We start from the raw sequence: 72089 nt of genomic DNA, 5'->3' as shown, positions 1-72089 counted from the left end.
CTTGTCAGAAAAATGCCTCCCTTTGTTACAATATATATATATATATATATATATATATATATATATACATACATACATATATACACATATACATATATATCGCTGGAGTCTCACACATATTGGCTGAGCTATTTCACTGTTTATTGGGAGTTGTCAGGATGAGTTAATCAGTTTCAGTGTTGGTTACTGCACAGATTTCCAGTAAAGCATCACAATTTCCCAAAATCCTACATCCGGCTAAACAGTAGTTCCCTCATTACTAGCCGGCCACTAACTGGTATCGGTGGCCCCGCCCACAAATACGAAATATATACAGTGATTTTATGATCCACTCCAGCACTAAAAACCAACCACAGCAAACAACAAACCAATTACACCCATTTGGAACACTTGTGTGTATATGTGTTGAGAGAGGAGCCCAGGAAAAATGTATCCTGTCTGCAGCCTGATCCTGCAGACTAGCTGGGTTTTTACCTACTTCACTATAGGAGAGATGTGACAAATAAGCCTCTTTGCCACAATATATATATATCTACTGTCTTCTGTTTCTTTATTTTTGTTTTGTTTCGTCTTAATAACAAGTAACATACCTAATTTCATCTTTTTTTAAGGAAAAAGGGGTAACAATTCTCATGAAATTATATAATACAGAACATTGGAACAATGCAATAACATTGTCCCTACTAACTGTATTTAGATAACTATTGGGTGCACTGGGCGGGTTTACTTCAAAGTGTCTTGTGGAAACAGGAAGAGGGGAGTTAACCTTTTCCTTGTATGTGCCACACAAACCATAGACATGAGTCCATCTCCTTTCACCTCTTTCCTTTAACCTAACTATGCTGTGCTTCTAAGCCCCATATGTTAATCCAGCTCTACCTACAGGGACATTTTTGCCTTCCTCCACTAGATTTTCCTTGCTCGCAGAATGATTATAGGAACTTGCGATAGGCTCCCCACTGTGGTCATGACCCATCAGCTGACTCCTTTAAAGCAATCTTTTCAGATTCACATTTCTACATCATGTGCCTCATATATTCATGTAATCTGACGTGTCTGCTTTCCTTTAAAACTGACTCCTTTCCATCTCATGTCTGGCTTTTTATCCACTGGCATCACAATACATACTTTAACTGTTTTTTTAATGCTAGTAAAAGCAAATAGACACAATGTAACCCATTGGCTCCAATTACTCCATACCCACTAACATTTGCATTTGAAATTGGAAATGTTTGCGCTTTAGTGCTATTTTTTGGAGGCTGCATGGTGCATTTACATGTGTTCACCACAAGTGAATGCATTGGGGTTTATGAAGAGCCTCTATTGATCTTCCCAACTGCAAGTGCAAGAGCTTGTTACCACCATATGCCAAAGAAGATAACATTTGTACATGCAGTGTCAGTGGTGCTTAATGCAATGTCATTGGGTAACCAGCCTTACTCCCGATGCTCTCTCACACATTAAAACTTTTCTGACTGGCTTCACCATCCTAGATTGCTTGTCCTATTGCATAGCACAATCATGATTGAACATGAAGGAGATGTTACTTTCTTATTGCAATCTAATGTCTGAATTTGTAATTTCCATTGTGCTTGTTATATATACTGTAAGGCACCATGTACATTGTGCGGTACAATCTACATCTATATGTATACATTGAAGATCAGTTGCTCCCCATGAGTTCTGTTTCCCAGTTATTGATATGTGTATCATATTTAAAAATGAAAGAAAGATCAGTTGCAAAAATGACCACTCCACAGTGCAAAACAGTGGGCTTCGAATTGCGCAAGTCCAACTAGATTACCGAGGACTGGGGGAAGCCTGGGCAGACCATCCATGTGCACTGGTGCAAAATCAGGGCTTTTTGTAGTGTGTTTTATATCCAACCTCTATGTTTTAAGGTCAGTTACCTTGGTATGAGTTCTATAAGTTGTTAGAAAAAGTTATATTTCTGTGATGTGCATCAATAAAACATAATCTATGACATATTTGGAGCATTTCAAATATATTTGCAATATCGCTTATCATTATTCTACTGTGCAATAATTTTACATTTTAAACAAGCTATAATATATGTTTATCATTTGATGTATTCATGTTCACGAGATATATATTCAGCATTCCATCCCCATACTGCACATATTTCTTCTAGAATTGCCACTGTAGTATAGGGATCCAGGAAAAGTCACACTGACTTATGATGCCATTATATCATCAACATCATCATCAACATTTATTTATATAGCGCTAGCAAATTCCGTAGCGCTTATCACAACACAACGATAATATATATATATATGTTTACAGATGTCATGCAGGAGAGCAGTATATAACAGCATAAGGTATAATGGTTTATTTCCTGAACACATGGTACCACTGCATCCATTGAATATAGACTTTAATGTTCACTAAAATCTGTAGCTCCAACCCTTCACAACTAATGAACATTATTTAATCCTATTTAAACAAGCTGCATAATAGAGTACACAGCTGTCTCACTCATTCCAAGTTTACGTTTGTGTCTTCAGTTCAGTGTACTTGATACATGGACATAAATTCTGCTAAGTTTATACTTCTGGATTACTTTAAAAGGTTTATATCTCAAACAAAAGTTGTCAGCTGAATCTCTGTTTCATCATATACAATTCAGTTTCCAATTAATCAGCTCATCTAGCAAATCTGTAATGGAAAATACAGTAGTATATTGTTTCTTGCAAATCATTTGGATTAAACAAGGCTCATGGAACTGAAACATTGTCTCGTGCCCTATGGGCATATCTGGTATAATATGTGATTGCTTGTTATATTTGTATGAGGGTAATGGCTCCCAAACTGGCAGCATCTGAATGAGCACATAAAGATGGATATGTTCAACCTGGCATACTTGTCTTTACCATGGAAATATAGATCAGATGATATAAATCAAAAACTTGTGCTAAAGTCAGGAGCTCTGTCAGCTGGTATACATAATAAACAATAGTGCACATATTTACCTAAACACACCAAGACAGCAAAGTGCTGCAATAAGTAAATAGACACATATAAACTAAATAAGAAACTCTGCATAGAGTCTCCATAATTCCGTATAATAGATTACAATTTTCATTCTTTTTAGCATGGGTGTTATTGAATGAAATATCCTGTATACTTTTGTACAAGTATGACAGTGTTGTCCCATGGAGCAGCCCGCACAAAGAGAGTGAAGAGGATGTTGGGATGCTGATAAGTTCTTCCTCCCTTCAGCAGTCCCCGGCATTGGTGACAGCAACTCTGTAAAGATTCACTTTGAGCCAATCAGGGCTCACATCCAGACGTTTGAATTTGGTGCTGCAGAGAGCCAATCGGTACGTCATTAAACCCAGGCCCGGCGCTCCCATTAGGCAAGGTTAGGCACTTGCCTAGGGCGCTGGGCTCTGGAGGGCGCCCTCCAGAATGAAAATTACTTTAAAACTGTGCGGCGACCGCTGACCATACCTGTCACGGCCGCTGCACAGCATTCAGATGCACGGGGGAGGGGGGGGGAAGAGGCTATTGCTCACCACCGCCGCCTCTCTGCTCCGTCTCCTCCCCTCCTCTCACTAGTGTCAGTGAGTGGAGGGGAGGAGACGGAGCAGAAAGGCGGCGGTGGTGAGGTAAGGAAAGACGGGGTGAGGGGTGAGGAGGGCACCGATTGCTGCAGGGGGGGGGGTTTGGCTGGGGCGCCGATTTTGTAAAAATGTCTAGGGCGCCATGGAGGCTAGCACCGGCCCTGATTAAACCCCACACCCTGAACTGGTCTGGTCTCTACAGGATGATGAAGACAGAAGACATTTTCTGGAGAAGAAGAGAATAGAGAAGAAAAGGTACTGAAGCATGAAAAGAGAAGAGAAGAGATGCCGTGCAAGGAGAAAGAAGAGCCCTTTGGAAGCAATGGATGGAAGCCAGATGGAAGAAAACAGAATTTCTTCAATCAAGAGAAGCGCTGAATAGGAGAAGAGGCATTGCTGGCTGGAGGAATTGGAGTAGACTAAAACGGCAGAGAGAAGGTCTGTTTCCTGCGCAGAGCAGGATTGTATGGTTCCCAGACTATGCTCCCATATCCACTGCCCCTTATGTCAGGTACAAGGCCCATGGGCACAAATTCGGGCATGAGGCCCGTGCAGCAGTTAAAGGTGCACAAGACCTGAGGGCCCAATTACCTTAAATTGCAGGACTCTCTTGATTTATTTTGGGCCACAATAATTTCAGGCTTAGAAGCCTCTGATCATATTTTGCTTTGATGAACCTGTGGGCACATTATTCAGGAATAGCCTCTGGTCAGTTTCATTCAGGCACCTGTGGAAACAAAGTTTGGCACTAGGCCTGGCATCAGTAGGAGATGATGCCCTGTGAATGAGAGTCTGTGTCTGGTCTGATTCCATTTATTTGTTTAATCCCTGGTGGCCATTTTGTGGTGGTCTCTTAGAGATCTGTGAAAACATCTTCACTATGTCCTTGCCCTTAAAGTCAGGCTCCCATTAAAGGCAGACTTTTAAGGTGCTTCCCTGTTACAGGATCCAAGAGTCAGGCCCCCATTAAAGGTAGGATTTTAGCATCTGGTATTCTACTATATTGTCTGCTGTTCTGTGTCTTGGATGATTGAAACTGTGGGGATTGTAGAAAGGATAGTACACAACACCTACTGTAGTACCAGGATGCTGCTGTTGTTGTACTGTTGCTGTTGCAGGGTATATACTAGTTCTGTAGACAGCTCTGTGGGTGGGCTGCTGCATGTCGCCCCTTTTACTAGACTCCAATCCTGGGAGTCAACACACGACCATCAAGAGGAGACAGTACTACACGGTGAGTATACCTCGGTTTTGTCTTTCTCTTGGTGGGGCCCTCAACAGTAACTGTAAGATATTCGGGTGGTAAGTTTCCAAGTCATGAAAATCTGCAGCCCCGCGCCCAAGTCTATACCAAAATTGTGGTATCAGCAATAGGAGTAGAGTGCAGAGTCTCTACTTCTGGCCCCCACATCGGACACACCATTCCTTCTACTCTGTATTGCTTCACTCAAATAGTTTGTCGAACTCAAATAATTGGATGTAGTCATTTCAAAATAATATCTATCAATCTGATTGTCTTTGAAAATATGCGAATAGCACGTTACGTCGTAAAAGAGCGTATTTAACCACAACACGTACGAACACTTCTTCACATATTTACACTTACACATTCACTTGTAATTAGTTCACCTTAAAATGGTTCACACACATAGTCATTTATAATCAAATGTAACAGAGTGTATAGTTAAATATATTAATGTTAAATACATTTCAGTGAGATTTATGACTAGTATCATTCTAATCCCCTATTTATCCTCAGACTTCCGTTTCTATCGGCTAAGATATCGCACCTTGCATATGCGAGTTATGGATTATAGGGAATAAATTATTAGAATGGTATTGTGTGTATGTAATGCAAATAGACTAGTTTGAATCAGCTTTTTGGCGGGAAGATTAGTATGCATCTGATGGAGAGCTGACCCCCACCCTTGGAGGGCATTGTTTGAACTGACCAATGAACTGCATTTCACTGGACTGTCCTGAAGCCTGAACCAATGGAAACATGCAAAATCATCTTTATTGTTTTCAATGTAACACCAACTGTATATAAACAGGAGCTCTGGGACCAGCAGACAATCTTCTTGACTACAGACTTCAGGGGGTAAATGTATTAACATGCGGGTTCTTCAACACCCGCGAGTTCAGCGTCTTTGGCGATTAAATTTAAAGCGGCGCTGCATTGTAAAGGGACACTTCTCTGTACAATGCAGCACCACTTTAAATTTAATCGCCAAAGACGCTGTACTCGCGGGTGTTGAAGAACCCGCATGTTAATACATTTACCCCCAGGATTGAATGACAGGTATGCTGGATCAGGGCGCCTGCGTATGTAATCGACTGTACTTGTTTTATTGAATTGTTACTCTGCTACTTTTTGCTATTAAAGCGCATTGTGAGCTGGAACCACACTATTCGAAGTGGACAATCTTAAGTGAATAGCGACTAGACATACATAACAAGTTGTTGTGGTTTCTCCCCTAGAACAAAGCAGTGTGTGGGGAGTCATGTTGAGGAGTTGGTAAGAAATCTGTGTGCGTCTGTCGTTTCCCGTAGGCGCCAAAGAAGTGCATCATTTTCAAATTATGTTGTTATAATATTTACTTATGCTGAACAGTGAGTCACAAAGCGTACAGTTCCTAATAGTTTAAAAGGTTGCTGCTAGACCTGGGGCCAGCTGCACGCTGTACATTCCAGCGGATGTGTTGAGCCTGGGCATTATATTACATTAAATTGCGTTTTTACCATTATAGAACCCATATAGGATGCAGAACAGTAAGCATAAGTAGAATGAGGAACTATCCACCTCTTGTCACTCCACTCACTCTGTCCTGCTTCCAAGCTAAGCAAGCAGCTAGCCAGTGAGCCATTTTGTGTGTATGGCTCCCTGTGCCTCCATCCCATCTGTTTCCCCTTAATCTTTTCCCATCAGCTCCCACAACCCACTATTCCCTTGTGCCATTCTTTGTCCCCCTCATCTTCCACGTCTCCCCTCCTAACATCCTCCTCTTCTGCAAGAGTTGAACTAGTAGGCAGCACCAGTGCTGTGGATGAACAGAGAAACAACCATGCCTAATGCCACATATTTGTGCCTAATGATGGCAGGAACAATAGTAAACTTTTGTTATATTATGGGTCTTATTTATAATTCTCAAAACCTTACTATTGCACGCACTAATGGGATTTTGAGAGACTGCTTGTTTGGGATTCCTCACTGGAGATTTTGCAGAAACTATGGGGCCAATTAATTAAAGGGTGGAAAGTCTTTTAAAAATCTAAAGGGCTTTGTCTCTCGTTAAACTTATATTGCCAGGGATAAATATAAATTATAAATGTAATAGGATGACAAAGCCCCAATTTAATCCTCTGCTAGGTTAGCGAGGATATGTGAATGCAAGTTCCCCTAACCCAGCAGAAACCATGCGTAAGAACGCTAAACTACTGTTATTGCAGAACTTGAATTTTTAGCGAGAGCTCGCTGATTCTACCTCATCTGCCTCTGAGTAGATGAGTTTGAATTTCAGTAGCGGGGCTCGCTGCAAGTGGTTGATAGCATATAGCGTACCATCTGCACCTCGCAAAGAATTGAATTGAAGCCAATGAGCGTTTAAAAGATTTGGTGCAAAATTTCAGTGCGGCGCACAGGTGGAAAATGGCGATGGTTATGTACAGTACCACTAAGAATTTAAATCTACTTGCACCAATGAAAATAAGAATAATAGAAAAGTTACATTTAAATTCATGTTGGAATACATATTAGAGATGCTAAGTTTTCTGTAAACCGAGCCCACCCGAACTTAGCGGATCCGAGTTGGCTGTGTATCCTCGGATCTGAATCGAGGGAAAACGCCATCGCTGTGTTGTCGGATCTCGCGGGTTTCGATTCCATGAGTATCTCTCTCTGCAGGAGATCCAGCGCCATTGCTCACACAGAAACAGGGGTAGCAGTGTTTTTGCCACTCTCCTTTCTCCAGTGCCATTGCTCATACAGAAAAAGGAGGGGTAGCAGTGTTCTTGTCACTTGACAAAAATTGACTGGAAATTAATGTTATTGAGGTTAATAATAATGTGTGGAAAAAAGAGCCAAATTATGTGATTTTAGTAAAAATAAATAAATAGGGATTTTAGGTAAAAATAGGGATCTAAAACCAAAACACGCGAGGGCGGTTTTGCCAAAACCAAAATCAAAACACGAAGTTAATCCAGATCCAAAACCAAAACCAAAACCACAACACGGGGGTCACTGAACATCTCTAATATAGATACCCAGAGCCGGAGAGGTTAAATTAACGACACTGGGCGCCACATGGTTAAAATGAATGGGTTATGTATTTAATAAAAGTAAAAATATATTTTACAATGTGCGCTGCAACGCCAGGAGAATAATACCTGGCGCCACAGCAAAGAAGGGGTGAAAAATGTGTTTAAAAAAAATAATGATTATCTTGTGGCAAAGAGGCATATTTGTCACAGTTCCCCTATAAGAAAATAGGTAAAAACACAGATAGTCTGCAGCAGCAGGCTGTAGACAGGGTTAAATTTTCCTTGGGATCCTTTCAGCACATACTCACACAGGTGTTCCACATGGGTGTAATTGGTTTATTTTGCTGTGATTTGTTTGTAGTGCTTGGGTGGAGGCTAAAGACACTGTTTGTATTTGTGGGCGGGACCACTGATGCCTGTAAGTGGCCGGCTAATAGTCAGGCAACTATTTTTTAGCCAGATGTAGGTGGTGGGAGACTTTGTGTGATACTTTTGCTGTATATGACTGCTGTACCATCGCTGAAACTGTTTATCCTGACAACTGCTAACAAACAGTGAAATTGTTCAGCATACCTGTGTGAGATTCCAGTGAATGCAGTACTTTAATCACAGTATATATTTAATGTACAGACACTGTAGCACTGATAGTGAACTGGCTTGCAGCGCCAAAAGGGTTAAGCTCCAGGAGTGTAACTGTGCAGTTATAATGTAAAAAAAAAAATCTATATTTTAAAACTGTGGGTTATATGTATAAAATAAAAAGTACTTACCTGTGCCCTGTCTGTCCAGATGAGGCTGCAAGAGCAGCCCTGGAGCCTTTTCCCCCCATCGGCAGCCAGCTTGCTCCAGCTTACACAGCAGCCTCCTGAATCCAAATGAACCCAGGAGGTGCAGCGCCTCCTGGGGATCCTAGAGAGCTCCAGGAGCGGCAGGCCAGAGACTGTTGCCCCAGGATATGGCAGAGCCTCAGAAAGTATTTTAGGCAAGAGATTTAAAAGATAAATCTCCGACCTCAGACATTCTGGCACCAGGGAGGATAGGAGGATGAGCACCCATCTCCCTGGCAGCTCATGGACAGGGGGGGAAGTACACTCCACCCTGCCACTAGCAGCAATGTAAAAATGTGTTAACCACTCCAGGCTGATTCATATGCAGGCTGCATCATTCAGCCTGGATTGGTTAAAGGGGCAGGAGGCTGGATTACCTCCTGCCAGGTTAGGTCTCTAAAACTGTATAAAAGGATCCCTGTTTGACCATTTTATAGTATTTTTTCATCTGTAACTCCTGGAAGATTGCTAGTACCTCAAATTAGTGTGTAACTGTCCTTGTAAGGACTACTTGAGCTAATAAAACATCAGTGCTTCAAGAGCCTGCTTTGACGCAAACTTACCTGCTGTAATTCCTGTGACCTAGAGATTAGACCAATCTAATCCTTCTAAGATTCTGAGGTTGGGATCCAGTATCTAATAACAACGCCCTGCCTGCTTTCCTGTGCTCTAGCCAGTGTGATAGGCCAGGTGGAACCATCCACAGCAAGACTGATCTGAAGGAAGAGGTCAGGGGTACCACCCCAGGTGCCCAGCAGGGGGGTACACTAGCAGCGAGAGTTGCCCAGAAGGAATCGGTTCTAGGTGCCGGTAAAGGGGCCTGGTGAAGGCAGCAGAGCCCCTCCTACTGCATTTAGAGGGGCGCCATTGGGATAAAGAAAGGGGATGGTGGCAAGGTAAACCCAGTATGTCCCCAGCAAAAAGACAGGGTGGCATAGGAGGTCTGTTTTGTCACAGTTTGAAAGTAATAATTTTTCAGAACCTCATGGGGGGCATGCCATGTCCCCATGGTGTATCCAGTGTATCTGAAGCACTGAGCTGTCTCCTATCCTAAAAAATCCCCTTCCATTCCGTGCACATTTGCTGCTGTTATGTGCAGCATTGAAGAGGCATCTGTTAGTGGGACATTCATTATCCTCAAACTGTCCTGCCTAAATCTGGACAGCTGGGATATATGACTTACTTGCCAACATCCTGAGGTCGGTGTCTGGGAGCTGCCTGGGGGAAGTGAGCAAATCTTTTCATTTTGGCCCCGCCCCCTCAGCGTCACAACGCAAATGTTTCATTTTACAGTAGGGGGGTGGGGGGTTTGGAATTGGGTAGATGCGGGAGGCTGCCAAACTCTCCCGGTATTACGGGAGACCTATTTGGAATCCGGGAGTCTCCTGGACATTCCTGGAGAGTTGGCAAGTATGATATATGATTAGATACGTACGAAATGCATAGAAAATGTGATAGAGTTTATATGCCTTGTTTACATTTAACATGCAATAAAAAGCACACTGCAAACACAAGTGTGTATGTAGGCCTTAGCCTCATACTCTTATTCTATTCATTTTTATAATCCCTAAACCTGGTCTTACTTTCTGACTAATCATCTTTTTTTTCTAAGCACAATACACATATTCCCTAAATACAATATGTCTTCACTGAAAAGATGGTTTCAGCAACTTCGCCAGTAGGGCCTGTCACACTGTGCTGAAGCAGGAATGTAGTTCAGACCAAAAGGTTCAGTCTATTGGCTGCCAGTCTAGTAGTGAACTTTGCAACTCAGTGAACAATGATAATTAGTTCGCAAGGCATTTTTTTTCAGTGGCAGAAACAAAAATATCAAAGGGGAAAATAGTTATAAACAGTCTATCCCACACTCCACAAGAGCACTATGAGTAAGTGAGAAATTGGAGTGAAGTGGGAAAATTTGATGTTAGATGAGTTACTCATGCTGGAAGTGAGTGATAGACAGGAGTGATAGAAGAAAGTAGCTGATGCCCCTGACCCTCTGTATCTAGCAAACAGTATTGCTAAATAAATAAACAAAGATAGGATTTGGCGGGTGAATGAAAGGTCATAGCTATTTGGAAATTTTTGATTAGTTTAAATCAGGGGTGTCCAACCTTTTAGCTTCCCTGGGCCACATTGGAAGACGACGAGTTGGTTTGGGCCGCACATAAGATACACTAACAATAACGATAGCTGATCATCCAAAAAACCATAGAAAACATAGTTAACATATATATATATATATATATATGAGAAAAAAAGTGATATATATATATATATATATATATATATATATATATGTCACTTTTTTTCAAATCCCCCTATACTTACTTTTCAATTGCCCTGTTCAAAAAGTCCTCTCTAGGTATTATACTATAATCACTTTTTGTATTGTTTTGATGCAATATCAATAAAGTGCATTGTATATCAGGGTTCCCTGACCAGGCCTGCCATATACATCACTGTGACCCCAAATTGTGACCTGTTTTGCTAATTAAACCACTATGTTAGTTAAGGGATAAAAACTTATTGTTAGGAACCCCTCTAGCCGGTACAGCACAACCCGGAGTCTGCTCTGCCAGTCAGGTGTTCACTGGAGCCCCTAGTGGTGGGGACAGACTTGGCCGCAGACTAGCAGAGGGTCGTGAAGTGCGTACCGACTAGGGAGAACCCAAGAAAGCGGAGTGAGGTCCAGGCAAGGGTCGAGGGCCGGCAGCAAACAGGAAATCCAATACACAATCCGGGGTCAAGGGTCTTGAGGCGACCAATTAGTGGAATCCATTCCTTTGCGGGTCAGGGTGACAATAGGAGTCACAATACCACCAAAGCCACGAATGAACCTTCTATAATAATTGGCGAAGCCCAGGAACCTCTGCACCGCTTTGAGATTATTTGGTTGCACCCAATCCAGGATAGCTTGGACCTTGGTTGGGTCCATGGAGAACCCTTCCGAAGAAATTACGTAGCCTAGGAAGGATACCTTCTGCACCTCAAACCCGCACTTTTTTAATTTGGCATAAAGGTGGTGTTCTCGCAATTTCTGTAGGACCTGTTTGACGTGACCCCGATGTATAGTTAATGACTTGGAATAGATGAGAATGTCGTCTAAATAGACGACCACGAAACAATCAAGGAACTCTCGTAGCACTTCGTTAATCAGATCCTGAAACACAGCAGGTGCATTACTGAGACCAAACGGCATGACCAGATACTCGTAGTGGCCGGAGTGTGTATTGAATGCCGTCTTCCATTCTTCTACCTCTCTGATGCGGATGAGGTTGTATGCTCCACGGAGATCGATTTTGGTGAAGACGGTGGCACCTCTTAACTGATCGAATAGCACTGAGATGAGAGGTAGAGGATAGGTGTTCTTGACTGTAATTTGATTAAGGCCCCGGTAGTCAATGCAGGGCCGAAGTCCACCATCCTTTTTTGACACAAAGAAGCATCCGGCACCTACAGAAGATTTAGATGGCCTGATGAACCCCTTCTCAAGATTCTCCTCAATATAAGCTTGCATGGCCTTGGTCTCGGGACCAGAGAGAGAATACAAGCGCCCCTTAGGTAACTTGGATCCAGGAATCAGCTCGATGGCCAGTCAAAATCGCGATGAGGCGGTAGGGAATCAGCGCCTTGTTTAGAGAACACATCCAGGAACTCATGGTATTGAGAAGGAAGCTGCTCAGGAACTGATTGCAGGATCCGGAGTGGCAAGGTCAAGCAGGACTGTGAACAAAAAGAGCTCCACTGAATAATCTCTCCTTTCACCCAATCCACAACAGGGTTATGACGAGAAAGCCACAGATGACCCAGAATCAGTGGAACTGACGGACAGTCAATAAGGAGGAGGGTTATGTACTCAGAATGGAGAGCTCCTATGTTCAGTTGTAGTGATGGAGTCTCCCAAACAATTTTGCCTCCAGGTAAAGGACTCCCATCTAGGCCACAGACTGTAACTGCAGAACGAAGCTTGACCATAGGGATCCCGGCGGAATGGGCAAATCCGATGTCGAGGAAGTTGCCTGCAGCTCCGCTATCAATGAAGGCCGACAGGGCCACGAACTGGCACCGAAAGTGACTTGTGCGGGAATCAGGACAGCATTCTTTTGGGAAACAATTTTCAACCCTAAGTGGACCTTTCCCAGACATGCTCCCCTTTCAGGTTTATATGGACAAGAGCAGGAGAAGTGGCCCTTATTGCCACAATAAAGACATAGGCCTTGTGACCGTCTCTTGTCTCTTTCCTCCGGAGGAAGGCGAAACGCCCCTGACTGTGTAGGCTTCTCAACATACAAGGAAGCTGGAACAAATGCAGACGAACAAGAAGACGCCTCTTTCTCTGTCCTCCTCTCCTTGATCCTCCTGTCAATTTTAATGGAGAGTTGCATAAGGCTCTCCAACAAGGTGGGGGAAGGATACTGCACAAGTGAATACTTAATCTCCTCTGACAGTCCTAAGCGAAACTGGCTGCATAACGTTGGATCATTCCATTCGCTGTCAGGCGACCATCTGCGGAATTCAGCGCAGTATTCTTCTGCCGAGCGCCGGTTTTGCTTTAAGGCCCGTAGATGAGCCTCAGCAGAGGCAACTCGATCTGGATAATCGTAGAGGAGGCCTAGTGCATTGAAGAAAGCTTCCAATGATTGCATGATAGGACTCGACTGTGGTAGGGTGAAAGCCCAGGACTGGGGGTCACCCTGCAGGAGGGAGATGACAATTACAACTCTCTGCTGTTCTGAATCAGAAGACCGAGGCTTCAGCCTAAAATAGAGTTTGTGTCACGGGCACTAGGAGTTTTACCCAGAATTCACCAGGTGTAGCTACACTTGCCAGAAGTGCGGACCTCTGGGTAGTGTGGTAAATCAGTGGAACCATACAGTAGAATAGAGGAAAGGAATGTCAATAGTATAAATGCTGAGTCTTGGCACCGTGGAACTGTGATGGTACAGCAGTTTAGTAAACAGGGAAAATGAGGAAAGAGTCCAAGTGCCTTAGCACGCAGGTAGCATATAGCAGGCCAGTACTTGACAACTGGATAACGTTAGGCAAAGACCAATCAACAATATAGTAGAAGAGTCAGCAACTTGCAGCTACAATACAGAGGCACTTGTAGACTTTAGTCCAGCTTATAGGTACCATACAGAGTAGCAGCTATATCACAAGGAAACATGAATGGTCTACAGCTGGTAAGTTTCACCATGGATATGTAGAGAAGACTTGTCCAGCGCAGGTGTGTAACAGAATAGCGTGAGTGGTCTGCAATTGGCAAGTTGTACCACTGATGTGAAGGGAAGACTTGTCCAGGCGCAGGCGTGGAACGGAGTAACGTGAGTGGTCTGCAATAGGCAAGTTGTACCACTGATGTGAAGGGAAGACTTGTCCAGGTGCAGGCGTGGAACGGAGTAACGTGAGTGGTCTGCAATAGGTAAACTGTACCACTGATGTGAAGGGAAGACTTGTCCAGGTGCAGGCATGTAACGGAGCAACGTGAGTGGCCTGCAATAGGCAAGTTGTACCACTGATGTATAGAGGAGACTTGTCCAGGAGCAGGCAGGTAATGGAGGTAGCGAGAGTAGTCTGCAGCGGGTAAGTTCTACTACCGATGTGGAGAGGAGACTTGTCCAGAAGCAGGCAGGTAATGGAGGTAGCGAGAGTAGTCTGCAGCGGGTAAGTTCTACTACCGATGTGGAGAGAAGACCTGTCCAGCAGCAGGCAGGTAACGGAGGTAGCTAGAGTAGTCTGCAGCGGGTAAATTCTACTACCAATGTGGAGAGGAGACTTGTCCAGGAGCAGGCAGGTAACGGAGGTAGCGAGAGTAGTCTGTAGTGGGTAAGTTCTACTACCGATGTGGAGAGGACACTTGTCCAGAGCAAACGGATAACACGAGCAGAAACAGGAAACACCTCAGAGTCTCAAGGAATGAGAACCAAGAACAGGCAAAGGTAATAGGGCAACAGGTGCCTTAAGTACTGAGAGGTGATTAATTAACCAATGAGACTAGAGGCGAGGTATTAACAGTTCAGGGTTTCTGCACACGCGCAATCTTAATAAAGATGGCGGACGGCCGCGGCTCAGGAGAGGCGCCGGCAGGAGCGAGAGAAACCCATGTCCCAACCCAAAGGCACTAACAGTCCGGTGAGTGACAGTTTGCAGCTTTCTTTAAAATTCCGGGAACAGGGCTCTATTTCCGGAGAACCGGTCCGGCAAATTTAACTTGGGTTCATCAACCGAACCAGAAATGGGCAGTGTAGTCCGAGGGTCCTCCTCTTGGGCGGACAAATGCTAGGACAGTTCCCGGATCATCTGGTACTGGGTCTCAACATGACCCGCCAGGGCTTGAAAAGGAGACGATTTGGTTCCGCTTTCTTCCATCCCAACTTCGTCTCCGGAACGTCTGTTTTTTGGGCTGGTTATAATGTTAGGAACCCCTCTAGCCGGTACAGCACAACCCGGAGTCTGCTCTGTCAGTCAGGTGTTCACTGGAGCCCCTAGTGGTGGGGACAGACTTGGCCGCAGACTAGCAGAGGGTCGTGAAGTGCGTACCGACTAGGGAGAACCCAGGAAAGCGGAGTGAGGTCCAGGCAAGGTTGGAGGGCCGGCAGCAAACAGGAAATCCAATACACAACCCGGGGTCAAGGGTCACAGGCAGGGTAGCTAGGTCCAGATACAGGCAAGAAGGTCAGGGTCACAAGATACACAGGCAGGGTCCAAATCTGGACAAGGGGTCATACACAGGCAATCAGTCCAACAGGTTTTCACCAATACAAAGCAGGAGCAGGTAATGCTGACAGGCAAACAGGACGCTATAACTGGCAGGGAGGCTAAGCCCATCATAGGCCATGCCCTGACATTAATTAGCCCGCAGGCTATCCTAGCGCATGCGCCCGGCTGCCTCACTTGCTGGGGCGCACCGCTAGTTACACTGGGCGTCCGGCAGTTGCCTTGGCAACGGTTGGCCCGAGAAACCGGAAGTGGCGCCCCGGTCGTCATGGAGACGGCCGGGACGTTCACTTGAAACAGGAAGTGAGTTGCGGCTGTGCCCGAAGCCGCAGCGGCTGCTGACACTTATAATGGGCCAAAGAGAATAATATATAATGCCCCATTAGTATTACAAGTAGAAGTATGTAGCAGGGAGATAAAGTCCATGATGCTCCAGGACCAGGTGACTTTTATTCACTGGTCAGCGTCCCTTGAAATAATAAAAAAAAATCCCCCTTAACTTACCTTTTAATCGGCTTGTTCTCCTGTCCTCTTCTCTTCTTTTCTCCAATTCTGTGCTGCTGATTGTTCTTGTCGCGCGGGTGACTCCTCTGTGCTGCGCTCCGCAATGGATGTTGGGCGTGATGACATCACGCCCGACATTCATTGCGAGCACCACACGGAGGAGGAGACAAGGGAGGGAGCCGGAGTACCAGCTCACGTGACCGCAAGGTAAGTATTTTCTTTTCTTTTTTTTGCAGAATTTTTTTTTCCATTAACAGTGCTGCCCCCTTGCCACAGCCAAAACTCATTTACAGGGGTGCTGGGCCGCATGCGGCCCGCAGGCCGCGGGTTGGACAACCCTGATTTAAATGGTGGCAAACACCTGCACTGCAAGAGGGCCTGACTTTGCCAGCAAATTTGCATTTCTTCAGGTGAGATGCTGTAGCCTCCTCTGACCCAGTTATCATAATCCAAGTGATCTGCCTTGTTTCAACTAGGGGTGTGCACCGGCCACTTTTAGTGTTTTGGGTTTTGAGTTTTGAGTTCTGATTAGCTTGAGGTTTTGGGTTCTGATTGGTTTTGCCAAAACACCCCACTAAAGGTTTTGGTTCTGATTTAGGGTTTTGGGTTCTGATTTTTTTTTAAAAAAGAGCATAAAAAGTGCAAAAATCCATATTATTATTTTTTTTTTCACTCCTACACTATTATTAACCTCAATAACATTCATTTCCTCTAATTTCCAGTCTATTCTGAACACCTCACACCTCACAATATTGTTTTTAGTCCAAAAGGTTGCACCGAGGTAGCTGGATGTCTAAGCTAAGCGACACAAGTAGGCGGCACAAACACGTGGCCCATCTAGGAGTGGCACTGCAGTGGCAGACAGGATGGCAGTTTGCAAGAGTTTGCTAGAGGTGCAAGATGGAATTGTCCTTGGGCCCTCCCACCCACCCTGATGTTGTTGAAATAGGACATTCGCACTTTAACAAACCAATCAGGAACAGTGAACATAGTTTAATCTCAGGTACTAATATTTCTGGACTGCAGGAACAGTGAACGTAGTTTAATCTCTGGTACTAATATTTCTGGACTGCAGGAACAGTGAACGTAGTTTAATCTCTGGTACTAATATTTCTGGACTGCAGGAACAGTGAACATAGTTAAATATTGCAGTACTAATATTTCTGGACTGCAGGAACAGTGAACGTAGTTTAATCTCTGGTACTAATATTTCTGGACTGCAGAAACAGTGAACGTAGTTTAATCTCTGGTACTAATATTTCTCAGCAGGACAGAGCACAGGACAAAGCACCACTGGACTCAGCAGGACAGAGTGACATTACACAGCAGCACTAAAAAAAACAACCTCCCTCTTCCCTGATCTGAGCCCGACTGAAGATGGCGGCGGCAAGCGGGGAATTTATAGAATACGAGTCTCGCGAGATCCGGATTCAGAGCTCAGCCTCGCTTTCAGTGTTTCTCCCCGCTGGAAATACCCGAAATACCCAAACAGTGCTCGGATCACAGTCAGATCCGCACTGTTCGGGTGGGCTCGGATTGCGACTATGTAGCATTCTAAAACCAAACTAAGTCTGACACGTGAATATGTAGGAACAAAGAGACCTGAACTTATTAAGTGTAATTTACAATGGAAAATAAATCCACAATGCTTAAGATAAAATCAATTAGCAAAATGACATATACAGATATAATACAATAGTTTCTTTTAAAATAACCAGGAAAAAAACACATTAATGATAAACTTAGAAGTGATCGAGTTTCTGTTTGTTGGGAGAAACAGAATAAAGGGACATTTCTCAAGATGATATTGACTCCCAAAGTGAACAAGTCTGCTAGGTTTACAGGACAGACCAATTAGCACACACCACAGTCCTATCAGACACTTTGCACAGATTCATTTACGTCTTGCAATTTTGTAATGATGCTGGATCCTGGGTCTGTTGTCGGCCTAGCAGTGCTCCTCATTTCAGATAATATCTGGGACTTTCCTGTCTGCAGTTTCTGTTCATTTATCTATGGTCATCTTTTCCCACATCCCTAACCTTGTACATTCTTTTTACTCAACAGACAACTTGATATGGTGGATTTGCATTCCATTTTATTTCTCCTTGTGGCCTAGAACTAGAGATGCTCACTGACCCCCGTGTTTTGGTTTTGGTTTTGGATCTGGATTACCATCGTGTTTTGGTTTTGCCAAACCGTGATTGGTTTTGGTTTTGGTTTTGTTTGGTTTTGTTTTGCTATTTTGTTTAAAAAATCAATGTTTCTGGGCCTAAAATTACCAAATTTAGTGCTCCACCTGTTTCTTGGATAAGTAATGTAATTGTAAAGCTAATAAATTATCCAAAAAACAGTTTAATTCCTGGTAGGCCTTTATTAATTCTACACAACCAGATTGTCTTCCTCTCCATCTATGAATATTGGCAATGCAGCCATGGTCTTTGGATGTATATTACACCCTACACTTATACTTAAATATGTAAAGAAATGGACAAAGGCAGTTTGGTTTCTGTCTCTCTAGGCCCCCCTCCAGTTGTAGAAAATACAAAAAAAATGCAGCCTTTATAGACTGTGGGTAGCACAGTGGCCTAGTGGTCAGCACTTCTGCCTCACAGCACTGGGGTCATAAGTTCGATTCCCAGGGCCTTATCTGTGTGGAGTTTGTATGTTCTCCCTGTGTTTGCGTGGGTTTCCTCCGGGTGCTCTGGTTTCCTCCCACACTCCAAAAACATACCGGTAGGTTAAATGGCTGCTATCAAAATGGACCCTAGTCTCCCCCTCTCTGTCTGTCTGTCTGTGACTGTGTGTGAGTGTGTCTATATTAGGCAAGTTAGACTGTAAGCTCCAATGGGGCAGGGACTGATGTGAGTGAGATCTCTGTACAGCGCTGCGGAATTAGTGGCGCTATATAAATAAATGATGATGATGAAATGATGATGATGATGACTGTACAATATTAATTGAAATTAAGAAAGCCAGTTTGGTTTCGGTCTCTCTAGGCCCCCCTCCACTTGTATAAAATACCCAAAAATTCAGCCGTTATAGACTGTACAATATTAAGAGAAATGGACAAAGACAGTTTGGGGTCACTCTGTGTATGACACCCTACCCTTAAGGAGAAATTGCCCAAACAGCAGCCTTTCAAGACGGTACGTGATATGGAAATGCCCCAAGTCCCTTTCCTCTTTGGGGGTAGATTGCACCCTACACTTACATAGAAAGTTTTAAAAAGATGCTATCGTCATCATCTTCAGCTTCATCCTCACCCTCATCAGTGTGTACGTTATCATCACAGACTATCAATTCATCGCCGCTTGAATCCGCCAGTCAGTGCTTGGATGTCTTGGATGGTGAAGGCCTTCCTCGTGGAAGATGTAGTTCATTTTTATAAACATCATTTTCTCCACATTTTTGGGAAGTAACCTTCTACGGCAATCACTGACTAAGTTCCCTGCTGTGCTGAACACTCGTTGAGAGTACACGCTGCTTAAGTATTGCAAAGCAAGTTTGTACATGGGTTTCCAAATGGCTTGCTTTTCTTCCCAGTAAGGAAAGGGACTGTCTGACATTTCCATATCAATTACCTCTTGAAAGTAATCCTCCACCATCCTTTGCATGTTAATAGTCATATTGAATGGAGTTATGGGCAAGGTTACACATTTTTTTGAAAAATCCTTCAAACCAGCCCAGATGTTAAACTGTTCTTCCTCCCTGCTTTTTTTGGGAAAATTCAATTTTTTTCAAGCAGCAGCTGCTTGAGAAACTGAAGGAGGACATGTCATCAAGCCAAGGCCCAGTTCAGCGGACAACTTGCTGAGCAATAGCTCCTTGCAAAAGTTCACATCTCGTTCATTTTGAAGCAAAGACTCAATATAGGTCTTAAACCTTGGATCAAGCACAGTGGCCAAAACATACTGATCCGAGCTCAAGATCTTAATAACTCGAGGATCATTGTGAAGCAAATTAAGTACTTGATCGACATGGCCAACAAACTTTGCGGAATTGCTTGCTTTCATCTCCTCCCTTAGTTTCTCAAGCTGCTTTTCCAATAGTCTAATTAAAGGAATGACTTGGCTCAAACTAGCAGAATCTGCACTCACTTCACACGTCACAACTTCAAATGGTTTCAGCACCTTGCACAGCACTAAAAGGATTCCCCACTGTGCAAGAGTGAAATACATGCCCCCTCCTTTCCCAATGTCATGGCTTGTGCAATACGCTTGGATGGCTTTGCGCTGTTTCTCCATCCTCTGCAGCATGTACACGGTGGAATTCCACCTAGTTACCACCTCCTACTTAAGTTGGTGGTAGGGCAAGTTAAACTGCTCTTGGAGCTGCTGCAATCTCCAACATGCTGTGGCCGAATGCCTGAAATGGCCTGAAATCTTACGGGCCACCGAAAGCATCTCTTGCACCTAACGGTTATTTCGTAGGAAGTTCTGCACCACCAAGTTGATGATGTGAGCAAAACAAGTAATGTGCTGGAAATCACCCAGCTGTAATGCTCGCACTATATTGTTGGCGTTATCAGAAATGACATATCCTGGGGAGAGTCCAAGTGGTATAAGTCATGTATCAATCACATCTCTTAGTTTGCGTAACAAATTATCAGCTGTATGCCTGTTAGTGAAGCCGGTGATACAAAGAGTGGCCTGCCTGTGACAAATGTTGCGTAGTGGTGTACATGCTGCTGCTGTTCCTGCTGGTGAAGGTGAATGACCAACCCAGTGGGCTGTCATAGTCATATAGTCTTTGGTTTGACCACTTCCACTTGTCCACATATCTGTGGTTAAGTGGACAGTGGGCAGAATGGCAATTTTCAGCACAATCTCTACATTTGTACACACTTTTTGGTATAGTTGTGGAATAGCTTTACGGGAAAAATGGTGTCGCGATGGAATTCTGTAACGCGGACACAAAACCTCAATTAACTGTGAAAAACCAGCTGTGTTTATTGTGGATATTGGACGCAGATCTAACACTAACATGGCAGCCATGGCCTCTGTGATTCACTTGGCGACTGGGTGACTGCTGTCATATTTGCTTCACCTAGCAAATGATTGTTTCACAGTTAATTGTTGAAATGTAGGACTGCTCTTTTTCTTGGCCTTTAACTGGGCTGTTGATTCACTCCCAGCAGCAGCAACAGCAGCAGCAGCAGTGGGACTAACGCTTTCTTCAGAGGAATCAATAATAGTGCAGGAGTCATCCAGCCTTAATAAGTGGGATGCAGGGCTAACTCCGAGCGCTACTGAGGATATTGATGAGGATTGTGTGGTGGGTGTATTTTGTAGCCGTCTGTATGTCGGTGAGTGGAGGGTCCTAGCTGATGATGGAGTGCTTGTAATTTTTTTGGAAGAACTTGCAGCTTTTCCCAACACTTTGCCATGAACTCTTGTCAAATGGCGTAACATAGACGAGTTCCAAGATGGTTAAGGTCCCTCCCTCGACTGACTGTGGCTTGACATACACTACAAATGACTATACAGTTGTTGTCTGGATTGAGGTAGAAATAATTCCACACATAAGAAGTGGATTTTTTTGTTTTATGGCCTGGCATGACAATGGCCTTTTTCTTGTCACGTGCCAGAACTGCTGCCACTGGTGCAGGACTGACACAAACAACCTCATCCTCATCAACATCCTCATTAGAGCCCTCATCGCCTACACAAATCTCCCCCTCATCCTCTTCTATTTCCAAAGTGGCATCCTCAATTTGTGTATCACCGGCTACACTCAGGCTGTTGAGGCACACATCAGCAGAACTGCTGAAAGGGTGCCTCTTTATGGGTACACTGTCACTAACAGAATGCTCACGATTAGACATCCCACTGTTGGATGGACTCTCCACAGGGATTGGTGTCATTTGTGATTCAGAGCAAACATTATCCTCTAATGCCTTACTGTTATCTTGCAGCTCGGCTTTGACGCGTAACAGTAGTTGTGCACCACTTGTAGGCTCGGTAACGTTTTTTGATCTGCCACTAATAAACAAAGGTGAAGGCCTCATTCTCTCTTTGCCACTGCGTTTGTAGAATGGCATGTTGGCAATTTTTTCTTATCGGCACTTAACTTTTCCTCAGTAACACTTCTTTTTCGCTTCACTATGGTAAAAAAATTTTGGGTGTGTTTTTTTGACTGATTTCAAAAGACTGTAGTTTTTGAGACTGCTGACAAACAGGACTTTTGATAGCCAGAAATATTAATGCAAAAGAATGGGGGACACCCCAAAAGCACTTGGAGTGCTAAATATTATTTTTTTAGACTGCTGACAAATAGTACTTTTGACAGCCAGAAATATTAATGCAAAAGAATGGGGGACACCCCAAAAGCACTTGGGAGTGCTAAATATTATTTTTTGAGACTGCTGACAAACAGGACTTTTGACAGCCAGAAATATTAATGCAAAAGAATGGGGGACACCCCAAAGCACTTGGAGTGCCAAATATTGAAAAAAAAAAAAGACTCCTCTATCCTCCTCTCTTCTCTATCAATTGCTATCAGAATTGTTATCAGAATTGGATGAAGAATAAGGTATATTCTCTGTCCCTGCTCTAATCAGCCTGTGACTACACCCTGCTCTGTCACTCTGTCAAATGGCGATGGATTGCTGTGGAGGCGGGTATTTATGGATTTCAATTATCGCGAGAACCGAGCCCCGAGATCCGAAGACGTCACAATGACGTCCGGCCTCGATTTGGAATCCGAGCGGGCGGGAGAGTACCGAGCCTGCTCGGCTCGGTACTCGGATAGGCAAAGTTCGGGTGAGTTCGGTTCTCGGGGAACTGAGCCGGCCCATCTCTACCTATAAAACAAAAACATATTTCATAACCCATTAACCTAACACCCATACTAAATTAAAGAGACAAAGCTAATTTGAGGAAAAGAGTCACAGCAGGAATTTAAGAGAGAAACTTATTACCCATTTTTGATAAGAAGCAGAAATATTAAGTAAGAGCCACATATAGAGTGTACAAGGACATATGCCATACACAATTTATAGTATCTATTTTGTCTGGGCAAATCTTAGCAATACTCACATCTTTTACAATTATGTTGTCAACACAAATAGATGTCCTTAATAGTCTTATGCAAAGAAGTGACGCAGTCAAAAAAAAAGTCTTGAAAACCTTTATGACATTACATAGCTGCTTTTTGGTCAGTTGTGATGGTTTTACACCATGATATTCATATTTATTTTTTGTTGAAGACATGCAAAGCCATTTATAAAGGGATTAGATAACACATTCTAGTTCTCAGGGAGAATACTGGGTGGAGTACCTAGATGCTCCGGCAGAAACTGAGTAATAACATTTTATTATTATTATTATTTACTCTAAATTAAAGAGTTCCGTTCACAATCAACAGGATTTTCCTATCATGTTCAAGACAAACATGAGAAACTGCCGATCCAGTCACAGAAATCCAAGAACATATATAGAATCAATATAAACAATGATATGTATATACTAACAGATGAGAAAAAGGAGTTCATTGTAAAACAGCCACTTGAGTCACTCAGAGGGGATGCTTCACTGTAAACTTAGAGCACCGGTCTAAAAATAAAATAATACATGTAAAAATATCCATGGCAATGCAATCACATCACATAAGACACATTTAAATATTCAACCATTTCCTCAAGTACAAATTCTATTTTCAGTAACCTATTTTGGCAAAAATCACATCCCCAATTCATATATTTTCAGGTTATTTTTTCAGTTTATTTAAAATTTGGTTTCAATTTGTCGGTAGGAAATTACATTCACAAGGCAACATTGTGTAGGCATTGTTAGATACATAGAAGGCTGTAGAATGTTGAGCTCTTTGTTTATAAATTGTTCTCACAGTGAGCTCTTTTGCAATGCAGGTCTATCAGTTGAGATGACTGAAATGGTTAAACTAGCTTCAAGGAGAAGTTGGAAGTGTGCATATGGGAAGTTAGCTTGATAAACAGCATGATATATACTGTATAGTCTGTAGGGTAAGAGACAGAAAAGTCCCATTATAAAGTTAGAAAGTAAAAGAAGAGTAAAAAGAGGAGATGAAGTCAGTGGTTTTGCTGCAAATCAAGAGTGCTTCACTGAAAAAAGATTTAAAAAATCCCCTGTAGGGAAGGATAATTACTTCTCTATTCCATATGCAAACTATTCTAATTATTATTTTTATTATTATTAATGTTTATAACATAATAATACATTTTATTTGCAAAGGGGTTTATAACACAAATAATTACATATAATGACATGAAAAGGATATAGATGGCCCTAACTATACGAGTTTACAATCTAAGAGATGTGTGGAACACCTGATACATAAGGTAACGGTATAACAATTGTAGCTAATGGTGGAAAAGTGATACTCAATTGGAATTAAGGGACCTAATGTGTGCAAAGAAAACATTATTCAAATCATTATACCACCCCCACCACCAGCCTGCACTGTTCACACAAGGCAAGATGGATCCATGGATTCATATTGTTTATTCCAAATTTGTTTTAATAAGGAGCCGAAATAACCAATCCCTTAAAAGATCCATGGTTATTTTTTTCTCTTAACAGGAGAGCTCAATCCGTCAATATTTCACTAGAGAACATTGAGGGATGGTAGGACAGGTGGAGAAGATGTATTATTAGGTTGTGTGCAGGGCCGTAACTAGGGCTGTGCGACAGGGGCGACCGCCCAGGGCGCAACGCTGAAGGGGGGCACAATTTAGGAATATTTTAGGTTAATTTGGTTAAAATTGAGGGCTACGGGGGCGGCATTTGTCTTTCTCGCCCAGGGCACAAGAATTCTAAGTTACGGTTCTGGTTGTGTGTGTGTCATGGCTAGCTAATCCCCTCAACCAGGGGTAGGGTACTCACACTCTTCCTGAGTTCTTGAGAATATTGCCCCCTCAACCAAAATGAGAATGGTCACAAAGCATGAGGTCGAACCCGGTCTCTCCGCAGCACGATCGCCCCATCAATGAAGTCGATCTCGAACAAAACAGTAACAAAGTTAGTAAACATTTCCAAACGTTCTTCATATCACATTTTCTATTTTCCTGAACCAAACATAAACAAAGGAAGGTGTACCCAAGAGAAAGTCAGCATTTCAATTATACATATAATTGTGAAGATATATATAAATATAAACATAAGTTATAGTGTAAACAACCTGCGTGTAACGTAGATAAACTTTAATTACAATATCAGGGTCTTGAAAAAGCCATAGTTTCAGCAATCAGGTAGCATTCTATCCCCAGCCGGAGATCCCTGAGGAAACAAATTCGAAATAAAGTAGCGTGTCACCTCTGCCAGGTCGCTAAATATCCTAGTTTGCCCATTTGCTGGCATTTTGAGTTTGGTGGGGTTAGGAAGGCAAAGCTTTTATTATTATCAATCAAGTGTTTGTACACCGATGAAAATTCTTTGTGTTTTTGCGAGACAAGTACAGAGAAATCCTGAAAAACAAGTACTTTGTGTCCCTCAATTACTAGACCCTGACTCCTTTTGTAGACCCCCCCAGAATGGTCTCCTTAGCTGGGAAGTCCAGAAATTTTGCTATGACTGCTCTAGGCCTAGACCGGTCCCCCTCCCACTCCTAACCTAGCCTATGAGCCCTCTCAATCTGAGGTTTATCCATAGAATGTTCCAAATCCAGATCCATCGGCAGAGTAACACTAAGAAACTGGATAAGGTGAGGCCCTTTAACAGATTCCAGGATTCCTAAGGAACATTTATTGCTTTGTTGAGATACATAAGATATGCAGAAATGTGTAGTTGTTCAGTGTACAAAATTTGACTCCAACCCTACGGATAGCAGTGAACCACATGTAATTATTTATTTTTATTTTTAAACTAATTGACAAAGAATGGTAGTTGTGGATAAGACCCAATATATAAATGTCATTAAAATATTTTTATACTGAAGCAAGGATTATTGATGTAATCTTAAAAAGTCCATTATTTCAGTTTTTATTTACCCCTGAAAGTGAATAATAAGCTTTTCTATTATAAACGAAAAAATGTTTTGGCAATTGTAAATTCAGTAGTACTAGTAGTGATTGCTAACATTTTTTTTCAATTCTAAATGTAACACCTATTTGTAGTACTAGGGAGCATATGTAAGTGCGTCAATTTGTAGTTTTGTACTATTCATTCTGGGTTGCACAGTGAATCCACCTTGATCTGGTTACAGAACGGTCTTCATTAGGTAGTATTCTGATTGTAAAAACACCGGAGAGAGACCAAGGAACCCTGCGCCCCCTTCTCTGGACCACAGGCACACACAAATGGGTATTAACTCACTAAAATTTTTAAAAGCCACACCAGCACAATTATTGCTGAGGTGTGAGCTTTATACTAAGTCATGGACATTGTACAGCACGCACGTCCTTGCATCGTCACTTTAACAGCCGCAATCACACTGTTGTCATGGAAACAGATGTCTCTCTGGGAGCCGGGATCTTCCTGCATCAAAATGGTTGCACTTCAGTTTTTCAAACAGTCATCAATGTCAGCATGTCTGCCATTGGGATTTTTAGGATCCTTGAGTCATGGTAAGTACTGTCATTTTTTACTAAGCTGATATTTAGTACCCAATCCTTGGGCCTAGTTGGAGTTTTTCCCAGAATCGTCTGGGAAATGTATTTGAAAGCTGCCTTCTGCTATTTCTTCTTACGAACATTTTAGCTATTTATTGATTGATGTCACTACTTATGGCTCTTTTTTATTTCTACTTGCAACCTGATTTACACCTGTACCTTCCTGTGATAGCTGAAGAATATACATGTATTCCTGCGTTCATTGAGACTAATTAGTAGGAATCCGTTACCAGCCACTTGAGTCTAATCTTGCATGTATATTTCCTCCAAGTCCTGAAAATCAGCCAATCATATGCAAATATATATATTTCTCAATGTGAAATAGATTTTGTGCAATAATTCTTCATTTCAACAAGTTTTGTTTTGTTGGCAGAGATATAGATGAAATGTTTTGCATATGGAATCCCTCATGCCATTTAATATTTGGGCTAGGGAATTGATACAGTTTATTTCTATTAATTATAGTCTGCAGGAACTAGACTTTTTAGCTATGTTGTCAGGAGGAAATATAGTTCCTAACTCTGTATCCGACAACTGCTGATAGAAATGCCCTAATACATTTTTGTTACTCAAAATCAATGAATGAATCAATACCTAAGTCACAGTTCACCTGTACTAAACAAATAGGGACTGATGCAGAGTCAGTACTTGGCCAGTTTGCATACCATATCATGTGCGAAATTACTCTACACTACTCTACACAATTACTCTACAGAAAGTGGGAACCTATTTTGTGCAAATAGTGGATGACAATGATGGAGACGATGACTGCCACCAGTACCAGTGAACTACTTGTGATTGGCTTTTTGGAACATAAATTATGCCCAATTTGTGATGAACTACATGAGGCACATAGTCTCAACCTTGGGAAAACCTAAAAAAAAAAAACTTGACTTCTACTTCGTTACCCCTGTAGATTTACTTGAGGATGATAAATTTTCAGTTTAGAGGACTTCAGTCATGGGAGTAAAAAGGATTAACATAGAGGGAAACTTGGTTTCCCTCTATTCAATATAGAAGCCTCTGTATTGGTAAATTATTTGGTAAAAAAAACATTGATCCTTACTGAAGAAACTGTATCCTGATATTCAACAATTTGAAATTCACTGTTTTATTAGCTATGGAACATACAAAATAAAATCCTTTAATCAGGGCTGATTTAATACCATCTAAAAAGGGGTACGTTCCCATGTTTGACCAGTACACAGTGCTGAAGTTTCTCAGCATTTTCAGCCCTCTACTGCTAGGGCCTTTAATATAAGAGACCAAACTTACCTATGCACTTATTAAATGTCTATGTGATATCTATGTAGAGGAGATCACACAGAATTGATTGCTATTTATCGATTCACTTTGCTGGTTTTCGCTCATATGTTTGGAGCTATTTATCATTATCGTGTAGTGGAACAGCACTGCCAAAAATTGGCTGTACGGTCAAAGGTATGTCCCCCATTGTTATCTTTCGTCACTTTCTTAATGAACCAGTGAAAGACCTATTTTCCTGGTCTGGGCCTGCTACTATCCACTGTGCATTCGTGGGGAGAAGTCTGTGCATGAGTAGTTTGTCTGTTGACTGTGTCCAGGGCTGCCAAGAGGAATTCAGGGCCTCGGTACAACAAATTCATGGCCCCCCCCCTCCCCCTTATAGTTGAGCAAGCAAAAAAATTTAGCGCCGCCTTACGGCGCCCCAAAATTTTTCATGAGTATGGTCACACAATTGGGGCCGTGGCAATGCGCCATTGGGGCGTGACTAGCACAATAAATTCACTAGGTTCTGAATTCCCCGGAGCGTGACATTTGTCCAAGCACTTCTGACTTTCAGGACATCTAGCACCCTTGTGTAGTATAGGAAGAATGCAGTGTGTACAGAAACATTTCAGTCTTGGCCTGCGCCCACTGGGCTCACCAAACATTGGCATTTTTCCTACTATAATCACAACATTTCACACACTATGCTGCTCTGTCCTACCTGTTCTTCTCACTTTTACCACATGTGGCTGCTGGTTTCTTTAGTTGCGGCTTGTCTGGATCCTGGAATGTTGGAGGACCTATTTGAAAAAAAATGGCTACATTTAGAAAATTACAGCCAGCCCCACCGTTAAATCAATAACATCCATGATTAATAATTAGGCCTTCCTGCAGCCTCAACATTAAAATAGTATTTCCATTACCAAACAAACAAAATAGCAGCCATTAATTAGCCACCATCTACCTCACACACACTACATTGCCAAAGCTCCGTGCCATCACACACACATTACTGTGCCCCTTTATCATCACCACGCTATGCCCCCTAATGATCACACGGCGCCCTCCATGCTGCATTTGCCCCTTTCTTTAATCCCTATGTGTCATGCAGCTATTGTCCCTCCTTTCTTTAACCCCTCTGTGTCATGCTGCTTGTCCCTCCTTTCTTTAACCCCTCTGTGTCATGCTCCCTTCACTTACCTTTACTTCTCTCTTCTTTCTTGTCTTCTCTGCTGCTCTGTGCTCTATTGCTCCAGACTGACTGAATGGTGGGCGTGACATGATGTCACACCCAGCATTCAGTCAGTCTGGAGCAATGGAGCACAGAGCAGCATAGAGGAGGGACGCCGGCGCCGCTATCACGTGAGTATGGTTTGTTTGTTTTTTAACTACCCTGTTCCCCTCACCAACGACCGAGCCCCCCCTCCCCCGCCGGAAAAAAAAGAAAAAAAAAAGAAAAAAAATTTGTTTTGAAAAAAAAAATTGTCGGCGTGAGGACCCGGGCCGGGCCCCCTGACATGCCCGGGCCCAGGTAATTAGTACCTGCCCCCCCTCTCGGCGACCCTGACTGTGTCTATATTCACTTTATGCTATTAGCCAAAAACAAAACTGATATGTTAGTTTAATTCAGTTTTCCCCTATTGGTATTGTAAGGACTCGATGGTGCCCCAAAGAGTGGAAAATGGTATTTTATTTGATTTTGAAGTGTGAGAAACTGATGCATCAAGGCAGGCATACTGAGTGCAATGTCCGTTTGTTTTAAAATGCACGTAAATGGACACTGCGCACTCCTGAATTCATTAAGGCACAGATCTCAAGATACGTGCACTGTTGAAGTCGGATGCAGGTCTGCTGTACTCTACTACACAAGACACTACATGATACATCCAAAGCCTATGTGGATTATAAATTCACAAAAGAGCACACAGGAATAAAAAAAAAAAAAAAAAAAGATTTAGTGCCACCAGTTAATAATATAGGCATTATTAATTAGACAGTTGAAAAAGGAAAAAAAGATTTTTTATTTTATTTTTTCCAATGAAATACATTTATTAGGATGTTGCTAATGTCTAATGAACATAAAATATATATTTTTGCTCCTAATTGCAAGCATATTTTATAGCATGCATACAAGACTGTCATCACTAGTACCCAGGATTTAGACTTGACCTGTAGCTGGAGCAAGGGATACGGCAGAAAAACAAGTAAATTTGCCATGCCTAGAGCTAGATTCGGACGTGGCTTTACTATAAATTGACTATAGCCACTGCATATCTGTGTGTATCTAGCAAAAGGAAAGCATGAGGAATTAGTTCATATTTTGATCAAAACATTTAAGCCTGCATCTCAGCATCAAGGGCACCTTATTTTAAGCAGATCCTACACTGACCTACTGTATATGCATTAGACACCTGTCACTCACCAGACTGTGAGTGCTTCTTCCCGTATGTTTAGGAACCGTGGCCGTCCACCGTCCTGAGGGTCTGCGCATGTGCAGTCCTTTCAAACCTTCAGTACATGTTCCTTTTAGTTAATTGGTTGATCAGGCAACACTCTCTATTTAAAGCACCTGCTGTCTATACCTCGTTGCCTGATCTTGGAGTCTCATTCCCCATGAGCCTCTGAAGGTGTTCCTGTGTTTCCTCGTGTATTCAGCCCAGCTGATTCCTGTGGTTTCCAGACCACTTCAACTCTCCTGTGTTTCATCGTGACTGCTTCAGCTAATTCCTATCCGCTGCCTCCGTGCACTACACTTACCAGCTCACTTCAACTCTCCCGTGTCTCATCGTTACTGCACTAGCTGATTCCTATCCGCTGCCTCCGTGCACTACAGTTACCAGCTTACTTCAACTCTCCCGTGTTTCATCGAGACTGCACCAGCTGATTCCTATCCGCTGTCTCCGTGCTCAACAGTTCCAGCTCACCTCTACTCTCCCGTGTTTTATCGTGACTGCACCGGCTGATTCCTATCCGCTACCTCCGTGTATCTGCAGTGTCCTGCTTATCGCTACCCTCCAGTACTCCTTGTGTCTGCAGCCAGCTGAGCCACTCTCCGTGCTTCTACAGTGTTCCTGCTTGTGTCAACTCGCCTGTCTGCATTGGATCAACGCTCCGCTGCTGTCTTCTCTGCCATACCACTTCTACTCTTCAGTGATCTCCAGGTGACCAGTCCTATATACTACTGCTTCCCGAGTATTGTTTCCATCGTTGCTGGTCTACCTACCTGTGCGCTGCACCTACTTGGATACCGCTTCCATTTCCCTGGGACTTCGCATCCTGCCGGCCTCCTGCCGCTCAGGTATCCCTGCACTCCTTTCTGACAGCCTGCTCTTCTGAACCACGGTATGCATACTTATCATTGACTGTGCTCGTGTATTGCATACCTTGCTGGACTGAGTTGTTCTTCTCTGGAGTTGCCTATCCACTGAGACTATTGCCATCATTTGACTGTGTTACCTTGTAGTCTGGATAGTTCCTGTGACTTTGTATATTTGTGCAGTGCTGCTCAGTTATTAATACTTTGTGCATATCATCGTGGGATCAAGTTCCGTGTGCCCGTGTATACTCTGCATTACATTTATCTCCCAGTGCTCCTCCTCACATATATATAGCAGTGGTACAACTTGCTAGAGGCAGACCACTGATTCCTGTTCCCTGTGTCACCAGTTTCCGTATCCTTCCACATAGCAGTGGTACAACTTGCTAACGCAGACCACTGACTTCCCTGATACCTCCACCTGGACTCCGTTCCTTCACCTAGACAGCGGTACAACTTGCTTACGCAGACCGCTGACTCTCATCACCTCCTCGTTACTTCTGGACATTCCTCCTCACTATAGCAGTGGTACAACTTGCTACCCGCAGACCACTGACTACCCTCACGTTTCCTTTGTCCATTCAGTTCCTCGTGTACTATTACCTATATATTACCAGTGCTGCTAGTCATAGACTTTCCACGAGCATTCTCTACCATCTGCTGTCTCCTGTTCCGTGATCACCCCGCTACCAGAGTACCATATTACCACCTATACTGCTCTGGTAAGTCCATCACCTGGTGATCCCTGGGTAAAGACTCCTAGTGCCCGTGACAACACCATTAAAATGCAGCTAAAATAAGATGCACTCTCCTCCCAGATATAGAGGCTTACATTTGCATATAATGAGGTGCCCTTGTTGCTGGGATGCAGGCGTAAATGTTTTGATCAAAATATGAACTAATACCCCGGGTCAAAGTTCTGCCCAGCTTACACCAACAGAAGGTCCGACCGGGACCCTAAACCCCAAAACCTGACCAAGTTCCAACTGGACCGCCTTGTGTTGGTTTTATCCTAATCAGTGCAGGTGTGTCCGAATGCATAACCAGACAGACAAACAGACTAATAATTTATATATCAGCAGTCTTTCAAAAATAGACATTTTACAAATAAATAAAACGCTATACAAAAATCATGTTTAAATAGTGCAAAAGGGAAACAATATACAGTATACATATAACTCTCACTTAGGGAATGTATATTAATCTTTATTGAAAATAGCAGGAAAGTTCTAAGTTCGTCCGTCGCTCTACAGGTCAATTTAAAAATCCAGTAAACTTCTGTTTTGGATAATAATTTTCCCAAACCCCACATTCTAGGTAATGTAGATCTTTTTATAGCTATAAAATGTAATCCAGGGAGATCACCTTTATAAATATCTTTAAAATGTCTAGACGCTGGATGGTTTATATCAGCCCCTCTTATTATACATAAGTGTTCTCTAGTTTGATCTTTTAAATGGCAGGTGGTTTGTACTACATATTGTTTTTTACAAAGATACAATGAAAGATAAATCACAATAATAGAATTAGAATTTAACACGAACTATTATCCCTTGACATGGCTTTCAAATTATTTTCCTCATTTTACTGGAGCACAGCACACAGAGCATTTATATCCCCGTTGTTCTGAACTAAGCATGTTGTATTTATTTACTGGATCTGAATAGAATCTAAAACAAGGTACATCAAAAGTACATATCTCTTCTGGAAAAAGAGTCATATCGTCCAACAAACACATCTTCAGTAATGGATCTATGGGTAGGACTGCTAGACAGGAGCAGACTGGGCTGGGTGGCAGGGGGACATATGCCCCCCCGAGCTGGTCCCATAGTTGGCTTCCTTGGGCTGGGGTGCTGGGCTGCTTGCATTTTTTTCCCTTTATAATGTTCCTAATAGGCTGATGAGCCGAGTCTTGAGAAACTAGCTCAGTATTCAACTATCAAATCTCAAAACAAGATTATCCTTTTTCATTAGATGTCTGTATGTTTCAAATCCACTCTTTTAAAGGAATATCTAGAAAAGCAATCAAATAATTATCAAATTTCATAGTGAAAATTAAATTATACTTATTAACCTTCTGAAACAATGTGATTTAGCTTCATGTTAAAAATGTATATACTGAAGAAAAAAAACAGCAATAAAAAAGTATATGCTCTAGATTTACTAAAATTTGTGTTTGGTGGTGGTTTTAAGCTACTGCATATCGCAGGCATTTCAGTGCTCCAAACCACCGTATTTACTATAGCATGATTTGTGGCTGAGATATTACATGGCTGACAATGTGTGACGGATTCAAAGACAGATTTTTTATTATACCTGCTTTTGATGCTGTTTTGCCATTCAGAACATAATAGGAAGTACCATTGTCTTATTAATTATGGGTACAATCATTATTTATTGATTATGGAGACAAAATTAATTTATAATTAACTTATGGTGAAAAAATATTTTTCATTATATTAAGAAGGAAGTATTATTCTTTTATTATATAATGGGAAAATGAATATATAATTATATTAAGGGGGAAATAATGGGGGCAATTATTTTTTATTATGGAGTCAACACTTATTATTTCATGATGGAGACCCCATTTACACATGTGACACTACATAGTATGTCCAGCAATAGCATTTCCCACATACTCATAGTACATCCTCCACTGTTACCTGCTCTTCTTAGTCAAAGCCACCACTATACCTCCTAAGCAGTTCTTCCACATGGTGTGATATAATTTGAGGGTGAACTGCTAGGTTCTAATTGGTCATTCATTGTCAGTGGCAAATTAATTTTTGTTGTAGTCAGGGAAGAACCACTGATTATCTCTTACCTACCGCACAACAAAAACAGTATTTTGAAAAGACAGACAGCCTTTTATACTCCAGGCCAAGTCTCTACTGGAATATGTATTTGAGCTGATTACACTTGCTCCTTATATGGAGTTTCTCTCCATGCTTCCTCTGACCATATCTCCATTGGTCTGCTCCATCCTCCTTCCTTGAAATTCACTCACCCACATTATTTGCCTCTCTCATTCCCCACCACTTAAGACATGACCACTCATAACTGCCTAATAAGGAAGTTCTAGTCCTATGCTTAGCCTAAAAGGGTATTATACAATGTAAGTGACCTTCTATCCAGAATGTCCTAAAACTCATCCTTAGTTTCTCAGTAATTACTCCTAATGCAATGTTTATCTTCTCTTTATTGCTGTATAATACATGCTATTGTTCTCTTTTCTTTATAATTATAAAGGTAATTAGCTTGTAGTGTGATTATTAATAACACTCTGATTTAGAACATGTTAACTGTTGTAAATCTGGGTCACTTGTGTAAGAGAACAAAAGAGGAACAGTATTCTTCTTGGAAATGTGGAAATCATTCTGATGTAGAACTAGCAGTATATTGCAAAACAAAGACAGGCTTTTATGCATTGGAAGAGATCAAAACACTTCCCTGAATCACTGCTGAAAGAACTAACAATGTTGTTTTGTAATAAGTGAAAATATTAGTTCTCTTGCCGTTAATGTACCAGGAATCTGTTATACTGTCACTGAAGTACAAAGAATATCTGACAGGTAAACAATTAAGGTTGTAAGATAATTCCAACCATCATCCATGAGCTAGAATATCACTTTTAATTTCATACTTGTGTATAACATATATAAATTATATTTACATAAAACTTTAAAGTAAGTAGGATAGGGTGAAATAAATGTTCTTAGATGTTTTGCAGTTGTTATCCCCATACCTTTTCTCACTTGGTTTAAAGTTTTGTTACTTTTCATTGTACTAAAAAATATCAGTAATAGTTATGGTATTATAATTACCTGATGGTGTTCCCAATATAGTCATCTAACTGTTTGACAGCTGGCTTATCCGAATAAAGCAAGAAAGTATGTAAATTAACTGCTACAACTCCTCCTCTCATCATCAACATCATCAACATTTATTTATATAGCGCCAGCAAATTCCGTAGCGCTTTACAATTGGGAACAAACATTGATAAGACAATACTGGGTAATACAGACAGACAGACAGAGAGGTAAGAGGGTCCTGCTCGCAAGCTTACAATCCTCTCCTTATCTGAACCTTACCTCATTTCATTGTAACTTGTACTTCTCATCTGTGCAACTATATTGTTTATAAGTATGCAACCATGAATGTGTTATCTATTGTGCTGTTGTGCTGCTAACTGAAGCATAGTATATGACACCATTCTGGCCTAGTACTCACCTAGCCTGACTAAGACCAATAGGGTGTTGTTGTTGTTTTTTTAAAATCAGCAGAGCAATTAGCACATATGTAGCTAGTTTATATTCATCATAATTATAACTTAGCATTCACTCTAAAGGCAGACGTGTTGGTGTATGACTTGTGGGGTTATCTACACTGAGTCAGTTTTCTAAAAAGTGCAAGGAAATGCAAAGTTAAACAATAGAGTGGAAGAAGCAGTGTAGAGCCTCTGATACCTGCCATAGCCTGCCTGTCCACTTCTTATTTCACTGTCCTGGACTTGGTAATTATAGCTTATTTTCTCTATAAATTTCCCTGCTTTACTCTCACCATGAAGCTGCTCAACTCCTACTCTCTCTCTCTGACCCCTAACCTTTCACTTGCAACTTCTGTTTTCCACACACTTTCTCACCACTTCACTTCTCTCCCCCTCACACTATTTTCCAGTTGCCTTTGTATTTACTTTTGTTATTGTACTGCTCTAGTATAACATTGCTTTGCCATAGTGTGACCTTGTTGTTTTACCACTTATTGCATTGCTGGTTACCGATTACATTCCCAATGTCATACCTCCCTTATCACCATCCGGGCTTATACATTACCTAGGACCAGAAACTATCATGGCGCCTGCACCTTCTAGGTCTCTGCACCATCCTGGATGTTGCCTAAGTAGGCATCTGCATCATCTACCCACCAGGAGTCTTTACCATCTAGATCTCTGCACCATAATGGTCCATTCTAGGAGCTTCTACATCATGGCTCACTTGCAGACTTCTGCAGTTAACCCCATTATGCTTATTTTTCCCAGTTGCTAATTTTTTCTCTCATTATCTACTCCCTTAGCATATAAGCTTTCATGGGCAGGGACTTCTACCCTATGTTTCATGTTTGTTCTCTGTGTCTCATGTCTGCCCAATGTCTATCTTCCTCTCTGTTCTTTTTTGTCTTATGCTGAATTGTGTTTGTATGTCATACAATTTGTTCTGCCAATTGCATCTGTATTCGGGCAGATGGTTAGCACTCCAGAAGTAGTATAAGATAGGATTCCACAGGCCCATTTGTATGGTAGAGAAATAAAAGTAGTGATATAATAAAACAAGGAACACAAGGCTAAAACTAAATAAAATCATGGGTTTATGCTCTTTGCTTGTGGCGTATGGTTTAACCAAAGCGGCAGATAAGTAGCAGTAGTGTAGGGAAGTAATATCACTTTCAAAATACAATGTTATTCAACATGTCACAAACTACTTATCAATTTAGGATCTTATTTCAACAATATCAGCAATATGCAAACATAAATCACTACAACATATACTTAACTGAATAAATATATCTCACTTTGAAGTTAGGCACTAGTGTTTCAGCGAAATGGGTTTCACTGGATAAATACTTTTGAGAGACATCCGGTTGCTAATGGCTTTATTAGACAAATACATTAAATGCTGCAGCAGAAGATTATCTAGACAAATCAATTACCATAGACTTTTAGTGCAATTACAGACTACATTTATCACACAAAAATCAGTAGAGATGCAACAAGGATTACTCCAATTTGATCAGGTTATATGCTTTAAAAGAAATGACTGTAGATGAGGGTCACTTTACAATAGACAGAACCCCTGGGGGTAAATTTTAATCTGCAAGTTAAAACAAAGTTTCACTAGGACACATGAAGCTAATTCATTTGTAAAGGATGAAATCAGTAATCTTGATGCATACGTGACTCCTGAGCTTACTGTAATAATCAGTAATTCTACACAATACAGGATTTCAATAGTAAGAAACACTTATACTTAATAATCTGACTAGTGGAATAAGAAGATCTCTCCCAGCAACTTCAGAGTTAAACAACTTGCAATTCTCTCCTCATCAACCATTTTAGGAAGTTTCATAATAGGATCAAACTTCTGATGTAATTTAGACAAACTTTTGTGATAAATGGTATATTTAACACTCTGTGTCAGCTTGCAGATAAACAACAGATTTGTCTGGAATAAACTATTGCTTCAGACAGCACCACAACCTGTTGATAGCAATGTTACAGAGACAGAGGTTTTAATAACACAAATTGATGTCTCACTTGTTTCACTTTAATAACTTGAACATAGCAAAGCAATATAATGACTTAACTGTCATTATATGAGTACTGCTGACATATACTGGGCAGTGGTAAGCTGGGTATTTTTCTTTACTCCAAAGATGCTTTCTTCTGGGCGTACTTTTAAATCTGGAACTTTATCTGCAAACATCCCTCAGGACAACAGTCCAGCTACAGTACTGAATGGTTCTTTGTGGATAGATCCTCCATGAACCCCAGGCAGCAGCCACACAACACAACACAGAGCAACCACCCACTAGCCTCCAGCAGTCCATTTTTTGTCTCCTCCTCCTTTTCCCCAAGAATATCCAGGAGCCTTCAAATACATTCTGGCGCAAATGTGCGCCATTTTTTTAAGGCTTTTTGTAACTTGCAGCAGTGTCTAACTGTCTCTGCATGCTTCTAGTGCAATTTGGGGCTCTAGTGAGCAGCCTGAGGCTATTGTTTGAAGTTTTTCCACCCCAAAATGGCCGATGCAATTTGTAGTGAACATCCCAGAGGCACTCTGAGAGATGTGGTTTTCTGTCTCACTGCACAGTAATATACCTGTGATTTGCAGGGTATTACACACCCATGCATTTATTATTCTGCTTATCTGTATCCATTGTTCTTATCTGCATGTACTTATGTAATTCTGTAATTTTGTTGTATGTTTTTACCCCCAGTGTACAATGCTTCTGAAGCCTTGTGGACCGTATAAATAAAAGATAATAATAATAAAAATACCACCAGGTAAATACTAACTGTTTTGGAAGATTTTTATAGTGACATCATGGTTCCACTAACCAAAAAAAGAGGATCTGGAATTTCGAAATTGTATATGAACATTGTTATCGCTATAGGTGGATTTGTTTAATATTCAAATCTAGAATTTATACTGAAGTCAATGGTAAAAAAAATGTAATTTATTAATTAAAAAACAAGTGCATAGGTGTATAATCTAGAGATGTTTACTGACCCTCTGTTCTGGTTTTGGTTTTGGATCTGGATTAACTTTGTGTTTTGGATTTGGTTTTGGCAAAACCGCCCTTGTGTGTTTTGGTTTTGGATTTTTATTTTTTAGAAAACTTGCTAACATATGCTAAAATCACATCATTTTGCTCTTATTTTGTTCCTGACTAACACTAATTTCAAGTCATTTGCAGTTATTTTTGACCACATTACAGGTCACAATATTATTTTCATTCACTTTCTTGGATGCTAAGCAACAGAGCAATGACTCAAACACATAGCAGTTCCTAGCACATCTAGGAGACATTGCCACACAGCAGTGGCAGAAAAGAAAAGTGGTGCAAGATGGAATTGTCCTTGGATCATGAAACCAGTTATGGTTCATTTGATCGCTCCACCCGTTTCTTGGATAACTGTGGTAATTATACAGCTAATACATGGCAACAAGCGCTGACCCCCCCCCGGGGGATGCATGCTTTTATCAGACCCAGAGCAATCCAGGGTGTCGGACAATGCACTAAAAAGAGCCATTGTAATTCCCAGAAAAAAACAAGTTCATCACTGAGCTTCTAATCAGCCCCAATTTCCACAAAATTATAATATAGTTAGGTATCTTTGATGAAAAGTGCGGATTACAAACACCTGATGAAACAGCAGCAAAGTGGAAGGTGATACATACTATTTAGACATCCATGCTTACATTACTTCTGCAAGCAACGTTGTTCTTTGTTAATAAAACTGTTGTCTTTATACAGTTCAAAATAATTAAAAATAATGCTCCACTATTCTTTGGCTGTTGATAGTTGGTAGTAGGATCAGGTGGAGTTACAGCTGAGGTGTCACTAATTCTGGTCAATTCTTCTGCAGTAGACGAGACCCGGGGGGTAAATGTATGAACATGCGGGTTCTTCAACACCCGCGTGTTAAGCGTGTTCGGCGATTAAATTTCAAGCGGCGCTGCATTGTAAAGGGAAGTTTCCCTTTACAATGCACTTGTCAACATATCTGTGTTTTAGTGTGCAATGGGAAGAATGGCATTTTGTAGCCAAATAATTAAATTTTTACGTACCTTCTGGTAGGTGAGGAATAGCTTTTCTTGTAAAATGGTGTCATGATGGAATTTGGTAACGGGGACACAATTTGTGTATCACCGGCTACACTTGGGCTGTTCATGCACACATCTACAGAAATGCTGAAAGGGGCCTTCTTTATGGATGCACTATCAGAATGGTCAGGATTACACATAGCACTCGTGGATAGACTCTTCTCAGGGTTTTGTGTCATTTCTCAATCTGAACATACATTTTCCTCTAATGCCTTACTGTTTTCTTCCAGCTAGGCTCTTACAGGTAAAAGTATTTGGACACCACTTTTGGAGTCTGAATGACAAGGTCTTGTTTGGCCACAACTGACCTTACAAGAAGATGCCTCAGTCACAGTTGCAGAACCAACATTCATAGAGGGCAAAGGCCTCATTCTTTCCTTGCCACTGCGTGTGTAGAAATTTTATTTTGGAATTTATTTTGAATGTTGGAAATTTTATTTTTTTCTGCAGATAACTTTGCCTGGATTACAGGTCTTTTTTCTTGACCAAGGTGAAAGGGTTTTTTTACATTTTGGTTTCCATGACTTACAAACAGTATGCACTTTAACATAGGCTTTACCAGACGAGGTAGAGGAATTACTATCATCATGACTGGTGCCAGCAGCTGCCTTGAGGAAAACTGTCGGGAAAACTATACCAACCGAGCCATCCCATATCCCTCCTACAGATGGACCTTTTCCGGTAATACAAATTGACTATATCCAATTACCACCTTGCAGGAATTTCAAATATGTGTTAATGTGTACTGATGTGTTGAGTAGAAGCATATCCAGCAGCCACTAATACTGCTGTGTTCACTGCAAAGAAAATTGTTCAGGAATTTATGTGTAGATACGGTATCCCTAGAATCATAGAAAGTGATAGGGGTACCCACTTTACTGGTTATATCTTCCAGAACATGTGTAAGCTCATGGGAATCAGTAGCAGGCTTCACACCCCTTACCAACCACAAGTCAATGGTAAGGTGGAAAGAGTAAGAACAAGCTGAGTAAGATAATGGTTGAAACTGGGTTGATGTGGCCAGAAGCTTTGCCATTAGTCCTCCATAGCATCTGAACCACTCCCAGACCTCCCCTTAATCTGTCCCCCTTTGAGATACTTTTTGGCCGACAACCTCATTTGATCGTAAGTCCACAAGACGACTTGAAGTGTAACAATGAAGTGACTGTGCAATATCTCATAAAAATTAGCAGACAGCTAAAACAACAACAACAAAAACTAAAAATGCTGTCACCTGGTATGCCAGAAACGAACTGTCATGATGTTGAACCTGTGGAATATGTTATGACAATTTCTTACACTTAGGCTGTTAAAACAGACCGTTGGGAAGGCCACAGCCAAGTGTTGCTGACCAGGACCTCATGTCCTAAGGTCGCAGAAAGAGACACTTGGGTCCATTGCACCCACTGCAGGAAAGTCAGTAGCCCGGAGAAAGTATGAGATAAAGTTGAGACTGACGACACTGATCTGTCACTCGCAAACCTGTTTCAGGAGACCTAAAGCCTGCAGTTAAGATACCTGAGCCAAGGACGTTGCCCAGACTATCCTCCCAGCAATGGAGTGGCAATTTTTGTTTTTCTTAAGTTCCAGGATTTTTCTTGTATTCATTTTCTATAGGACACCCTGTTTTTATGAAGGAGAATGGATGACAGAGGCAGGATCTGGTAGTGATACTGATGAGATGGAGTTGGAAGAAAGGTTGATAGAACCCACAGCGCAGCCCATTATCAAGCTTGGTCCAGGGATTATGAAAAGGTCTGCTAGCTCTGGAACTCGAAGACAGTGTGAGGGGCTATTGTCTGATGAATATTGTATATGTAAGTACTGTGACTCCCTAGTTGAAGAGAAATGCATCCAATGATGCAAGTCCAATAGTAATCTGGACATGGGCGGGCATCCTCTGAAGGATTATCACTCCTTAGTGGGTAAGGTCCTAAACCAAACTGAGTGCTGGGTGTGCTCTCCTGTGCCTCAGGGACAGCATAACATACTACTAGTGCCGTTCCCATTAAATATCTCTGAGGTTCTGGGGAGGGAGGTCCATAGAAGGGAAGTACAATAACACTAGGTCCCCTAGTCTGAAACTTCACCAATACTCCATAGATCGGTCTTTACTGTGTCTAAATATCTCACAGGTAAAAAGACTGGAGAATTGGAAAGCTGACCTACCTGATCAGACAACGGCTCACCAAACTAGTATTGAGGGGAGACTCTCAAGGTCACCATTAGGCAGGAATGTTGAAGGACATCATAAAATAGGACGTGTAAACAGACATAAGAAAGTATTCATTGGGAAAGTCCCTATAGGTAATTGTAAAAATGTTATCCATGCTGACGTGGTCTTGAACAAATGGAGACACTAGGCATGAGTAGTGATATTTAAAAAAATAGGATATATCATTAAAAACTTTTTTCTAAAAACACACCCTTGTAAAACATATCTATTAAGGACATCTCCAAGATCAGGACACACTAAACTCACTACATTATAACTTTATTCAAGGTGTTAGATAGCAGGTATGAGTGAAGTTATGAAACAGTTTAGCACATATCTAATTTAGTGGTGAAACAGGCACTTTCATAGAGGTGCAAAAATACAGACTTTTTTTAGGCTAACAAGTGGAATGTTATGCAATGACCAAGTCAATCACCTGACCTGAATACGATTGAGCATGCATTTCACTTGATGAAGACAAAACTGAAGGGAAAATGCCCCAAGAGCAAGCAGGAACTGAAGACATTTGCATTAGAGGCCTGGCAGAGCATCACCAGGGATGAAACCCAGCGTCTGGTGATGTCTATGCGTTCCAGACTTCAGGCTGTAATTGACTGCAAAGGATTTGCAACAAAGTATTAAAAAGTGAAAGTTTGATGTAGAATTGTTTAGTTTGTTCCATTACTTTTGGTCCCGTAAAAAGTGGGAGGCACATATAGAAACTGGTCACCTGATTTGGATGTAAATTCCCTCAAATTAAAGCTGAAAGTTTGCCGTTAAAGCACATCTTGTTTGTTTCATTTCAAATCCATTGTGGTGGTGTATAGAGGCCAAAATATGAGAATTGTGTCGATGTCCCAATATTTATGGACTTGACTGTAAATAGAGCTGAAATGAAAACATTGTTAATAAATTCTGCTCTGTGATATGGTTGGGGTATGATAAAGGAAAATTGTGTATGGAACAAAAATTGTAGGCAAATTCCTTGTGGAGCAAAAATGACAGAGACAATTCTATGTTGAACACTTAAAGCTAAGTTCTGATGGGGAACTGTCCGAAACTCTTTGCCCAAATGCCGAATGAGGGAAGTATTCCGCAAAACAGTATGAAACATTTTGATAATCTCTAATGTTCAGCTTATTTTGTCCTGGAGTGAAGTGGAATGGCTTTCCAACACTTTTTGCCTGCAGCCAGGACTCTGACACTAGAGATAAGTAAGGGTGTTGGGGCCTGCTGTCAGTGATGCCATTTGAGACAAGTGCTAGCTCACCCACAGAGTACAGAATATGTATGTGTGGGGATGGACGTGAGAATGTTCTGGTGTGGGAACATGGGATACAGAGAGATTTTTGTTACTCCCTACCTAAACTGCATGCACAAAGCCACTTTGCAATAGTAACCAAAGGGGAGAGCAGAATGGCTGCAGTGAGGGGCCGAAGATCCCTCTACTGCAATGCTCTCCCTATAGAGTAGAATAGCTAATGCCGCAAATCTGCAAAACCACTATTATATCTCCTGCGTTAGCTTTTGTAAGATAGAGGTGATATTTACAAATGCCTAAACCATGTGAAAAAAAACGTTTCCGCTTGGCTTGTGACTTAATAAATAGGTCCATTTGTCCTCACTTGTGGAAGAATTGGGTGGCGTGTCCACCATACTGCTTCTGTGCAGGACTAAACACAGGGTGAGTCACATGCAGTAAACTGGTGCATGTGGCATTACAAATGGAATGGAGGGGACTGGAGAAAGACTAGCACATATTTTGCCTCTGCAGTCAGGCCATGCCTTCCTTCGGCAGTGCGCACACTCTCTTTCCTGTTGTAGTATGTTTAAGTGTTACACTACTTTTCAATGTACAAATTAAGCACTGGAAATATTCTTTGTGGCAACAATGTTTTTTTATGTAAAATCCTGATTGTTAAAGATTATGCTTGCCCTCTCAATAAAAGAAACTCCTGTCATCAGAAGAGAGAAGGTGGCAACCTACAACTTTAAAGGTGAGATTTCTTGTTTTTTCCCCACACATGTAGAGGTTATATTTACGCATACCTTATGTTCTATGGATCACACCCTGAAAATATTTCCAAGATGGTAGGTGTGAGGCTGTATTTATCATATATAGTTATAAGGAGTCACAGACCTAGTACAGCAGCATTCAGTGAGCAGCAGAAAAATGCTTGGGCATTGCCTGTACAAGGCACCATTTATCCAGTGAACACAATGGATGAGGAAGTATTGGAAGTGGAAAATCAGCACGCAGAGTGCAAAATAATTTAAGGTGTATGAATAAATAATACCTTAGGTATGACTCCAAAATAGGGCATGTCGTCATTTGCTACATGTAGAAGTACACATAGAAATATAATGAATCATGCAGACCCAGATACACTTCAAATATGTATTAAGTTATACAGTAAGTATAGAGAATATATTTGTTATATCAAATAACAATGTATCTTGAACATTTCTAATCATCTTAATCAATGTAATTCTAGAAATACAGTTTAGCAGTTTGTTCCAGAAATATGATCTCAGCATGTTATGACAAGCAGGGCCTAACTAGAAATTTTAAGGCCCCTAAGCAAAATTTTGAAGGGACACACACTTGCTTTCCAGACAAGCCCCCACTTTGCACTTCTTGCTAAGAGAGGAAGAGAACATTACAGTTTTATTCTGCTCTGAGTCCAAGAATGCCAACTCGTGTACATGGTATTACGGAACCTGATATGCTTTATATTATCTGCGATCACACAGTAGGGAGCTCATCAAGCTTCCTGCTGACACCATGCTACTCTCCTCTGAGGCAGAAGGGAGCAGGAAATAGAACAGCACAGGGTGCCCAGCAGCTGAAGGGCCCTGATGGGCTCCCTCATCTGCCAGGCCCTCTAGCAGAAAATACCCCTGATGCAACAGTAGTTACGTCTATTGCAACAAGTAATAGCTATAATCAGAATGAGTTTCCAAACTGCCGTGTTAAAAACATGTTGTGGTTTCTAACTGATGTATTCAAAACAGTTGAACTTGACTTTTTATTTTGAAATGTTTGTTTGTTTTCAGGATTCAATTTAATTCATTCTAATGAAACATTTTACCAATTGTTCACTGATATTAGAGTTCTCCATTATCTCTTAAGCGCTATCTGACAGAAATATCATGTGTAAACTGGTTCCTTAATCAAATAGTGGAAACATTTTACTAAATCTAGCTCACAATAAAACCTGGCTTTTAACAGGTGATTTAGTTTTAGCTATACCTAAGAGCTGTACCGTGTGGAAACTGTGAATAATGCATACATGTTGTACAATATGTATGTGAATGTTTATTTACAGTAAAAATATGCCTTAACATCCTTGTGTTTAGACACAAATGCCTGCATTTTAATTAGTTATTTTCCCACAGGATAACCTAAAAATAGTGAGTCGTGTTTTCAATTGTCAAGTGATTCCTTCTGTGTGGAAAAACATCAGACGGGACAAACTCAGCCAGAGGGGAGGACACAAATAACTACTGTAGCACAATTTTTCCACTTAATGCAGGGTAACTGTGTACCATAATATACTGTTGGCTTTATTTAATTATTAACCCTTATGTAAAGCACCAACATATTACATTGTACTTTACAGATAATGAAGTAATCATTCACATCAGTCCCTGTTCCAGCCCCTCTGGCCGGTCCCATAGTTCGCTATCTTGGGCTGGGTCATTGGGCCATCTGCATTTTTTCTTCCTTTAAAATGTTCCTAATAGGCTGCTGAGTTGAGTCTTGTCCCCTAAAATTTGCCAGCCCTTCCCTCTGGAAGTCAGAGCACCCGGAGGAAACCCACCTAAACACATGAAAAACATACAAGCTCCACACAGAAAATATAATTTATAAATAAAATATAATAATAGTTTGCTATGAACTCTACATGTTCCTTTGAAGAAGCATATTTGATAATTTGCCTGTTAGCATGTGGAAAAGAGTTGCATTTCATACTATAGAAACTATTATTTATTTTTACATATAGCACAACCCAACAAAAATTTTTTTTTTAGTTGCTAAGGATTTTTCAATGAATTTAGGGTATTTTGTGGTTGCTGAATTAAAAAAAATAAAGTTTTTTTTTTAATTGGCTCTTGAGATAATGAATACCCTTAATTAATAGGGAATTTAGTCATAACACATGCATATTGGAATTTATCAGAATATTCTAGAAGGTGAGACACACAAATATTCTAGGTGTTCATTCCATGATCATTCCATAATATTCACTCTCCGTATATAGGTTATCAGTCACTCAACCGGCAGTCAGTTGGCAGTTGAGCGGTTCGCATTGTCTATTGTACTTTTCTTATTTCTCGTTTGTGTAATATATTTGTATACATGTATAAATACATGGATAAAAGTGACATGGCCTTCAAGATAAAACATGAATGTAGTTGCAGCGAATATCATTAACGCGCTATTGGTTGATAGGGTAAAAGTCATTCTCCCGCCACTCCATATCAAAGCACTAATGAAACAATTTGTTAAAGCCTTGGACAAAGATGGTGATTGCTTCAAAATCAAATACATTTGTATATCATTCCCTGGACTAAGCATGGAAAAAATAAAAGCTAAAACCTTGATGGCCTTCAAATTCGTACATTTGCCAAGGATGCTAGTTTCACAAAATTTATGAATGTTGTTGAAGCTTCTTCCAGGTGCAGTAATGTCTCAGTTGTCAAGAACTTCTTGGGTAATCAGAAAGCATACAATTATGAAGAACTGGATAATCTTGGTGATTTTTTTTTTTTTTTTTTTTAAAGGTAATTTTTATTAGTTTTTTTATAAAACAAACAAACATTGAGTTTGACACATACTAAAAGAAAACATATACATGATGCATACATATGAGACTTAAAAAACGCTTGCTCTCAATAACAAGAAAAGCTTGGAGTAACTATCTATAACCAGGTATGCTATACATAGAAAGGAATAGTGTTGTTTGTTTTAATTTATTTTTTAGAGGGAGGGGGGAGACAAGCAATGAAAGAAGGAAAGGTTTTGGGGGAGGGGAGGGGTAAAGGAGAATATTCTACTCATTGTTTTATGTATCAGATTATAGGTAACAGGAGAGCTAATCCGTGCGGTTATGTGAAGGTAAACTTAAATTAGGATTTTTTAAAACTAAACTAAAGAACTTTCTTAAGCCTGACTGAGCTATATATCAAGACAACAGAGACTTGTCAAACGGTTGTCAAGGGAGGCTCAGCATCATAGTAACTCGTCCAGGAAGACCATGTGTTTTTGAGATTCACTGGTTTGTCTTTGAAAAGGGCTGTGATGCTTTCCATCCTATAGATTGACCAGACCTTACTGATAGGGGCTGAAAGCAAGGGGGGAGAGGTATTTTTCCATAGGGCGGCAATTAGACATTTAGAGGCATTTAATATGTGATTGATAAGCTTTTGCGTGGAGCGACTAGTGCCCGGGAGCCGTCTAGGATGAAGTGAGTATAGGGGGGACTCAGGCATTTCAACCTGCGTAATATCCTTAATGAGATTATGAATTTGTTGCCAATAGGGACGCAATTTAGGGCAACACCACCAAACGTGCAACAGGGTACCCCACAGACCGCACCCTCTCCAACATCGGTTGCTAGACGCTGGGAAGATGGTGTGGAGATGAGAGGGGACCAAATACCACCTGTAGAAAATCTTACAAGAGTTTTCTTTTATCCTAACTGATATGGATGACTTAGCTATATTAGCTCTAACCTTTGACCATTCTTTAGGGGTCAAGATCTCCCCGGTGTCCCTCTCCCAGGCAAGCTAATGAGGGTCTTTTTCGGGCTGGCCAAAGTTGTTAATCAATTGATACAAGGTGGATATTAAGCCTCTAGTAGTCGGGGAACAGCGACATAAAGATTCTAAAGTAGAACATTGGGCGCATAATCTTGGTGATTTTAGTGAGGAACAACAAGAGAGGTTTAATCAAGATATAAAGGTGATGGAGGAAAGGTATCAAGGCAGATGGGACAGGCACATGATGGCAGACTATTGCTGGAGCCTCCAACAAGATTGTCTTGATAGCCTACATAAAGGAAAATCATACAAACAGCGTTTTTCTATGCATTAATTGTAATTATCCGAATCAGCTTACTATGTTTATCTGTTATTATACTCCATTATGTATTTCATGTCTTTACTTTTATATAATTTCAGACAATTTCAATGGGATTTGTAAATAGACTCTGCCTGACCATTACAGTTCTTGCATTTTTATGTTTTTCAATGGGGCACCAATTATTTAAAAAATGAGAGCCAATCTAGCAAAACCAATGCTATATTCGCAATCAGCACCACAAAGTTACCCCAAAATCACTCTATTATTATTGACCTTAAAATGAGTATTGACCAGTGTAATAAATAGAATAAAACCTTTTATAATATAAAATATCTTCCACCGTTTATAATGGAGGATTTAGGCAACGTGTGTACACCACCAGGAAGTGGCAGCTCGTGCATGAAAAAGGGGTCTGATTACACCACAAATCTGTACCCCTAACCTAAAATCAGTCCTTCAATGCAGTGTATACTTGCCACTGGTACATGTATTACTCAATGGGACATATCTCCCAACTTGGGAGTAAAATTCTGACACATAGGACAGGACAGTCCCATTAAATCATGGCTGTCCTAAATCAAGAAAGTTGGGAAATATGATATAATATGATGCCAATCTATATTAAGATTTCTGAAATATAACACGTTAGATGCTGCTTAATGCAAACAAAAAGCAGATAGAGCCAATCGGGATAATAGCCCAAGCATTTAATGAAAAAAATATAACTTTAGCACACAGATTAAATTACCTCATAATCTGAGGACAGGACAGACAGCACCTGCAAAGAAATCAAATAATTTCCTGTCTGGTAAGTAACTGGTCCCTTCCTGAGGACATACACTGCATTAACACTGAGATATGCACAATAAGCTGCATTAACACACTCAGCACTAGCACACACTGTATTAACAAGAAAAACGCAAATATTTATGAAATGATTTACCCATGCACTATTCTGTCTGCATTACCTTACTAACATTCAGTGGCTTGCTCCACATTTCCACACACTCACACTGCTCTCTCCTTATTCAAAACAAGAAACCCTCCACACCAAGCATTACCCATCGCTCCAACCTTCACTGGTGTCATGAGTCCCAACCTCTGCAGCGAGATCAGTGGAATGTGAAATCAGTACAATCTGTAACAGGTAACTCACACTCCAACTTGGAGTCGTGACTATCCAAGTTTCAGCCCCGTCCTTAGCAGTCACATTCCTTCCTTTCATGGGCTCTGCCAATAATAACTGCAGAGAATGTTTGCCTCACTGTAACAGATCCTACCTCATTCAATGTGTCTACCCATTGAGAACAACCAATCTGTCACCAGAAATCCAAAATACAGGATCTTCACACCTGCAAAGAGAAAACAGATCAATCTTTGGGATGAGCTGGATTGGGTTTGTTCAGGATGCATTGCTGGGTTAACCCACCTTTGCCACCCCCCATTGCTACTGTCCCAGTTACGATAGCCTGGAAATGGTGGACTACAGGTGTCCCCCATGGAAATGTTTCCCACACAAACACCTTACGCACATGGGTACGTAGCATTACAACACAGGTCATACCTACCATGGATTGCACTGACTCCACTTGATTGTAAATTGCTCCTCTTCACTGCTATAGCTGCAAATGACAATACAATAATCCCACCCACAGTCTGCTATACTTTTAATACAAGTAGTGTATACCACCCACACTAGTCAAACAAGGCAAAATCACCCTAACCAGAACTGTGTGGTCACTATGCTGCACAACTAACAACTCAGACTAGATGTAGTGCACTACCCCGACTAAACATAACACCCCATAGAGTACAGCTGGAAATGCAATGCAATACAATCCAAAACAATGCAATTCAGTCACACAACTCAGGAAAACAGCAGCAATGGACAATCAAAATATACTCACTTCAGACAATCTTTAATGGGGGCCTGAATGAGGATCCTAGAGAAAGAGGGCACACCAACAGTCTACCTTTGATGAGTGCCTGACTGTAGCGCACGGCTCCACATGACACAGAGAAAGCAATGTACAACTGCAATTTTATTTTTCAAAATGGTGCCAGGGTTTTGGGAGGTTAAACAGCATTCAAAAATGGCAGGAATGTACCGGACACTTCTATCTGCTCCCAGACCGGTCACCAAAACAAGTGATCACTAGCCTGAATCTACAATACCCCCAGGCTGTATCCCTGAACTAAAGTATTCACAGGCTCCGAGTCGTAATAAAATCACCCCTCAACTAGGATCTGAGCCTAGAGGTAATGGTGGACAGGCTGTAAGCCTAGATGTGCTCAACAAAGATAACTAATAAAGCCTGATATACCCTACTGCACCTCAGGCCTAGTGCCTGGCTACCGGTGCCATGGGTCCAGTGCCCTAAATGGTGCCCATGGTCTTTTCCCCTGAAATGTGGAGTGCGGGCATTGGCCAGTGTAAAGGTGCCAAAGGCATTTCCTGTTTCTGGTGGATTTCGACATCAGCAGGGAAAGATGTGATTATGAGCTCCTTTCCTTTCCTATGCTGTCTGCTTGGGTTCAGTGCCGTCTTCTTGGTTGATCCCGACGTCTTCTGCCTTGTAGATGACTGCTGCAATTCTCACGGCTCTGCCATTGAACTGGATTCTGCTGCTCGCAATGCCAAATATGAACCGTTGCGTGGAGGTGGGGCAATGATATAGGGGGCCCTAATTGCCTTGCAATGCAGGCCAAATTCAAAATGGTCATAGCATGATGTGTATGACTTGCCAAGGTGGCCTCTGATTGGAGAATCCTCATAGATTTGCTTGATCCAGGGCCAGAAGACAAGGATGGAGCATTACCTGGTAAGTGCAGATCTGCCACTGGGCACCTCTTCACAGCTGGGCACCACTTCACATAACAGCTACAGTCTTATTCCAACTCCTTATCTACATTTAGTCACAATGAGCAGTTTCAATGTCTGTCTGTGGACATTTTGTTTTTCTCTGTGGGAACCCCATGGCTACCTGTATGTGCTTTGCTTAGCTGTACACTCCGTGTCTGTCTATCTGTGCTGTGTTGCTCATGCTTTGTTGTATATGCTGTGCATACTATGTTTGTCTATGTACCCCATGCTAGGGTTAGAAATTGACCATATAAAATCAATCACATCTAGAGGGCAGATAGTTTCTAACCAGACTGACTGCCAATTCAAAGTACACCCTTCCCCAAAAACAATATAATCTTGAAGTGAGGGTATGCTATTGAAATTTTGAATAGGTGTGTGGATATGTACACTTCAAAAAAAAGCAAGACAAAAAATGTAACAGGAGTGAAGGTCTTGGGCCAGGAATATTCACTGACATAACCTGCTGATACTAACTAGAATAAGTTAGATGTATAGTGCCACGTGTAACATATTAAAATGCTGCTCAACACAGGACCAATAGCTTTAAGAACCTGTGATCTTAATAAAAACCATATCCACAAAAAGAACACAGAAATTAAATGAATAGATAAATAAATAAAAGCATAATGTGTAAAGAGGAGTATGTGTATTAAAAAAAAAGTTAAATTAATCATAGATATCAAGTTATTCAGTTACATAAATATCAAGGCTATAAGGCTAATCAAGTTAAAATTTTCAGGCTGCATTTGGGTTAAATGTTGCAAGGAGTTGCCATATGGCTGCAGTGGGTGCCAAATGGCTACAATAGAAGACAGTGTATGTTAAGAAAAAATTAGAATAAAGGAAACTTAATGATGTATTGTATCATCTATGCTAGCTTGTTTAATATCAAGTGTTAGATTGTTAATGACGATCGATATATATAAGAATATATAATATTTTTAGAAGTAGATCTGCATCTACAGAATTGAAAAAAGGACGTCGATGGAGATTACAGGCCCCACAATATACATGATACAGAAAGGTACACAAACACTATTTAAACTGTAGAAGTGAATATTACTTCATAATATTGGAACTGTACTTATACACTAAACTGTATCGCGATTCGCATAAAACCGATAAAAGAGGACATGATAAGTTTTACGAATACTTAAAGGATTATATCCGAACCATTATCAATTTATTTTATTGCTAGTTTTTACTCTTCTGAAGATTTTCTGTACACACGTACATTGTTTTTATTACTATGTTTGACAAGTAAAGTTTATATCTGTTGCACTAATACCGATAACGTGACTGTATATCAGGGGCATTTAATGATGTCTTATTTTATGTTGCTAATTTCATAATATTAATAGCAATGGGACCAACAAATAAACGTTATGCCGCACAGTAGTACCCCAGTACAAATTATGCCACATAGTTGTGCCCCAAAACATAGTATGCCACATAGCTGTGCCCCCAATACATAGTTTGCCACTTAATTGTGCCCCCAATGCATAGTATGCCAATTACATGTGCCCCAGTACATAGTATGCCACTTACATGTGCCCCCAATACATTGAACGCCACTTACATGTGCCCCCAGTACATTGAATGCCACTTACATGTGCTCCCAGTACATAGTATGCCACTTACATGTGCACCCAGTTCATAGTGTGCCTCATACTTACCTTTGAAGTCAGCACCATTCTTCAGTTCCACAGCGAATCCTGGGAGTTGCTTCATTAAAGCAGCCAATGATGGCCAAAACAGAGCTGCTGCGCAAGTCCAGTGTTGGTTATACCTTCTGATGTTACTAAAGGTGTTCAGCAGTGTTAATGTGGATGTTAAGTCATAATGCTTTTGTTACTTAAACAGGTTGCTGTTTATTTAAAGATGCTAACAACAGATGAATGCAGCTACTCACAGTTGCTTGTAGTACAGCAGTATTCAGCAGTAACAACAGTTGCAGCAATCAGGCAATACAGTTTATATATGCAGTGTTGTAGCTCTTGTAGATATATGCTGGTGGTGATGCACTCTTAAATTGATATACAGATGCAGGCAGGTTTTACTATATACTGCACAGCCGTGCAGTTACTTGTTGTGGGAGACTCCTCTAATATATTGTAAGGTACAGCCTCCGTTCACTATCCGAGGGCTTTTAGGGTATTTTATTACTTGTGACACACAGCTACTAATGCTGCGACTTGTTCCCTCAGTGTGTGAAGTGTATGAGCGGCGTGAAAAGCCAGATTTCTGGTTTCGGAGGTCTGGACATGCGCAGTAGCACAAATCGGACACTGGAATCCTCTCCCACTTCTTGTTTCCTCCTAGACCAGCGGAGAAAGCAGGGTTGCTATGGAAACCTGATTAGTAAACGGAAAATAGTGCTCCTAATATACTAACACCCCCCTCGCTTAATAACGTCACCTTTTACAAAGAAAAAACATTTCTACTTACTCTATCAAACATTTCAACAAAGTCACTCAGCATATGGTGCAATATTTCAACATTACTCAAATATATTCCATTCCACATTTTCTCAGGAATACAATTAGCAATTGTGATGTCAATCCTTTCGTTAACATGTCAGCAGGATTGTCCTCACTGGCTATATAACTCACACTGACAGACTTCTTCTCCACTAACTCTTGGATGAAGTGGTGTCTTATGGCAATGTATTTGGACCGTCCATGGTGCTTTGTACTTGAAGACAAATCAATTGCTCCACGGTGATCACACTTAATGTTGATGGTCTCACTTTGGTTAAGAAGACTTCTTTTGCAGTTTCTGTGAGTGTCATGTACTCCGTCTCTGTGGTGGATAGGGCAACAGTTGGATGTTTTCTGCTTCACCAGCTGACGACTACACCTGCTAAGACAAACAGGTACCCTGTGTAGGAATGACGATCATCCTCATCAGATCCCAATTCAGCATTACAGAAAGTCTGTAAAGTTAAATTCTTGGTTTTAGTGAATCTTAACTGTAAAGAACTAGTACCTTTAAAGTCTTAGAAATCTTTTGACTGTGATCCAGTGTTGTCTTCCTGGGTTGGTAGCGAATTGGCTCACCCGACTCACTGCTTGTGTGATGTCGGGTGAGTCCCAATACTTGCGTACATTAAGCTTCCAAAAGCATTTCTGTAAGGGATTTTTCTCATTTCCTCTATCTCTTCGCTGCTTGCTGGTGACATTTTCCTTGTCATTTTTAAGCTTTTATCCACAGGTGTATTAACTGGTTTTGCATCAAACATCCCATACTTGGTAAGTATATTTTCGATGTATGTCTGTTGATCAATTGTAGAAGATCCACCATTCAAATTTTGCATGATCCTCATGCCTAACAGCTTGTTTGCAGAACCTAGATCCTTTAATTTGAATTTCTGTTTCAACAGGTGTTTGGTATTGGTGATGTGTCTCTCCTTACCTGCTAGCAACAGATCATCAACGTATACAACTACAAAGAACATCTTTTCCTCTATGGTTTTGTGATACAAGAAATGATCAGTCTCTGACCTATTATAGTCCTTGTCTAGTATGGCATCAAGTTTTATGTACCAACATTGAATCGACCACTTTGCTTAAGTCCATAAAGTGACTTTAGGAGGTAGACTTTACCTTCTTGGTAGAGACCCTCGTTGTAGTGTTCCGGTGGCTCCATGTAAATCACCTCTAACAATTCTCCATTCAAGAATGAAGAGTCAAAGTCAAGCTGATACAACAACAAATCATGGATAGTGGAGATAGCAATCACTAACCTCAGGATGCTGTATCTGGTAACAGGCGAGAAGATCTCTCCGTAATCGATCCCAGACTTTTGTGTGTAGCCCTTGGCAACAAGGCGGGCTTTATAGTGTGCGATGGTACTGTCCGCATTCACTTTCTTACAAAAAACCCATGTCTTCCTGATCATTTTGCGGTTACTCGGACTGTCAACTATAGCTTTTAACTCTGTATCAATAGTCGCTTTCCACTGTTCCCAGTTGTCGCTTGATTTTGCCTCTTCAATGTTTTGCGGTTCACAAAAGGCTAGGTTAGCATACTCCTCGCTATATCTCCTATGGTAAATACCTTTGTTACTCCTCGTATAACTTCTGTTTTACGGTTGGGTACCCGCAATTACATTTTCTGACTCAGACACGCTTTCTGCTGTCTGAACATCCAGTGTCACTAACTTTTCTTGTGGTTGCTGTTCCACTATTCCACTAGGTGACGTGTTTTCGTGAAACACCACATCTCTGGATTTCATAGAGAAATGTCAGTATCCTTTACTCTGTTGGCAGTACCCGAGCATGATACACTCCACTGACTTAGTATCTAACTTGCGTCGCTTTTCTTTAGGAATATGTGCATACGCCTTACAGCCGAATACACGGAGATGGTTGACACTTTGCTTGTTACCGGACCACGCCTCCAGTGTCGTTTTAACTTTAACAGCTATTGTGGGCGCTCGGTTTTTAAGGTAGACTGCAGTGGACACTGCTTTTGCCCAAAAACTATTTCTCCAGACCTGCGTCATTCAACATAGTCCGAGTTCGTTCAACAATTGTTCTATTAGCTTATTCACTCTCACCGTTCTGTTCTGGTGTGTAGGCAATTGTTAATGAGTGCTGTATGCCATATTTTCTTAAGAATTCTACTAAAGTCCTGTTGTCGCGATCTCCACCATTGTCGGATCTAAAGACTTTTAGTTTCAGAACCGTTTGAGTCTCTACAAGACTCTTGTATTCCGCAATTTTCTCTATGACTTCACTCTTAGCTCTTATAAAGTAGACATGTGTCATCAATGAGTGTGAGAAAATATCTGTAGCCACTGACTGATTTCACTTTCATTGACTACACATCAGTATGTATTAGAGCTAGGGGTGCTTCAGCTCTAGTTGCTGACTTGGGTAAGGGGTAGCGAGTTTGCTTAACCTTTTTGCAGGTCTCGCATGTCAGTCTCTCCGAACTGTTCACGGTGATGCCTGTCACCATCCCATCAGCCAGCTTCTGGACATTGTCATATCACAGATGACCCAATCTCCTATGCCACGGCTCCATTGATTTACTGTTGTCTGAAACAGCCATCGCATGACATTCTTCGGTGTCTAGGACATAAAGCTGGTTACATCGGGTTGCTGTTGCAATTACAGTACCTTTCTGTTTTTTAACCACAGATTTGCACTCTGCGAATTTGACCTCATAACCTTTTCTCTCAAGGATGCTTATAGCGATAAGATTGGTTCCCAACACTGATACATACAAGACGTCTTGGATATTTGTGATGATGGTTTCACCTTTTATATTCAGGCGGACTGTGATAGTCCCGACTTTTGTTGCATCAAGAACTTTTCCACCGATTCCTTTTACTGTAACTGGATCACATAGTTTCAATGAACTGAACCATCCCTGATTGCAGCTGAAATGTCTTGTGGACCCCGAGTCCATATACCCGCAGTCTTTCTTATGACTATCTACTACATTCAATGTTGACTCATTAGGTTTTTCACGCTTCTTCTGTTGTGTACCACTTAAAACTTTTTGTCTGCATTCAGATGCCTTGTGCCCCATCTTATGACATAGGAAGCATTTGAACTTAAGCTTCTTGGACTTCACACCTTTTGTGAGTAGAGTGGTACTCTTAGCATTTGCCTCGACAGGAATTCTCTGTTTAAACTGCAGTAGCTTAGCTCTCACGATTTCTGTCATTAACTTGGTATTGTTGAATTCCAAAGCTATTACAGGGAAATCATACTCTGGTGTGAGATGATTCTGCAGCATCGCCATTGCGACTTCCTCGTCATCCACCTGTGCTCACACAGATGCCAATTCTTGGGATATCAACAGCATTTTGTCTATGTACTCATCCATGACCTCACAAGTACTCAATTTAGTCCCATACAGTGTACTCCTCAAGTTTATCCTTCTCATCAGACCTTTGTCCTCATACACATTTTCCAGAGCAGTCCACATCTCATTTGCTGAATCTTTATCATTAATGATAGAGTACACAAGCTAAGCCAATGGTGCCCATGGCTCTATTCACTTCATCAGCATTTGGACTGTCATCTGGTTCTACTGTGACTTTCCACAACTTCTCCTGCAATAACTGCATTTACCTTGCAAATTTCCACGTTGCATAATTTTCAGAACCTTTTAATTTTGCAAAGTTCATACTGGTGCCTGTGTTGTGCATTTTTCTTTGTGTAGTGGATAAAGGACTATTCTTCCAAAATAAAAAACTTTCTTTTTTTCTCTTGCACTTCTTTTATCGTTCTTTACGTTTTAAGCGTCTACTTTAACACGCGGTGCTGGAACAGGTTTTACCTTCTGATGTTACTAAAGGTGTTCAGCGGTGTTAATGTGGATGTTAGGGAGGTGGCGGGACGAGGCCAATCGCGTCATTTTGCCCCCCCTGCAAAAAAACGTAATTTGCGTCGCAGGGGGGCGGGGCCAAAATGACGCGATTGGCCTCGTACCGCTCCCTCCCGCCCTTCAAAATGGCGTGATTAACCGAGAATCGCGTCAAATGACGCGATTCTCGGTGAAATCCGGGATGCGGGAGAAATGCCATCTCCCCCGGGATCCCGGGAGACTGACCCGAATTTCGGGAGTCTCCCGGAGTTTCCGGGAGAGTTGGCAAGTATGATTTAAACAGGTTGCTGTTTATTTAAAGATGATAACAACAGATGCATGCAGTTACTCACAGTTGCTTGTAGTACAACAGTATTCAGCAGTAACAACAGTTGCAGCAATCAGGCAATACAGTTTATATATGCAGTCTTGCTTATATGCTCTTGTAGATATATGCTGGTGGTGATGCACTCTTATATTGATATACAGATGTTTTACTATATAAAGCACAGCCGTGCAGTTACTTGTTGTGGCAGACTCCTCTAATATATTGCAGGTACAGAAGGGAGCCTCCGATCACTATCTGAAGGATTTTAGGGTATTTTATTATTTGTGGCACGCAGCTACTAATGCTGCAAATTGTCCCATCAGTGTCTGTGAAGTGTATGAGCGGCGCTAAAAGCCGAACTTCCGGTTTCAAAGGTCTGGGCATGCGCAGTAGCGCAAATCAGAGATTGGAGTCCTGCCTCACTTCCTGTTTCCTCCTAGACCACCGGGGAAAGCAGGGTTGCTATGGAAATCCGATTAGGAAACGGAGCAAAGCGCTCCTAATATACCAACAGTATTGAAGAGGGAGGTAACTTTAAAATGCAAGGACAGACTTATTATTGGTTTAGAGCATGTCCTAGATCTACTTTTATTGTCAGTGTAAAAATAAAGCTATCAAGTATTTGCATCTTACATAAAAAACAGCCAGTATTTTCCTTATGTGCAAAGTAATAAACTCAATGCACACCTTGCATTGGAACATGGTTTTGCCAAGGTTCAAAGTTACTCATTTCTTTGCTTTACTTTTCTTAATGAATCAGACCCAAAGTGTTTACTCAGCATAACATACATAATAAGAATTGAAAACAGAAAACAGGAACTTCCCAGCATGCACAGCCAACAACCTCACTTCCTGCCAGGCTCTGGTTGTTTGTACATTTACATCCTTCCCTTCAAGATACAGATAATGGGTTGGGTCTGGCAGTAGTGTAGGATGGGGCAGAAAGCTAATGGGAGAAAAGGCCATGGAAGGATAACCACTAAGTTACATAAATAATTGGAAATACGGGTTAGGCTTGGACACGCGACCAGACCTCGTGACGATAGGAAGCATCACTGGTTGATGATTCCCCAAAAGCCCTCCTGAGCATTCAGGCATGTCACGTGACAGTCTAGTGTCTGAAGGTATGGTCATGGGCCCATCAGATCTGGACTCCTGTGAAGTGTGAAGGGGTTCTGGGCAGAGCCGTAACTAGCGTGGTGCGGGCGGTGCCGTCGCCCAGGGCGCAAGCCCGAGGGGGCACAGCAGCCGCCCGCTACCTTCCCCTCTGTGGCACATAGTAAAAAATAAATATATAAAAAAAAAAAAAAATTGTGGCCCCTCCCCCGACTCGCGGCACTCCCAGTCCCCTCCTTCCCCTGCGCGACTTGGGGGTGCTGCGAGTCGGGGGAGGGGGGGTTCGGGTGTAGAGAGAGAAGGGAGGGGGTTTGGCACTTGAGCGGGGGGTAGGTGGTGATCAAGGGATCACATCCTATTGCTGACTGGGATAGAGATACGCGCCCATCTGTGATGACATCACCGCAGTTGCAGATCTAATGTGGCAGCGCAGGGGGTGGGATGAACGGAGGATGGCTCCTCTGACTTCCTGACTGACTCATATGAAGAAGATGTGCAGTACATAGCAGGTATTTTAACACTCAGATTCACATATTCACTAGCAGCATATGTACACTATAAATGCAGATTATATACAAACCTCTAGTTCCTCTCTGAATATCCAGTGTCAGCCTAAGTAATCAATTGATAAGTAAAGAAAAAAAAAAACCAATTGTCACCCAATTGTCACTACACAAACTGTTGCAGATACAGACTTTTATACTCTCTCTACCTGAATAAAATAATTGTTAGTCCTGGACTTCAACATATAGTTGGTGAGTAAACACATTGGGCGCACTCATAAAGGGGCAGACACACAGTGCCGTACTCATACAGGGCAGACACACAGGGCCGCAATCATACAGGGGCAGACACACAGGGCTGCACTCATCCAGGGGCAGACAAACAGGGCGCGCACTCATACAGGGGCAAAAACACAGGGCCGCACTCATACAGGGCAGACACACAGGGCCGCACTCATACAAGGGCAGACACACAGGGCTGCACTTATACAGGGGCAGACACACAGGGCCGCACTCATCCAGGTGCAGACACACAGGGCTGCACTCATCCAGGGGCAGACACACAAGGCCGCACTCATACAGGGGCAGACACACAGGGCTGCACTCATCCAGGGGCAGACACACAGGGCCGCACTCATCCTGGGGCAGACACACATGGCCGCACTCATCCAGGGGCAGACACACAGGGCAGCACTCATCCAGGGGCAGACACACAGGGCCGCACTCATCCTGGGGCAGACACACATGGCCGCACTCATCCAGGGGCAGACACACAGGGCCGCACTCATCCAGGGGCAGACACACAGGGCCGCACTCATCCAGGAGCAGGCACACAGGGCCGCACTCATACAGGGGCAGACACACAGGGCCGAACTCATACAGTGGCAGACACACAGGACCGCACTCATACAGGGGCAGACACACTGGGCACTTTATATAGTATCATTAAGATGCTCTCTGTATTGCAGACACATGAATGCCCTCTGCATTGTATGGCTGACACAAGAATGCTCTCTCTATTGCATGACGTTTGCTAGGATACTCTTTGCATTGTATGATGGTCACTAGAATTCACTTTTGTATTGTATGGCAGTCACTAGGATACTGTTTATATTGTATGGCGGTCACTAGGATGCTTTCTGTATTGTATGATGGTCACTAGGATGCTCTTTGTATTGTATGGCAGTCACTAGGATGCTCTTTGTATTGTATGGCGGTCCCTAGGATGCTGTTTATTTTGTATGGCAGTCCCTAGGATGCTGTTTATTTTGTATGGCGGTCACTAGGAGGCTGTTTATATTGTATTTGTATCACTAATAATGGCTAAATTATCATGCAGAACAGTATAAACCTTGCAATTCAATATGTATGATGGATCCATGGGAGTATTTTAATTTAATTTGAAAAAGAAAAATGTTTTAATTGTTCATGCTTGTGTGTATAAGTAATCACAGTTTTATTTATAAGTATGTGGTTTTTATCTTTGAAATCCCTAACCCCAAGAAGAGGGAATTGGGAGGAATGGAGGGCATTGGGAGGTTGGAACCTCTTCTTCGGGGTTAAGGCACACACCAGCATGGTTTTGACATGCTACAGTTTTGCATACAGGTATGCAGAAGCAGTGTGATTTACTTTTTATTTTTTTAATTTATATTGTTAGGGAGACTTTTTGATCCGGTGGGAGACCCAACTATTATTACATTAATGCTAACCCTGGGAACTCCCTGCTGCTGGATTAAGCTGCTCCACTTACATAACTAATGTGTATACACCACCCACTGGTGTGCTGACTCTGTCTACTTGTGTTTGCTTCGCCTACATGTGCAATACTTTGCCTACTTGTGTGTTAGCTCCGTCAACTGTGATAGACGGACTCTGCTTACCATAGCGTATTGCTTTTGCCTTCTATAAAAACCAATGTGGCTCGAGCTAATGGAGTGCTAACTCCGCCTACAATTTGTTGGTCCCGCCTACATGAGGCCACTTTCAGAATTTTTTCAGGCCACTTTAAGTTCCCAATCTGCCCCTGGTATTATGTGTGTGTGAGGGGCCACTGTGTGTGTGTATTATGTGTGTGTGAGGGGCCACTGTGTGTGTGTATTATGTGTGTGTGAGGGGCCACTGTGTGTGTGTGTGTGTGTGTGTGTGTGTGTATTATGTGTGTGTGAGGGGCCACTGTGTGTGTGTATGATGTGTATGTGAGGGGGCCACTGTGTGTGTGTGTATTATGTGTGTGTGTGAGGGGCCACTATGTGTGTGTATGATGTGTGTGTGAGGGGCCACTGTGTGTGTGTATTATGTGTGTGTGAGGAGCCACTGTGTGCGTGTATTATGTGTGTGTGAGGGGCCACTGTGTGTGTGTGTATTATGTGTGTGTGAGGAGCCACTGTGTGCGTGTATTATGTGTATTTGAGGGGCCACTGTGCGTGTGTATTATGTGTGTGTGAGGGGCCACTATGTGTGTGAAGGGGGGGGGCCAAACCAATATCTTGCCTAGGGCCCCATGAGGTGTAAATCTGGCTCTGATAGATATATATATCATGCATTTGCAAATATGTGTAGCAGAATTCTTTCAGTAAAGTGCTAGCCACACCCCCACATTAGGTTGGCCACACCCACTTGGCAAATGTCACTCCCACTTCGATGGGGGTAGCCGGTGCCCTGTCTCGCCCAGGGCACTGAAATGTTTAGTTACGGCACTGGTTCTGGGTCATCCATAGTTGAATTGGTTGAAGGAGGAACTTCCTCAGGCACACTAAGCAGATGGAGATGGTTACATTCATACGTGGCACCCTCAGCTTGTACCATGTAAATGTAACTGGGATGAGCAGATTCTCAGTGGACGATGACAGTTCTTTCATATCCACAAGGAGTTTGCATTCGGACATTTTGACCTGAAATAAGATGTGGAAGATGATGTGCTACTCAGACATAACTTGTTTTGTTGGACAGCCACTTTGAGGTAAGTACTATTAGTAGCAGTGTTGTACTTGCTGTTTCAATTGTTGCTTTTTACCAGGAATGAGAGTCCTGGTATGGAGCGAAAATAACACTGGGCAGGTGATGATGGACCATCCCATGGTGTATGTCTTAGCTTAAGCAATGCTGCAAAGATATCAGTGTTATCACATGTTCATTTTTCCAGCAGGAGTTTGGCTGAGCACACAGCTCTTTCTGCCAACCCATTGGATTGAGAAAAGTGGGGGCTGCTCGTAGAGTATTGAAAATCCCAGGTATTTGCAAACTCTTTGAATACTCTACTCATGAATTGCATGGCATTGTCCGTGATGAGTTGTTGTGGGATGCCATGTGTAGAAAAGTGTCTTTGGCAATAACAGTAGCATTGGTAAGATTGGATAGGTAGTCAATCTCAAACCACCATGAATAAGAGTCCACCTAAACTAGATGTTCCTTTCCTCTCCATTGAAAAATGTCTGCAGCAGTGACACACCAGAGTTTCCTTTGGTTGATGAGCTTTGAGAGCATTACTGGGGCCACATATGGAGACTTCTCTTTCAATGTCCCTGAACATGGTGGACCAATATAGTGACTCTCTGGCTCTGCACTTGGTGGCTTTAAGGACGGAAGTGCCTGGTGGAGCTGCTTTACATAGTACGGTATTATGAATCGTTGCCCTCTCATGATGACTTCATCAGACTGAGTAAGCCCATGTCTCATGACAAAGAAGGTGTGCAAATCTTGTGAGATCTCAATAGATGACTGTACCACCCTTGCTATATGATTTGAGACAGCCATTGGCACCAATCATTGGGCAAGGTTTTATGCTGTAACTCATCCATTCAAGTTGGAGGATAGTATTTGCACAGACATGACACCATAATCATCCTCAACTTGCGAGCACTCAGTGTAAGGTAAGTAGGCCTGGGAGAGGGTATCGGTCACAAATAATTATTTTCCATGCTTGTATAAGACATCCAGATAGTATCTCTGTATCTTGAGCATCATTCTTTGCATGTGGGCAGAAGCATTATGCAGAGGCTTCCTCAGTATAGTGATGAGTGGCTGATGGTCTAACTCAACAGTGATAGTGTACCCATATACAAATTCATGAAGGAGGTGACCCACATATGAACCTTCCGACACAAAGAACTTGCATTTGTCTCAGTTGACCTTTAAGTTTATGGCACAAATCCTTTCCAATTCCTCACGAAGGTACTCATCGTGTTCATGCATGTTGTGACCCCAGATAAGGATGTCATCGACAATGATTTCACATGGATATCCTGCAAACAGCTATTCCATGCATTGTTGGAAAACTTTAATGCCGGTGGTCAGGCCATAAGGCATACACCAAGAAGCATATTTTCCAGCGGGTGTCATGGACTTGGTGAGCCTGGATGACTCTTTGTCCAGAGGTATCTGCCAATATCCACATTTAGCATAGCTAACTTAGCTAAAGATTTTTGCCTCAGACATGTCAACAATAACTTCTTCAACCATTCTCAATTGGTGTCGAAGGCCTCAGCAGTGGTTTGTTTAGGTGCATGGGGTCTATGCATAGCCTGACTGACCCATCCTTTTTCACTGCAGTTACCATGGCTGAGACCCACTGTGTTGCTTCCTATATTGGGGTAATTATACTGAGCCTTGTTATGCGGTCTAGTTGGGCAAACAATTTTTTTGTCCTTCATGGAAACGGGGATGTGTTGGAGTGCACAGACTGTGAAGACAATTGACTCATCCAGTCGCATGTGGTAAATGACAGCGAGTTTACAGTCGAACAGATCTTTGAATTCTTTGAGTTATGAAGCTTCTGTTTTCACCATATGGACTTCGGCTTCCATGTGTTTCAAGCCCAGTTTAATGCTATCAGGCAGTCCAAGTAGTGGTCTGATGTCACGATCAACGATGTGATACTGTAATGGCGCACACGTGAACTCTAGTATGGCCATGCCTATAGTTTTAATGATTTGACCTCCATACGCAACAAGGTTGACTGAACTGTCTGGTCAATTAGTTTCTGGTACCTCTTCAACTATAAAAGTTTCAGTAGTCAATATTTAAATATTTGTGTTTAATGTGTAAGTTATAGTATAATTGACAACTTTTGGAGGTGCCCCTCCTGGAGGGGGTATGGCCGGAGGCGGCTTGTGGGATCGTGAAAATTTGACCCCGCCCCAGTGACGTAATGATGTGTATGGGGCAAAATGACGCCACGGGCAGATGCAGGAGGATTTCCTACCCTCCCAGGAATCCAGGAGACGAACTTGGAATTCGGAAGTCTCCCAGACATTCCAGGAGAGTTGGCAAGTATGAGTTATAGTATTTATGTAATTTTTTTTTACTGTCACAGATATTACAGAGCTGACAGCCCATTCATTTGGCAGCAAAACTGTTAATGCAATTAGGGAGTTCATACTTATTTTCCTTTGTTTTTATACTGTGTGGTAGAAGAGTGTGTGTGCTACAAAAATCTCCTTTCTAATATTACACCTAAGGCTAGCGTGTCTAAAAATAAAAGTTTGCAGACACAATAGATTGCAATGAAAAAAAAAAGGTGTTTAGCCACAACTTCAGCATAGAAAGTTTATTCTCTGGTTTTGGAATGTTTTCCTGTTTCTGTCTACAAACACAAAACATGTTGTTTTTTACATTCTGTTAACAACTGTGTTGATGTATTCTGGCACTAATCCCAGCAAATAAACATATGGGATATTTTAGCCATTGTGTGACCGGTAAAGACTATTAATAGATGAAAGGGTGCAGCGGAAAACACATGGGGGCCTCCAGTTCCAGGCACTTTCCGTTTTGCTGTTAATCTGAGTGACAGGATTTCTTTTGCAGGGTGACGTGAGGGGACTGGAATTAATAGTGTACATGCTTGACTCTGTCCATTTAAATCAATTAGAGATTTATTTAATGTATTATTTATTTAAATGTTGTATAACAATCATCATTGGTTCACAGTACCAATTCAACAATTAGAGATTTTATTGTGTTAGCTAAATAACTGGGCACATGGTGGTTAGTCTGCATGGTTATTCACAGATTGTGATCAACACATAAAGCATGACCCTATATCATTTTATAGCACAAAAAATCTAATTTTTCAAGCCACATGGACTTTATCATTCAGAATATATCATACTTACCCACATCAGGTGATGAGTGCAGAAGGATGCGTGTCACCATGGCCCCGGCCCTGCTATGAAATGCTGAAATTCATGGCATTGCTTAAGGGGGTAGGGGCTTGATGATGCAAATAGTGTTAAATCATTTAAGGTGGTCAAGCCTTCATGTAAAATCTTTATTTGCTTTGATTTTAAAATGCTTTATTTTTATATTTATAGTAACTATTAATTGTGTATATATAGGAGTGTCATATGATGCAATGAGCACATAAGTTTTTTCAGAATGGTTAGATAACACGAGAAAAGCCAGGGGCTTTCAGTGTTCAACTTTTTATGAACCTTTTAAATGCATATAATAAATATTGTTTTAATTGTTATGGAGAACACTAAGGGGCATATTCAATTGTCCCAAAGTTCGAGCGCTCAAAAAATATTACCGTTAATACGTAAATTACTGTATTAACGGTTTTTCCGCTCACGATTACCGTAATATCGGTAATCGTGCGCGGCCCGCTGGATTTTCGCCAATCCTGCGGACAATTGAATATGCCCCTAAATGAGGGGTATGGGGACCACTCCATTAAGGGACCCAGAGTCACCCAGGGGCTTTATGCCCGACGGTGATACCGGTGGCAACAAACTTCTCTGAATTTTTGCTGGAACACCAGCCCGGCAGGGGATGACTGGCAAACTTTAGCCCAGGGGGCAAGCACTGGCCCATAAGCAGCAGCCCATCCTTAAAGGGTGGTCTTCGGTACAGTATATATTTATCAATATAAAAAGAGGCAATTTTAGTGTTGCTTAACGCAGTGATACTTTATTATTATTATAAATGATAAATCTTAAATAAAGAAAAAAAAATGCAACAAAAAACAAACCACACTTTATTTTATATGTTCCTTCTCCCTACAGCACTTTTGTTTTTTTGTTTTTTTTTACATACCTCGCTGATTATAATGGGGTATAAATCATATTATAGCAATAGATTATATAATGTTCTATTACAATACTGAATGCAGGGGCTGATTTATCAAAATGCAAAAAGACCTTTTGTTTTAAAAACCTGATGTTTTTGCCAGCAAAAGGGCTTGTTTTTGCTTTGGACTATATACAAATATGGTTATTATTTGTTTTAGGGTTAACCTAAAACAAATAATATGAGCAGTGCTACTGGTAGGAGGAGCAGAGCACTAGCTGTCAAACTGACACCCTGGCCCAGAGATGGATTGAGGCTCTGGGAAACCCAGGGTACTTTAGACAGGGGAGACCCCTATAACATGGTTATCATTTTAGCCAAATTTTATACAATATACAGGCAATACTGTGTGCACTAGTGTTAGGTGCACGGAGTTCTACCTTCATGAGCAGTACACAATGAAGTGGGACATGCCTCCCAACTGTCCTTTTAATCGGACCAAATCCTGACTAAGCAAGACAGTCACCCAAACATGGGACTGCTCCAACAGATTCAGGACAGTTGGCAGGCTGTCCTACTCTCTCCTACCTGTTGTTGTCACTTTCACCTGTTGTAGCTGCTGGTGTCTTTAGATCAGTTGCTGCTTGTTTGGATCCTGGAATGTTGGATGCCCTATTTGGAAAAAAAAAATGGGTACATGAAATATAGAAAGCTCTAACCAGCCTTGCTGCTAAATCAATATAACACTCACGTTTTAAAACCTCCCTCCAGTCTGAAATTAAAATAATAGTATTCACATTTGATAAATAGATCTACTTCCCTTAAACTAGCCCTGTCATTAAATGAATTGCATACACATTTAATAAATAGACCTATTGCCCCCCAACAATAAATAGTATTCCCATTTAATCAACAATATGTACTACTGACCCCCTCACACACAATATGTAGTGGCCCCCTCACACACAATATGTACAGGCCTCCTCACACAAAATATATACTGTCCCACACAATGCACTATCATACACAATGTACTGTCACACACACACTATACACTGACATACACACACAATATACACAGGCATACACACACTATACACAGACATACACACACTATACACTGACATACCACCTCCCAGCCCCCTACAGGCACTTACCTTATTCCAGCCGCGCCACGCGTTGGATGTTCCTCTTCACACATGAGACGGCACCTGTCACATGGTGCGCGTCCCATGTGACACAAATAGGAGGCCAGATCACACGTGGAGGGAGGGGGGTCAGATCCTAAGGATCCGCGGCCAATAGGAGAAGGTGGCTGGTCCCGGAGTAGGGACCAGCCACCAAGTAATAAACACTAACTAAGGACCAGCCTGGGGAGCATGTGCCCCCCTGGCCCAGCCCGCCCCTGAGCCCAGGGGAGAAAAGCTGTTCCGCCCATGCCACTGAAAGCCACTCCATCCACACTATGATAGCCTCAGTCAAGTGATGGTGTGACCGTACATCTCAGGCTGCAATAAATCTCATTCTGACAACCTGAATTGCAATTTCCATCGGATCTCACCAGTGACTGTGGATGAATCTCAAGTAATTTGGGTGGCATTTGGCGAGGTCTGATGGGCATATCCAGGACATGTGGTGAGGTCTGATGGACATATGATGGGCATACAGGGTTGCCATCAGAAATCGCGGGGCCCAGTACAAATGAAACAAGAATGGCCCCCCCGAAGAACGCCCCCACCCCTCTTGGTGAATGTCCCGTCCCCCCCCCCCGCCAAAAAAACAACAAAACTTAATTTATGACATTAAGGGAGAAAATAACTATTATCCCTCATATCCCTCAATAAATACAGCTTAACCCATTATCATACTTGGGAGCCTAATCTCCTACAAAATTCAGAGAAAAAAATGTGATAATAAAATATCTTTAAAATATACTTACCCAGATGTTGCAGCTGCTGCTCCTTGCTCCTTATTCTTACAGCGTCGGCGGGAACATCAGTGTGACGTCAGGTCACAACACACCATCACTCAGGGGTGGATTGGGAACTGGAGTGGCCCTGGCAAAAATTCTGGAAGTGGCCTCACATGGGCGGGACCAAACAGTGGGCTGTCCAACACAAAAGTAGGCAAAATTAACTCGATTATCCATAACCACATCAGTTATCAGTGGCACGTGAGGCTAACGGAACACGCAGTGGGAGGCGGAGTCACAGTAAGCAGACACAAAGTAAGGTTATAAAGTATTGTGCTACACCCCAAGTATTTATTAATGTAGAACTGAAAACTGCCATGTAAGAGGAGTGTGACTATATTGTGTAAACAAAAAGACATTTGACACACCGCACAGACAGGCCATGCCAGCCTCCCATCTATAAGAAAGTCATTCATTCAGAGGTCCCTCTCCCCTTTCTATACTATCAAGCATCGAATTCTGACTAAATTGCTCCTCACATGTGCGAGTATGTGGTAGGTAAATTATATTGTAATCTACACAGGGATTGATATGCATGAATAAAATGCTGGTGTTCCATACAGATGTACAACATGTTCATAATATTTAAACCATATATTGTAAGCTTGCGAGCAGGGCCTTCCGTATATTGTAAGCTTGCGAGCAGGGCCTTCCATATATTGTAAGCTTGCGAGCAGGGCCTTCCATATATTGTAAGCTTGCGAGCAGGGCCTTCCATATATTGTAAGCTTGTGAGCAGGGCCTTCCATATATTGTAAGCTTGCGAGCAGGGCCTTCTGTATATTGTAAACTTGCGAGCAGGGTCTTCCATATATTGTAAGCTTGTGAGCAGGGCCTTCCATATATTGTAAGCTTGCGAGCAGGGCCTTCCATATATTGTAAGCTTGTGAGCAGCGCCTTCTCATCTCTTTGTCTGTTTTACCTAGTTTATTTATTACTGTGTTTGCCCCCAATTGTAAAGCGCTAAGGAATATGTTGGCGCTATATAAATAAATAAATGATGATGATGATAAAGAGTTAAAATAATAAGTAACTGCTCTGCAGAAAGGAACTGTGAGTTTCCAAATTTGCAGGATAATCCATTCAATACCTAATGAATTTACTTACAGTACCTGCTTAAAAGTGACCAGGTAGAGAAATAAAAGAAAGATGTCAGTGCTGGAATATTGCAAGGACAGCAGCAATGTCAGATGTGAGAGTACCACTGTTCTGCAGTAGAATCAGATCATAAACGTGTAACATGGTCTCATAACAAGAATAAAATCCTTAAATACTACCAAATAATGAGGATGAAATACAATTTTGGATGTTATAAGACATAGAAAGATGACGCAGTAGGCTGGCAAGCAGATTTACTCCACAAGGAAATTCTGTTGCCAATGATGATCTGATATTAGCTCAGCACTCTCTCAGAGTGTTTAGTTCAGGTCACTTACCCATAGAAGTACGCAGAACACTTCATTAGGGTGTGCACCAAGGGACACCAAGCGAGGGATACTCTGTGCTGCAGCTTGCTGCCGGAAGGGCGTGTACAGCAACGTTTAGGGGGAGGGTGCCTAATAGTGACCCCAGTTCATATAACGCCAAACAATAGTGCCTCCAGTTCATATAACACCAAACAATAGTGCCTCCAGTTCATATAACACCAAACAATAGTGCCTCCAGTTCATATAACACTAAACAACAGTCCCTTCAGTTCATATAACACCAAACACCAAACAATACTGCCCCCAAATCAATCACATTACACCAACCAAGTGCCCCCGGAACATATTATGCCAAACAATACTACCCCCAGATGATAATATGCCACACAGTAGTGTCCCCAGATGATAATATGCCACACAGTAGTGCCCCAATTCAAATTGTGACACACACTACAAACACTAAAAACTGCTCTGTAGTCCTATATGTGAGTCAACTCACCTCTCACACTGATGTTGTCCATTCCTCATTGGATAATAGAAGAGCTGTGAGCAGCCTATCTGAGCTCCAGGATGTTGAGCTACACGGGATCTCTCTCCCTCCTGCTTGTGCTGCAGCCCACCCTCAGTCAGAAGCAGCCAGGTGATTTACTTCCAGAACTGCTTCACTGTCGGCCGTCAGGGCGTCCCCTTGTGGTCGGAGTAAAAACAACATGCATAAAAGTAAAAAAAAAACGAATGAATGAATGAAAATATAAGAGAGCCGCTGGGCCCCCTGGTGACCCCAGGCACGGTACAAGATTACCCCCCATACCCCCCTGATGGCGGCCCTGCAGGGTTGTCTGATGTGCATGTAAAGGGCATATGGGGAGGTCTGATTTCATGTGGGAAGGTCTGAGGGACAGGTAAGTGGCATGTGGGGAGGTCTGATGGGCATGTAAAGGGAATGTGTTCTAGGTCTGATGGACATGTAAGGGGCATGTAGGAAGGTCTGAGGGGCATGTGGGGATGTCTGATGGACATGTAAAGGGCATGTGTGGAGGTCTGAGGGACAGGTAAGAAGAATGTGTATGATGGCCATGTAATGTACATATGGGGAAGTTGAGGTCCGATGGTCATATAAAAGACATATGGGGAGATCTTAGGGGCATGTGCAGAGGTCTGAGGGGCATGTCAGGGGTTTTGGAGTATGTGAGAGATCTAAAAGCTTGTGGGAATCTGAGTGCATGTGGGTGTGTTATGTGGCAAGTAGGAGTCTGAGGGAAAGCGGGGGTTTTTTGGCCTATTTGGGAGGTCTAAGTGGTATGTTGTGAAATGTTGGAGCATGGGTGAGCATTTTGGAATGAGTAATGTGAGTGTGTCAGTGTCATTTTTGGGATGTTTTTCCATTTTACAAAATTAAGGGTAATGTGTGACCATTTTGAAGACTGGATTATTTCTGATCTGTGTTATATACTTTGTTCACTTATTTATTGAATTTCAATAATTCATGTACTTATACATTTTTCAAACAGGCTCCAACTCCCCAAATACTCCAGGATACAGACAAGAAACCAGCAGGTTGTGAATACTGTAATAATAGGTAGCAGACAACAACACAATCTACCAACAGGGGAGGGGCATGGCTCCACCTCTGTGTCCACCCGGCACTGGTAGATGGGGGTTTGGCATGGGTGGACTCTGCATGCTTCATTTACACATAGCCAGGGCCGGATTAACCCGAGGTCTAACTGGGCTACAGCCCAGGGACCTCGGGCATCCAGGGGGCCCTTGACAGAGCCCAGCAGCATTATTGATCGGGCCGGGGGAGCTGAGCCTGTCACTGCAGTCCTTCTTCTCCGGCGCTCTGTAATCTTCTTACTGAGGATATCTCGTGAGAGTGTCACAAGATCTCCTCAGTAAGCAGTTTACAGCGGGCCACGGAAGGAGGACTGCAGTGACAGGAGAAGTTAAGTGCTTAAGGGGGCGGTGGGCGGCTAACATGGGGGGGCTCACTGGGAGGCGGCGAGTGGCTAATGGGGGGGACAGGCTGCTAACAAGGGGGGGCCTCATGGGGGAATGGGGGCCCCCTTAGCCCAGGGGCCTCCATTCTGTTAATCCGGCCCTGCACATAGCCCTAAATTTGCTCATGACAGTCCTGCACCCAGTGGTAGAAGTGGCTTACTTTCATTGTAAAACGATCAAATTCCATTTACATCTTCCATACCACCACTTATAAATCTCTACTACGACCACTGCATAAACCACAAATAAACCCTTGACTCGTTCTTTTCTCTCCCTGGATGCCTGCAAGACCATCGTCCACACACTTGTCATCTACTGCTTTGATTGTTGCAATATCTTCTCTGGCCATCTATTACACATCTGTTCCCCTTCAATTTGTCCTGATACAGCATTGTGACTAGTCTTCCCCTCTCACCATTCCTCTTCCACTGTGCCTCCCTGCAAAGTCCTACATTGACTCTCCATTCCCTACAGAATGCTTACCCTCACCTAAAAAGCCTTCTTTAATGCCACCCCCTCCTACATCACTCTCAAGAGATACTCCCCTAATTCAATTAGTGACCTTTGTCTCTCCATCTCATCTATCACCACCTCGCACTTCCACCTTTAGGACTTTGCCATGCTTGCACCTTTGGAACTCCCTGCCCCAGCTGACCAGAGCTCCAACCTCCAATCTTTCAAGCCCTCACTCAAAACTCACCTTCTCAAGCTAGACTACCTTTCTACATCCTCACATTCCATAGGCCCCTTACACTTCTTTTCCTCCACTTCTATTATCTCCATTTTCTACCCTGTCCCATGCTAA

The 72089-nt window shown here is 41.9% G+C and overlaps 1 long non-coding RNA gene across 2 annotated transcripts; it reads right to left on the bottom strand.

Moving 5' to 3' along the window:
• Window positions 1–23236: 23236 nt before the first annotated feature.
• On the bottom strand, window positions 23237–69964 carry LOC142100771 (uncharacterized). 2 transcript variants are annotated; one of them, XR_012678902.1, is made up of 5 exons: window positions 69783–69964; window positions 49021–49092; window positions 37077–37306; window positions 24763–24876; window positions 23237–23454 (listed from the first exon to the last, which is right to left on the bottom strand). It is a non-coding gene; the product is annotated as an uncharacterized LOC142100771 (long non-coding RNA). The 2 variants fall into 2 exon arrangements; XR_012678903.1 differs by lacking the exon at window positions 37077–37306.
• Window positions 69965–72089: the final 2125 nt, after the last annotated feature.

Source organism: Mixophyes fleayi, chromosome 9 (genome assembly GCF_038048845.1).
Source record: "Mixophyes fleayi isolate aMixFle1 chromosome 9, aMixFle1.hap1, whole genome shotgun sequence".
NCBI classification, from domain to species: domain Eukaryota; kingdom Metazoa; phylum Chordata; class Amphibia; order Anura; family Limnodynastidae; genus Mixophyes; species Mixophyes fleayi.
Note: the sequence above shows the minus strand (reverse complement) of the source record. Positions and strands in the feature narration are given on the sequence as shown.